Source organism: Calypte anna, chromosome 5A, assembly GCF_003957555.1.
Source record: "Calypte anna isolate BGI_N300 chromosome 5A, bCalAnn1_v1.p, whole genome shotgun sequence".
Classification (NCBI taxonomy): domain Eukaryota; kingdom Metazoa; phylum Chordata; class Aves; order Apodiformes; family Trochilidae; genus Calypte; species Calypte anna.
The window spans coordinates 4,888,506-4,949,453 of NC_044251.1; the positions used below are offsets into that span (position 1 = coordinate 4,888,506).

The 60,948-nt window shown below is 46.7% G+C and overlaps 1 protein-coding gene and 2 long non-coding RNA genes across 3 annotated transcripts; 1 reads left to right on the plus strand and 2 right to left on the minus strand.

Moving 5' to 3' along the window:
* The first annotated feature begins 30,409 nt into the window (after positions 1–30,409).
* On the plus strand, positions 30,410–42,279 carry DLL4 (delta like canonical Notch ligand 4). Its single transcript, XM_030452131.1, has 11 exons — positions 30,410–30,755; positions 30,900–31,163; positions 31,572–31,629; positions 32,400–32,669; positions 33,771–33,831; positions 33,942–34,072; positions 35,437–35,606; positions 36,738–36,957; positions 37,407–38,115; positions 38,837–38,945; positions 40,340–42,279. The coding sequence occupies exons 1-11, from the start codon at positions 30,702–30,704 to the stop codon at positions 40,343–40,345; spliced, it is 2,052 nt and encodes a 683-aa protein (XP_030307991.1). The 5' UTR covers positions 30,410–30,701; the 3' UTR covers positions 40,346–42,279.
* Positions 34,949–36,296, minus strand: LOC115598449. Its single transcript, XR_003987665.1, has 3 exons — positions 36,228–36,296; positions 35,969–36,113; positions 34,949–35,151 (listed from the first exon to the last, which is right to left on the minus strand). It is a non-coding gene; the product is annotated as an uncharacterized LOC115598449 (long non-coding RNA).
* LOC115598448 lies at positions 39,676–60,408 on the minus strand. Its single transcript, XR_003987664.1, has 4 exons — positions 60,341–60,408; positions 46,343–46,398; positions 42,825–42,993; positions 39,676–39,846 (listed from the first exon to the last, which is right to left on the minus strand). It is a non-coding gene; the product is annotated as an uncharacterized LOC115598448 (long non-coding RNA).
* Positions 60,409–60,948: the final 540 nt, after the last annotated feature.

The window sequence follows — 60,948 nt, forward strand, 5'->3', positions numbered from 1 at the left end:
AATCATTAAGGCTGGAAAAGAGCTCTAAGATCATCAGATCTGTCAACCAAACCCCACCATGTCCACTAAACCATGTCCTGAAGTCCACATGGTTTTTGAACACCTCCAGGTATGGTCACTTCTCTGGGAATACTCTTCCAGTGCCTGACAACCCTTTCAATGAAGTTTTCCTAATATCCAGTCTAAACCTCCCCTGGCACATTGAGGCCATTTCTTCTTGTTCTGTGGCTTGTTCATTGGGAGAGGAACCAACACCCACCTCTCTGCAACCTCCTTCCAGGTCAAACAAAAATCAAGTGCCATTCAAGCTACCAGAATCTTCCAATTGCCCCCTCAGAGGAGGCAGCACAGTATCACTGCAAGGTCTAGAAAAAAAATAAATTATTCAGATCCAACCCATTTAACAAGAGTCCCACCACACACACTCTAACTCCAAAGTACAACCCCAACGGGACCTTGGCCCTAAGGAACCTTTTTGACATCTGAGAAGGTATCCCCCTCATCCTCCTTTTCTCCAGGTTAAACGACTCCAGTTTCCTCAGATGCTCCTTATAAGACTTGTCCTCTAGACCTATCACCTGCCTCATTGCTGTTCTCTTGACGTGCTCCAGTACCTCAAAATCCTTGTAGTGAGGGCACAAAACCAAACACAATATTCCAGGTGCAGCCTCACCAGTGCCAAGAACAGGGGGATGATCACTTCCCTGGTCCTGCTGGCCACACTGTTTCTGATACAAGCCAGGATGCTGTTGGACTTCTTGACCACTTGGGCACGTTGCTGCCCATATTCATCTGCCTGTTGATCGGCATCCCCAGGTCTTTTCTTTCCAGCCACTCTGCCCCAAGCCTGTAGCATTGCATGGGGTTGTTATGGCCCAGAACTTAGACTGGTTGATCTTCATATAATGGATCAAAATCCCTCTGCTGAGCCTTCCTACCCTCAGGCATATCAACACCCCTGCCCAATTGGTATGTCTACAAACTTACTGAGTGTGCACTTGATCCCCTCATCCAGATCCTTTATAAGGATATTGAAGAGGACTATCCCAAGCACTGAGCCCTGTGGAACAGCACCCATCACTGGCCACCAGCTGGATTTTACTCCATTTACCACAACTCTTTGGGCCTGGACATCCAGCCAATTTTTTACCCAGCAAAGACTATACCAGTCTGAGCTGTGAGAAGACAGTTTCTCCAAGAGGCTGCTGTAGGAAACTTCACCAAAGGCTTTACTAAAATCTAGGTAGATGACATCCACAGCCTTTCTCTCATCCACTTAGCAGGTCACTTTGTCATAGAAGGAGATCAGGCTCATCAAGCAGGACCTGACTTTCCTGAGCCCATGCTGACTGGGTCTGAATACCTTATTGTCCCACATGTGCTGTGTGATGGCATTCCAAATGATCTGCTCCATGATATTCCCTGGCATCAACATGCCAACATTAATAGAGGGCAAGTCATCCTGCCTAATGCACTGGCCTGGTTGATTCCAACTGCACTGCTTCATGGAGCAATCCCATCTGTTGTATATGGAGAGTTATCACCTTAAGGCAGACAAGAAAGCTAAAAGAATGGACATATGAGTGAAGCCCAGGTACCAAAAATGGTGAAAAGTTATCAGATCATCTTGTCCTTCCCACACACTTAGTCAATACAGGATTGTTCCCTGCCAGACTCCTGAACAATGCCACTTAACCTAGATGCAATCATGCTGCAGGAACTGCCAAACACAATGCAATGAAGACCAGAGAATGAGCTCATATGAGTTAATCCAATTCCTGCAATAAAACAATCCAGGGCTCTGCTCTCCATCCTGCAACCTTCTCCTGAGCCAACCCTTCTGTACCTATGTGCTAATACTCAAAAAGTTGGGGTTTCTGGTGGGCTGCTGAAATACCCTGGAGCTGGGAAAAGGCATTACAACAATATCCACAAATGTTTGTTCTAGTGATATAACTTGTTTTGTTTAGGTGGAATCCAGAAACCCTGTTATTCACAGGCATTTGGGGAGCAGAGCTTTATTTCCAAGAATGCTCAAGGAAAGGAAATCCATTGTGTAGGTCAACATGAATAGACCCTTGCATGTGCAGTTTGTATGGGGAGCATCCAGGTGGCTAGAGAGAAAATAGCTTCTGATCAAATAAAGTGCTGCATTACAAAGCACCACCAATGATTCCCAAGCAGCAAGAAGGCATCTCCATCTGTGAGGTTTACATCACTCAAATGGAAGTCTGGAACAATGCTGCCTGGCACACATACTGCAGGAACTACCAGCCACAATGCCACAAGCACTCTCCATGGCCCACAGAACCCCCCCATCAACCAGTGTTCACATCCCCTATTTGCAAAACATGACAAGAGCAACAAGAGCACACTCAGAGAGTGAAAAAGAGCATCTCAAATATTCCTTGGACTGGTATCTTGCAGTGCCTTATAAATAACAGACCTTAAAACAAAGGGTTAAAACGCCATTGTAAAGTCCAACAAAAGACTTTCCTGGAAATGGCTCTGGTACCATCTCCTCCTCCTTCTTAAAATCATGGAGCTGATAAAAAGCAGAAAGGTTTTCATCACTATTCTGCATGCATAATTATGTTTAATTTGAAGAGTGTCTATACACACACACACACAGAGCTTGTTCATTTATGTGATTGATGCCCACAAACACAATTTCCCAGCCCGAGTTTGGGCAGCAAGTACAAAAATGCATTTTGATAATTTTGATAGTGAAATGCAAGAGCATGCAACAAAAATACATCCACCAAGTGCAACAAATTGTAAACAGGAGCATAAGTAAAATAAACAAATGCATGTCATTTCATCTGGGTCACAAGTTGACTCAACATGACATTTCCTTTTGTACTAAAGAACACTGGAGAAAAGAGAGTCTATTTATACATACTGGCATGTATTTGGGTAAGTTTTTTTCCTAGCTCTCTTGGTTATTTTTTCTGTTAGCTGCTCTAAGACTTTAGAGGCTTTTCTCCCTTTCAAGGCCAAGATTTTCTTTCTACTTGATCTCACAGGATCATAAGTCAGAGCCCTGCATCTCTGAAATCACCATTGCTGTACAGCTGTGATCAATGACATCAGACATGTAATTTTGCCACAAAACCAAAGAGGGGACTAGGCTGGAAACAGTAGCTCAAGAGTTCAATCCTACCAGCTTTTTAAAAGCATCTGAGACAACCTCCATGTTTGCTTTCTCCTCCTGAATGATGCTTTGCAGCTGTGTCTCTTCCAGCATAGAGGCAGCCAAGCATCCCTTGGGAGCCCATTTGCACTCTTGCTCTTGAAGAGCTAAAGTGGGAACACGTGCCCTGTGTCTCCAGACACACACACACACACACACATATGGCTCTGGAAAGCCCTGTGGGTGGTTTTCATGGAAGAGAAAATTCTGGCAAAAGCTTCTCTTGCTCTGCCTGCCTCATACCGAGTGAGCACAGAGCTGATCAGGTGTCCCTTGTTCTCTATGAGCAGGTCACAATGCTGTGGTTGGGACTGGATGCACCAGAGATTGCTCTGCTGGAGGCAACCTACACCAAAGAAGAAGGGGAGCAGGGATAGATGTCCACCTTCTTCTGCAGGTTACCATCAGGAAAAAGCACCATGTAAAATAAGTAAGAACCACAGCATGGTAAAGGGAGGAGAAGAGATTGACCTGCTCATCCAGCAAGCCAGCTGAACATACCTCCTGGCTGCAAAGTTGGTGTTTTGTGCACCAAGTCAGGCTTGAAGTTTTACAGCATCCTACACATGGCCATTCATTTCCCACAAGCAGCAGAATATGGCAAACACAAACAGCATGTTAAATCCTACTGAGAAAGCTAAGCCTTGCAACCTTCTGCAGCCCTTTGGGAAGGTGGCAATAAAAAGCCAGCACTGTGGAATATCAGAGATCTCTGGATATAGGGAGCTAGAGGAATCAAGAACCTGACTTTTATTTTAAGAAGTAGAGGGGATAACACTGTCCAAGGCAAGCAGCTCTCTGGAGCTTCCTGTCCACAAAGAGTGATGCTGTGGTCCTAAGTAAATGAGGTTATAGTCATCAACAGCTCATCAGCCCTGTGAGAAGAGCAACTGTAATCACCTTCACTTAACAAACCAGGGACCTGAGGCAGATCAAGTGCAATTACAGCAGTGCTGGGAGTAGCACAGCAAATCTGTGCTCCAGAGGTCCAGGGTTTGCACTAGGCTGGGCCAACAACATGGTCCATCAGCCTTTGGGCAAAGTCATCCTTCTGAGTCACCCAGCTACAGTCACATAGCATAGGAAGAGCTGGGAGCAGGACGTACACTTCAAAGCCCTTGTCTGGGCATTACCAGCTCAGCTCTCATCCACACAACTCCTTGCATCACCCCACTTCTTCCTCTTGTGCCCCTGGCAAGGGGCTCCTGGGGCTCACTGCTCACTGCTGCCGTGAGGTTGGCAGGAAAGGCTGACCTAATCCTGCACCAAGCAGGCCCTCAGACCTATTGTCTTGAAACCAGGGTAATGATGGATGCCTAGGATGTTTCATCATTTCCCAGCACTGTTACAAGGCCCACATTTAAACCTCATCAAAAACTTGTTGGTTTCCTTTCTGATTTTTATGTGCCTGAAATGCTGGTCATACTCCCCCCCAAACTTTGCTCTCCTGTTATTAAACAAGTGGTCTGTTTTTTGGAGAATGAGTAGTACTGTAGAACATACGGGTTACCTTGTGTTAGTATTGAGGCTCCAGTTAGGTGGTTGCTGCTCAGGATGTCTCCTTTGCATTCTCTCCATCCTCTCTGCCCAGGCTCCTTTGCTTCCTTCTCAGCTTTTTCCCACACTTGCCACAGGGTCAAACAAATGAAAGGCTGAATGAGTCAGCAGCAGAAAACAAGGCAATGAGCTCCTGAATGCATTTGACAGAAAGGTTAAGACAAAAAGGTTCAGAGGCTGAGAGGTTAAGAGGAGGAGAGCCCGAGGCTGACCTTAAATAGAGCCCCTGGGCATGGAGAATCCCCAGGTGAGGATGATCAGGATCACCATAGATGATTTGGTGCCCTTGGGGTTTGGTGTGGTTCACCAGCTGGATTCACCTGGGGACAGGAGCAGGGCAAGCACATGTTGGCACAGACAGGCAGGCATGGTGTGATTTTGACATTTGCCCCTCTTTAGTTCTCATAATCCCTTGTTTAATATCCTCTGCAGTTGTACAGACCTTAATACCCTGGGTTTTCAGTCTTGACCAGGACTTTTCCAACACTGTTGCACTAAGAAGTCATAAAAAGAGTAATAGCCACACCACTATCTTTTAGAAAAGAGTTTGTGCACAACAACTTGCGTGTTTTGATGGCTAACATAATAATATGGCAATTCCAGCCCTCCTTTGGGTCTGGTCCAGCTGTTTGTCCAAGAGGTCTCTAGGTGCAGCTGTTCTCACCACCAGCCCCAGATCCTTTTAGTTACTGCTGAAACTGTGCCACAATCCTACTTACACTTTTTGGTTTTCTCCACTGAAAGCACCTGCTTCAGATGCATGGCTGGTTTTGTTATTAAATAGTCAGGAAAGGCAAGGGCTGAACTCTGCTTTCAGGCATTTCACAGGGTGAGGAAAGCTCTCATATTGGTAGCCCCTCTCTTCCAAGTCCTGCAAAAAAATTCAGCTCTGTCTGCTCCCCACATTTGCCTTCTCTACCTACAGGACACTTGAAATAATGTGCATTAACTTGCCTCAGAAAATGCTTAGAGAAATGCAGATCACTGCAGCTCTGAGTACAATGTAAATATCTATAGGAGCTTTGGAAAACAACACGGATAAGCCAGAGGGGGAGAGAATGCCTGCCTCTCCAGGGAATGAGGTGAAAAAATGAAGATGAGAAAACAAATGAGGTTTTCTCATCTTCTTTGTGCTTCTGATCTTTAGTGTGAGTTCTTACCCAGACAGATTGCTAAAAGCACGTGAAGAAATTTAAAAACTGTGACTCCGGCTGGGAAGAGCAGCAGTGCCATGGGGGGAAGAATAATACTGTTCTTGAGCTGGAAATAACCCACATGCATACGATCCTAATGCCATTGTCAGCATGCTGGAGCAGCAGGGCCTCCCCTTGGAGCAGAAGGAAGCGAGGCAGCCGGAGGAGGCAGCGCGCTGGGGTCAGGCGGCACGTGCAGGACTCAAACGTCGGAGCTCCCAGAGCCAAGAAAAATATCTTGGCTGCCCTTCCTCTGTGCCTTCGGTGGGCAGGACGGCCCTGGTGGTTTCCTCAGGACCGGTGGGTAAGCAGATAAACAGGGATTTGTGTTGTGCTTGGAGCCAGCTGCCTGCCCACCTACACCAGCTCTTTGCCCGGCAGCGGCCATCGCTCTTGGCGCTGGCACCTTGGCTTACCCAGAGCCAGCAGAGCCCTGTGAAGGGTTTGGTCTGAGCCCTCAGACTTTGTGTCCAGCCTGGTTGTGGCCCCAGAGGCTGGCAGGGTCATGGTTGGAAGTGACATTTCCTTGGAGCTCCCTTATCACCAGCTCAGCAGTGGTGTACAGCATATCTTCTAGGGCTGATACCCAGAATATACAATTTTCCCTTTCCCCTTCATATTTTTGGCCTTTATCCTTCAAACCCCAGCAGCTTGATTTCCACTTGCCTTGCTCACATTCATACAGGTGCAAAACAGATCCCCAACCTGAAGATGAGTGTTGCTGCCTTTGCAGAGGACTGAATGCCAACATCATCTGCAAAGGAGAAAGGGACAAGGTACCTGGGGTCCTCAGGTAGCAAAAATTATTCTGGTCAGCTGTATCTATGCTGCCCTTTTGCAGGCCTGTACCTCACTTGCAGAGCCCATTTCTTCCTTACTCCTTGAGGCCACTCAAACAATCATCCTAATATCAGGGCTGGATGGACCTACCTTCTTAAAGCTAATTGCAACCTGTTTAAAATAAACAAATCACTTCAAAACCACCAAGTAAACTCAGCCCTTCTCACAAATGTTGACAAGCAGACATCAATGTGCTGGGAAAAAAAAAAACTCTGTCCCGTGCCACGGTTTCACAAAAGCATGAGAAAACACTTGCAGCCTTTTCTTAGATAAGAAGCCACAAACAAATCAGGAACAACAAGCAAAAACTCAATTCAAGGTTTACTCCAGGATGGACATCTTGCTACGATAAATTAAGGTGTTTTTCATTATTAAAAATAAACAAAGCAATGAAAGTGAACCATGTCACCATTCATATGCTTAAAAAACATCTTTAATCTGCTTGGGAAAATCTTTTTTTCCCCCTAACAGGAAAAAATATTAGTTGTCCAGATAACAAGCAAAACAAAATCAACTAAAGGGCATCAAGGGACTTCCTGAAATTGAAAAAACAATGTTTTGTGTAACAAGTTTAAAAAAAAAAAAAAACAAAACAAAACATACGCAGCAAGCAGAATGATTCCTCCAGCTTCTTCAGGTCGCCAGTGATTTCAGGAACATGAGGAAGAGCTACACAAGCAATCAAATGTTTTATTTAACCTTGCAGCATTTTACAGCTGTCCCAAGCCTCTTCCCTTCCCCCCCCCCCCCCCATTCCCCACCCCCCGGAAACCATTTATCTTCCTAGTGCCTTATTTTTAACAGCTCAGCTCAGTCCCATAGGTACATGTGAAAAATAATGAAAGAACCTAATCTGGCAGCTTTGGGGTTCCCAGGACTGAAATAGCAAGCTTGATGCAAGTCAGGATTCAGGTTGGTTTGCAGCAGCACCTCCTCATTTTTGTAAAAGGGAGAGATGAAGGAGGGAGAGCTGCAGTGATGGGCAGCCCAGCAGCTCTTCCACCCTTCAACCTGGAGATGCAGCCCATGCTGGGCCATGCTGGTGACAGGGAGGTTGAGGGACCCCATTCATCCATCCTGCAGTATATCAGCCCCTGGAGCTGTGCAGGGAAGTTTGTCTGCCCAAACTGTGCCTGGATCCCAGCCAGGGCTAGGAAACTTTCATTCTCATGAGTTCACAAATTCCACCTAGATGTGCCTGATTAAAACAATACTGGAGATGCCGTGGCATTCCCCCCGTGTCCCTCTCTCAGCCACCACACTGTGAAACCACAGGAAATCATTAGTTGTGCCTGCTAAGAACTTCTGGATCCCAACAAATTATTCATATTTGATGTATTCAAAGCTTTTTTTTTTTTTTTTGGTTGTTGTTTAAAGTTATTTATGGTTTCCACAGGTTCATTTGTGATGCTGATTTATATAGTTTTTAATGTCTGGCCATGTAGATTAAACGTAGTAATGTAGGGTTCAAGACTCCAGTTTTAAGTAAGGTGCTTTGTTGCCATCAGGCAATTAAGTCATAAAATTATGTTTGCTTCCTAGAAAATCCACAGAGAAGTGGGTCCAGCCCTAACAGATTTATGGACCAGTTTTGAATATGTTTCCCAAGATGCTGGAAGGCACTTTCTGTGAATATTTATTGCAGAAGTCAGTCCACTGAATGTTTTACAAAGAGCAATCCCTAGACAGGTTTAGTTCTAGCCAAAGAAAGCTGATTTGGAAATGTCAGCAAAAATTCATGGACTATTTGCCCAGCTCAAGTACTTCTAGTAAATGTCAACAGATCCAGCAAGAGGGTTCCACTTGCTGGTAAGGAAAACTCCAGCCTTGCAGCAAATGCTGGTATCACATTGGGAAAGAAATTTAAGCCTGCTGACTGAAGGCAAGACCCTGAAGTGGGTGATGGGAGAGAAAAGAACAGTCAACATCACACCCACATTTGCTGGGGCCATTCCACCCAGGGAAGGTTGGCAATCTGTGGTGCTTCCAGCAGATTTGATCTTCCTTGTCAGCACAAACTCTTTTTTTGTTTGGCTGGGTGGCTCCTGGCAGCCTTCAGAGCAGCCACCAATCACCAGGGGAAAGGGACACATTTCCTATCCAGGCACACAGCTCATGGCTGTCTGGGAAGGTTCCTAATGCTCACCTGCACCCTTTGGCAAGCTGACATTCACACACTTTCCTCCTTCACCAGACACAGGACTTGCCCTTGTTCCACCAACATACATCACATCAGTCTGATGGCCAGGAGCAAGAAAATTTAATGGATAAAAAGCAATATTTGGCACCTCTGTGCTGCATCCAGTGCCAGTGCTGCTCTGCAGAGACCTCCGTGCATGCAAACCAGAGGATTTGTCCCTACCACCCTCAACAAGAAAAAAAGTCTTCAGGACAGAAAAGCAGCTCAGAGTTTCATTTCAGAAGCTGCCTAGCACAGAGCTCCCTCCTGAGGCAGGGCATGAGGAGTTCTGGGATGGCTACCAGGAATTCCCTCCTTACCTGCTGAGACTCAGCCATGCTCAAAGAAGTTGTGGCTGCCCCCTCCCTGGAAGTGTTCAAGGCCAGGCTGGATGGGCCTTGGAGCAACCTGGTCCAGTGGAAGATGTCCCTGCCCATACAGGAGATCTGGAAAAAAAAGATATTTAGAGTCCCTACCAGCCCAAACCATTCTGTGATTCTCTGATTTCTACATCCCCTCCAAGCTGCCAAAAGCCTTTGCCTGAAGGAATAAATGATTTCAGGAGCCATGATAATTAACAATTGGTCTGATTTCTGTTTTTATTTGATGGCTTTTGTAGCCCTGTGACACATCCCCTGCCTTTAGGCACCACTCCTGTAGCACAGAGCTGCCTTGGGTAGGGCACGGTCATTTTCACATCATCCCTGTGGGGCATGGGCTGGTGGCTGCTGACTGAACAGCCAGTGGATGCCTCTCTCTTTTGTCCACCTGAGTTTTCCTACAGGATAAGAACCATGCCAGGGGCCACAAACCTCCAAACCAGCCGCAGTCCCTCCCACAGTGCCCGTGGCTCTTCCCTGGCTCAGCTTGGACACAGGAAGGATAATTTTTAATCTGCCTGACACCCTGTTTACACCAGGGAGCCTGCTTTGATTGCAGCTGGCTTTTTGCTTATCCCTGCCAGCCCTGCCCTCAGCAGCACCTCACCCCTTTGGGGCAGACACCGTGGAGAAGCTTTGCCCTCTCCTCCCTGGCCACAGCCTCCTGTGAGAGAGACCAACACAGGCTCTGGGCAGCAAGGAGGGTAAAATCACCCAGCTCTGATGCTTCTGTTCTCCCAACATTCCCAGCTGAGGGTTTCATCCTGCAGAGTCACCAGGCCCATCTTGAGCTGAAGTGCACTCACTCAGCTGCACCATATCCTGACAGGATGTCAGCAGTAAACAGTAGGTAAATACTCATGCTTCATCACTGCTTGGTATTTGTTGTTTTTAGAGACCTGGACTAAAATTCCCACTGAAAAAAAAAAAAAAAAAAAAAAAAAGTGTGTACAACAAAAGTAGCTTCTATTTTCTCCCTATGGGAGAGTCATGCAAAGAAAAAGCCATTTCCTTCATCGTTCTCCCTCCACCCCCCAAAAAAAAAATTTTATAATTTTTGTGGCTTTTTTTACATCTTTTGGATCCACCTACTTAATACTTGGTGAAAGATTTGATGTATTTACAGATTTATTTTACAAAGAACAACTGTAACTCATGGGCAGAGCAGACACCCAGACCCAGTGTGACCACTGCTCACACAACTCAGATTAAGTTTTGGCAAGAAATCATGGGTAGCATTTAAAAGTGAGCAAAAAAGCTTTTCTGGGAAAAAACACCTTCCCACAAGACTGAAGGAGTAAGGAGGTACAGCAGGCAAACTCTTACTCCAGCATGATTAAAGCATAAACAGATATTTGCTGGAAATCACTGGCAGCATTTGCTCACCAAAGGTTATTGTTAGAAAATGTAATTGATATTAATATCCAGGGTTGTCTCATCTGATTGTATCAGCAAAATATGGTATTGCTGGGTAATTACTTTTAACATGATTTTCATGGGAGAGCAGTCGATGCTGGAGAACAGAGTTGCAGCAAAATACTGTCTAATTATGAATTAAACTCCAGGCTGAGGCAAACTAGCAACCTTTGTATTGAGTTTGAGCAAGCAGCACTTTCCCATTAAACTTCAGATGATTTCATAATAATTTCTCCATGAAAGTAGCACTTTTCTGAAAAAATAACGTTGTTAGCCTGCAGAACATTGAAATGATACAATAGCTGCCTGCTTGGAGCTCACTCGCCACCTGCTTTTCCTTGTTTTGTTTTCTAGCCCCTAATTACTGAGCAGAGTCAATTCCTAATGAGGCAGTTTGATTTCCTGTTTTTCATACTTCTTGAGCCACTTAAAGAGCCCGTCCGACATAAAAGGCACCCTTTTCTAAACAGATTTTAAATTAATTATAATAACCTTGGTGGTAGTGGTTGTTGTTTTTGCTCTGTGTGTGTGAACATGTGTGTGTGTGCTCATCTGAGTTTTCCATGGCTGCGTTTCTCATTTAATGTTTCCACACCAAGCAACACTTTTTTTTTTCCCCCCTGTTTCCCTTCCCCCCCCCCAACAATGCAAACTGGAAATTCTTGTCCAGGAAATTGTAGCCACAGAAACACTGTGTCTGGGGCTGAGGAGGAAAAGGTGGTGATGTCATGAATAACTGGGCTGTGAGAAAAGATGGAGCATGAATAAGGAGGGAAACATTCTGACGTCTGTCTTGAAAGCTGGAAGATAAACACTTGTTGTGAATGGTACATGCTGGCTTCCAAAAGGGCTGGTAGGAAGAAGAACAGGATTAAATGACCACTCAGAAATATATGAATGATGCTAATGAGGTCTCTCAGCCCCACCAAACACATGAAATGCCTCTCAGTTCATGTCTCAGCGCTTCCCCTGGGGCTGTTGGTGGTACTGGAGAGCTGCTGCTGTTCCTAGGATTTATGGAGATCTTGGTCCTCCTTCTGCCTCTGCTCCTTCCTCACTGTCCCTGCCTGCTCCCTGGGACCCTATGGCACCCTGTGGCACTGTGGGGTGCTGCTGGAGGATGGGGCTCACAGGCAGCAAGTAGGAGGTGGCCATGAGCTCCAGCCTTGCCTGAGAGGTACCACTGGACACACAACTCGACTCTGGCTGACCACTGGGATCTTCCAGCTCTTCTTGGTGCAAGGATGGTAGGAAACACTGCCAGGCAGAGGCTTCTGGCACAGCAACAGCCCTGCCTTCATCCACCCTCGTTTCTTCAGCATCCCAACCCAACATGGTGGCATTTGCTGAGGCCACTCACAGAAGGCATCTAAAAATTTTGCTAGGGTGACACCTGCTCCCTCATCACCTTGCTCCTCCTTTCTGCTGGCCCATAGCTTTCTCAGGGAAATTCACCCTGGGAATAAAGGTGGCGAAGAGCCCTCTGCCTTGCTTTGGTAACACACAGCAGATGCTGCAGCACTGAGAAGGTGGACGATGGTGCCTGCAGATTTGCAGAACAGCAATTCAGAGGGCATCCATCCATTCATCCAGACCAGGACTGTCACACTGGGACACTCAACAAGCACACAGGAGAAAGGTTTCAGAAGGTTTGAAAGAGAAAGCAATGGGCTTGCATCAGTCAGCCCCTGGACTTACAACATTCACAAGCACTGGGGTTTCGTTGTGGAAACAGCACGTGAAGCTCATTGAAAAAAAAAAATGCAAACTGCTACTAGAAACATAGAGAAAATCAATCTATGCTATAGCTCTAAAAATTGAAGTGTGCCTCGGCTGGGGAGGGCTGCATTCCAACCCCACCCAAATCATAAAGCTGAGAAAACTTCAATGGGCTCTAGCTTCTGGATTATTATTATTATTATGACAGGGTTTTCCTCTCAGGATTCAGACTCTCTCTAAATGGTGGGAAAAAGGGTTTTATACAACCTCCAGTCTCCACATGACAAAGTGACTGGCTATTCCTACAATCATCTGAACAGAATAGACGGAATAAGCTATTGTCTGTGCTCAGAAGTCAGGGACTGCACTGGCACTTGATTGGTCCAGGATGTAGAGGAACAAAAAGGTCATTGAATAAAAGAAGAACAATACTTTTCATGAAACAAATGAGCTTTTGCTAATTTATAACATGTTTGGTTTGGGTATCATATACATCAAAATGATGTAATTAGTAAATGTCATTTTCTGTAGAGAGAGAGCTCAGCAAACCCTTAATGATGGGAATTTCCTGCCCCCACGCTGGAGGCTCTGGACTACCAGGGCATCATAAAGATGCTGTATTTCACTAATAATTAGAATGGGCATGAAGTGGGACCTAGGTGTGTGACAGGAGAAAAAGGAAAAAGTTCCCCTACTGCAGACGTTAGTTGCACTGAGGGATTAATGAGAAAAATACAATGGGCTGAAGGCTGATTAAGAACTGCCTTGAACATTCCACACCCAGAGCTGGAAACCTGGAATCTGAACTGGTCCTACCTCCAAATATCAACATTGCTCAGACTCATCACCTCTTGGCTCTGGCTGCTCTGGTGATGATCTTGAATGAGCACAATCATAAGTTCAGGTCCCAAAGCACTTCGGAAGGATGTACAGACTGGGTCAGAAGGTTTGCAGTTTGTGCATCCTTCCTCTTCCCACCTCAACTTTGGAAGATTTGAAGATATTGCTGTCCTGCAGGTACAATCAAAGGCATGCTCACACTTCTCAGGTTACAGTTTGAAGTCCTGAGGGAATAATTGGTGTCATGATGGTCTTTCACTCATAAGGATGTACTGGAGACCTTGTACAGGAGACATTTCTCAAGCAGTCATTCCACATTGCATAGGGTTCCCAATATTAACAAAGCCAGACCTGCCACCAGTCACGAAGGATGTACAAAGATAGAGAACTTTCTAATTAAGGAAAACAATAAGTATGTTGCCTTTTCCTTGCACATTAGACTTGAAACTCACCTGAGAGTAGACTTGTCCAAGCCCACCAAAAAGAGCAGCTGGCTGTGGTGGCTGAAGTGGAAAGGTCTTAAACCTCCTCTTCAGATATGCATCTGCCCTCTCTAAATGGGCACATCAGCTACATCTGGGAGACACCTGAATAACCTCCTCACATCTCCTCATCCAGGTCCTGAAGCCAGTCCTGGGCTGAATGTCATTACACTGATAGAAAAAAAGAAAAAAAATAGTTTCTGCTTGCACTATTGATGATATATATAATATTGATGATCCACTGAATTGTTTTCATTCCATAAAATGTTGACCCTTTCCCTCCAGAAGTTTTGCCTTGGGTTTTGGACCCAAAATGATGATCCTCAGGGTGCCTCTTGTGGTGTGCTCCCCAGGTTCATCTGCTCCCAAAGCAATGGGGCAGGGCACTGAACCAGGTTGCCACAGAGAGTATCTTCCTCATGTGAAAAACCAAACGGGCAGGTTTAGGAACACAAATCTCCTCTGGCAATGGCCACAGCACTCTCTGATCTACTCAATAAATTTGTTGTATTAGTTGATGTTTCCTACTTCACAGAAATTACTCAGGCACATGCAAAACTACCAGGATTTGGAAGAACTTCCTTGATCGTTTGTACTAAAACTTGGCAAATTAAATGTATATGGGAACTAAACTGAAGGACCAAAGGGCCAGCAAACACCCATCGCAGAGCCTCTTCTGCCAGTAATGGGCATGTTTGAGCTGAAAAAATATAACTGGTAGGGATTTTCACCTCTTCATTAGCAAAGGAAGGACACCTCTAAATGTGACATTCTTCTCCCCAGGAAATACCCTTACATTCTCTGCTAACTCAGAAAGGAAAACACTCGACTGAAAATAATTTACTTCACACCAGCTTCTTTCCTTTACTCTAATTTGCTTTTTAAAAAAATTCCTTCTGCTGCCAATTTTTCAACCTTTTATGAAGATTAACCCAGCAATTCCCACATTTGTGAGCAGCTCCAACGGAAATCTGCTAAATGATTAATCTTGAGTCAACAAAATCATATTCTGATGGGCTCCAGCTGAGCCAGCAGCTTCTATGTGACTGTGAAAAGTGTGAATTTTCTCCTTGGAGGGAGAGCTAAAAGCAAAGCAATGTCAGTGTAACCCTGTTTGAATAGCTCATCTGCCCCAAAATCACCATTATGGCCTGGGCTGATGGGTGCATCAGGCAATGGCACTCAACATTTTTGGCTGGAGAAAATATATTTGTTCCCAGAGGCTGGAGAAACCATCACACTGTGGCTTTTCTCTGGCCATAGGACCAGGTTACAGGACACACGTGCAATTCTGCTTGTGTACTGGCCTATATCCCTAGATTGTTTTCAGGAGAGAACTCCAGGTTAATACTCTTGCTCTCAGGTGAAGCAGGGAAGTCCAAGATACCAAGCAGCCCTGAAGCAGGGCAGGATGGCTGCTGCAGAGGGTAGGGAGCATTGAGATGCTGTCTTGAGTTAGTGCAGGGGTGTTTTGGAAGCAGGGGGAGCCACAGGAATGTCTCCTGTGAGAAGCTGCTGGAAGCTCCCCTGCATCCAATCCCTGCCCCAACACTGCCCAAGGATCTGGGAAGCTGGGTGTGCCCCTGACAGGAACATGTTCAAGAAAGGGAAAATGAAACTGCAAAAATATAAGAAAAGGACCCACAGAGTAGGGTGGAGGATGAAGTGAGAGAGAAAAGCCAGAGAAAAGTCACCAAGGTCAGTGAAGAAGGAGGGAGAAAGGTGCCCGAGCAGAGGTTACCCCCCAGCCCGTGGTAAGATGGCGGCTGTACCCCTGTAGCCATGGAGGAGAGCGGTGGAGCAGTCCCTGAAGGAGCACAGTGGGGTAAATGTGGATTTGTAGCCCCTGAAGAGTCACAGACGGGCAGATGTGGAGCTGCAGCCTGTGCAGGATGGCAGAGAGGGGCAGATGTGGAGCTGCAGCCATGGAGGAGCCCGTGGCAGGGGAGGTGACTGTTCCCGCAGCAGCCGTGACTCTGTGGGCAGCCCGGGCTGCAGCAGTTCCTGAGGGACTGCACCCCATGGGAGGGACTCATGTCCCAGGGGCTCCTGAAGGACTCTGTCCCCTCAGAGGGACCCCGCGTTGGAGCAGGGAAGAATGTGAGGAGGAAAAGAGGCAGAAAAAGCATGTGGGAAACTGACCCTGAACCCCCCCCCATGTGCCCTGAGGGAAGGCAGCAGTGAAGCGACCAGGGACAGGGAGAGGGGAGGCCGGGGGGAGGAAAGGTATTAAAATCTGGCTGTGTTTTCTCTTTCCTCTTTTTAGATTAAATTAGTTTTTTTTTTTTCCTTCCCAAGTTAACCTGTCTGCTTTTTGCCTCCCTGTCCTTGTCTGGATTAACAAACCTTTAGAAGGATTTTCTCCTCCCTGTCACACAGTGGGGGTGAGCAAGCAGAGGGGTTGGTACCAGCTGGGTCTAAACCATAACAGATGCCCACCTGGCTCCTGCAGCCCTCCCACAGAGAGTCACAAGGGTCAGAACCCCAGCCAAACAAGGCACCTACTTCAGTTCTGTCCTGCCTGCTGGCAGCTCTCTTAATCATAAAAGGACCAAGGATGCACCTCTTCCTGTGCAGCCAGGCAAATACCAGCATCCACACACCAGGACAGCAGCCAGAGGTGACTCACAGCCAACCCACCTTTTATCTGCAAACTTCTTCTTTAGAATAAACTGAAAGCCAACTTTCAGTTCCTCTAAGTCATGCTCAGGTTTAACTCTGCCTTGGGCTCCCCAGATAAGAATGCGTGTGTAATCTCAAGGTGATATTAAAACAGCTACAGAGAGCTGATGACACAAACATTATTCAGAGAAATCAGGTTACAGAGCTGAAGTGACAGGATTTATAGGTAGGGAATGAAACAGAGCTTCCTGTAAAGGTAAATAGCCTATGACTGCATGTGGGTGTAGAGGTGTGTGGGTGGTAATGCACCAAAGACAAAGGGTTGCTCTTTATTTCAGTGGTTTCCTGTATTTTTAATGTCTGGATAGAGAGAAGTAATATAAAAGATAATATAGGTAATTAAAAGATATAATTTCAGTTAAACATTAATTTACTGTCTACTTAGAAAATCATAAAATCATTGAATGGTTCAAGTTCAATGGAAGGGACCTTAAAAATTATCCATTTACAACCCCCCTGCACAGGCAGGGCCACCTTCCACTATATCAGAGCCCCATCCATACTGGCTCTGAATGCTTCCAGGGAAGTGATTCTCCCCCTCTACTCTGCTCTCATGAGATCCCACCTGGAGTACTGCATCCAGTTCTGGAGCCCCTGTTACAGGAGGGACATGGACATGCTGGAGTGTGTCCAGAGAAGGGCCATGAGGATGATCAGAGGGCTGGAGCACCTCTCCTATGGAGACAGACAGAGAGCTGGGGTTATTCAGTCTGGACAGGAGTAGGGTCCAAGGAGACAACAATAAGTAGCCTAAAAGTTTCTGAAGGGGACCTACAAGAAAGTTGGTCGGGAACTTTTTAGGATGCCAGGTACTGTTAGGACTAGAGGGAATAGATTCAAACCAGAGGAGGGGAGATTTAGATTGGAAGTTAGGAAGAAGTTCTTCACTGTGAGGGTGGTGAGACACTGGCACAGGTTGCCCAGAGAGGTGGTGGAAGCCCCATCCATCCCTGGAAGGTTTTAAGGCCAGGCTGGACAGGCCAGGCTGAGCAACCTCATCTGGTGGGAGGTGTCCATGCCCATGGCAGGGGGATTGGAACTACCTGATCTTAAAGGTCCCTTCCAAAGGTTCCCTGAAAATTTGATAATTCTATGATTCTATATCATAGGTCTGTGTTCTAAAGCAGGCCCCCTAGGCACCTCTTTAGACCCAGTTCCCCACCCTCTGTCCCACATCCTTCTCTGCATTGTACAAAGAAGATACCTCCATACCTTTACCTGCATCTTTTTTCAGCTTTCCTTCATTCTTTATGCTGAGAACTTCACAGCCAATGTCACCTTACCTATTGAGTGCTTATTCTCACCTTAAACAGCCAGCAAACCCCAAAACCTCTGACCTCAGCTGCAAACTACAAGTAAAACTGTACCAGTAACAAGATTTTCTCCTGTCACACAGATTGTCTCTCCTAGCTCACCGTTCTTATCCTGCTGTTATGCTGGCTAACAACTGAGCTCAGCTCAAATGCCATATTTTCCATCATGAGGAACATCTGCATCTAGGTTTAGGAAGAGCTTCTTGGCAGGGCTGCCTTGCCTCAGGTGAGCATAGTGATGCCACTTTTGTTAAGAGCCTCAGGAGAACCCTAGGAGCACATTAGCAGGTGGACAAGTTTTCTGCCTTTAACCATATCCCTGCTGTTTGCAGGATGAAGAGATACTTTGAAACAGATCCATCACAGAGGATACACTGGGGGGAATGAGGATCCTGTGCCACCCACCATAAGTGTACCAGTGAGCTGAGTCCACCAAGGAAGAAGGGCAGGCAGAAGGGAACAAGCATAATTGACACGAAGAGTCATACCTCTGGCAGACTTTTATCTCCAGCATCTTCTGTCATTGCTCCATGGCCAGAGGTCCACTGGTGGTATGCACTGTTGGAGAGCTAATGTAGTGGAAGCTGTCCCTGGTGTTTTTTCTGCCCTCAATATGAGAAAAAATTAGATATCATGGTGGTTAAAATTCAAGGAAGCAGGACAGTCTACTGTCCCCTTCCATCTCCTGCTACCTTGTCTGGCAGGAGCAGGAAAGGGAAATGATCAGGAAAGAGGCTCAGAAAGGCCTTGCCAAAAATGTCAAATAAAAAAGCTACATTTAGGAACACCTTCAAGCTGGACTTAGTCCTTCCAAAGGAATGATCCCTGTTTTCATAATTTTTAAGAGTTAGTAAAAATTAATCAGCTGTGAATTGTTTCTAAAACGAGATGAGCAGCAGCACTTGTCCACAGGGGTCTGCAGCAAGCCTGAAATGAAACACAAGATGAAAATGTGGCCAAAACTTTTAAAAAGGAAAACAAGCAGGCACCAAAATAAGCAGCTGTACTGTTGCGGGAAGAGCCTCTCTTGCTCCTGAGGTTCAACAAGCTGCTGGCCTCTTCCTTGCCTCACACCAGAGTGAGCTCTAGCTCTGGGGGTGTGTGTCCCACCTTTACTGGCCTCCTGGTCTTGCTCATGCCCAATAGGAGGCCTGTCCTAACCAGGCACAGGTGGACTCACACCCACTCATTGGCAACTCGAGGCACCTGGTTTATCTTGTTTCTCTACATTTCCCCCTTTTTTTTTTTTTCTTAAAGCTTTCCTGGTTTGCCCTAGCTTACAGGATTTTTACACACACACGTTTTTACAACACTGATTACAGGATTTTGACACATTTTTACACATACAGCTTACAGGATTTAACCCTAGCTTTGACTGACACACACTTATAGCTTACGGGATTTAACCCTAGCTTCTCACACTGCTGCAGCCTAGGCAAACCGTTCAATGTCAGCCCAGGTACTTTTCACAAAGTCTCTGCCTTTCCGACTTGAGTAGTTCTTCTCCCTCCTGTATCTGCTCTTCTCTTGGCTTCCCTCTGCTCAGGGGTTTCCAAAGAGCTTGCTGGTTCCTCATGGGTTTCTGGTTCCTCATGGGATTATGGGGTTTAACCCTTCCTCATGGGATTCCATACCATGGGATTCCATCCTCCTGGCTTCCCTCTGCTCAGGGGTTTCCAAAGAGAGAATCCTTATCTTGGCTTCCCTCTGCTCAGGGGTTTCCAATCCAAAGAGCTTGCTGGTCATACCTTTCAGGGAGAGTGTTAGCCCAGGCACTTTTTCAAATCAGGGAGAATGTCCCTGTTGCCAGCTCCTCACACTGCTGCTTCTTTAGACGTCTGTATGATGCCTGCATTCTCCACCAAATGTTGTGGGAAGAGCCTCTCTTGCCCCTGAGGTTCAACAAGCTGCTGACCTCTTCCTTACCTCACACCAGAGCAAGCTCTAGCTCTGGGGGTGTGTGTCCCACCTTTATTGGCCCCCTGGTCTTGCTCATGCCCAATAGGAGGCCTGTCCTAATCAGGCACAGGTGGACTCACACCCACTCATTGGCAACTCGAGGCACCTGGTTTATCTTGTTTCTCTACACTGTACAATATATTGCATTAAGTGTCGTCACTGGACAATTGCTCATAAGCAGAATACATGAGATAAAGTTTTCCAGTATGTGAGATAAAGCACCCCAGTTTGGTGACTTTCTCCAAAGACCTGAGCTGCTGCTGCTGTGTTTCAAGACTGAAGGACAAACCCTTTGCTAGATCCTAGATAATAAACACACTGGACATCTAAATTGTTAGATGTCTTGGCATTTGACCAGCACAATGTCCATGTAAAAACGTATGCCAGTAAATCTGCCTTCTGCTTTTAAGCTGATTAATTAAAGGTTAACTATGAGATCCCCTAATGAATTAATAAAACCCAGACATATTTTAAAAGCTATTGGTTCATAGCAATGTCTGTTTTGGAGCATTCTGAATGCATAAACAATAAGATGGGAGTGCTTTGTAACCTACAAAGAGTTCATTAGTTGTAGTGTATGGCATTTGAAACATTCCTTTGCTGCAACACTCCAGATTTTATTAGAAATGGGACTAAAGCAGAATTTTGCACTAGACTCTCTTTCCCCTGAAGCTGAAAGGGTGCTCAAAATCCACTCTCCACCGGATAGCCTGATTTTGCCAATTACTCCATTCAGCATCATGATTGTGGTACAGATCCCTGGCTTAATCCAAATATCCTGTCTTGCACTCTTTCTGGATTACAGCAATGCCTTTTATTCAGGAGTCCTGCTGTGGTATAAGGAAGATTTTAATGGAAAGTGTTCCAAATTGCAAGCAATCTATGAGGCTGTATTTCTTTATACCTTGCTGTTAGTTCTGCACATTTAATCATAAGGATTGTACTCTTGGGACATCCCCAGTCGTCTTCTCAGCAGGACATCCCAAGCACTGATGCTCAGTGGAACTACACTTTTCTCCCAGCTCTGCCACATAGCAAACCACATCAACCCTGCTCTATTCGGGCTCCAAGGAAGGAATTAATCTCACCTCACTTTAGCTGTCTAAAAACTAGGGATCTGACCTCCTCATGCATGTTCCTTTGGAACAATGGAGAAGAGTTTCTGGCTGTGATGGTGCATCCTGTCTTGTGCAGAATCTCCCCCCAGGATGAACAATATCATCCCATCTCTCAGTCTTGACACAAGCAGAAATGCAGATAGATAACATAGCCTATGACATGTCTAAAATAAGGTGAGAAAAATCCCACCCTAAGCTCTGAGAAGAAGGATATTCCACCTTGGGTTTGTGCGTGTATGTATAGGAAGAACCAGACAGAATGGGCTTGTGCTTCACCCCAGGCTTTTTTGAACAAATTAGTGTATTAGCCTTACCCAACTGTTTAATCCCTCTGTTATGACAGTGGCCTATTCTGTGGGAAGGGATGGATGCTGCTGGCTGCCCTCCTGCAGGTGATCCAGCCACTTGGGGAGACCAGTGGCAGCTCCTCTGCCAGAGGGCTCCAAGTAACAGAAGACTTCTTGATCCCTCCCTGCTGGCTAAGGGTGGCAGCACAGCACTATGGAAGAGCTTTAAAGAGCCTTCTGGGGAGAGCCCACAGTCGCACATCTCAAGAGGTTCCTTTTGTAGGCTGCAAAAGAGCACTTCCATACCTGTCTCCATCCTGTCTGGGCAATATATATATATAATTTTTTTGCATTGTTTAACAGATGAAGCATTTACTGCTCATCCTTTGGGGCTCACTATGTGGCTGAGTACCAGCTTTCTTAAGCCTATTAAATTACCTTGACAAAACTTTTGATTTATAGATGACATTTGGGAACCAAGGAGAGCATAGCTCTTACCAGCCAACTAGATCTGCTGTCACATAGGACTGACAAGATACTCATGCTGATGGGTCAACAGACAGACAGATTCATTAATTTTCTTCTCCCTTGTCCCATTATCTCAGCCCCAGTGCCATCAGCAGCCACTGGAGTGAATGTTCATTTCTATTCCATTGTCATACTAACTACTGCTCTAGTTTAAGTATTCTTTTGAACCCCAAGAACAATGTGCACAAGGCACAAATCCATCCCTCTCCTCCATGGCTAAGTAGGGCCATTAGACAGGAGAAACAATAGAAGCACAGCGGGTGCTCTGTGTTTGCTCCCTGCATGGCCTCACACAAAGACAAAAAGCAAGGAGGGTTGGATGGGCCAGGGATGGGTATTGGATACCCTGATGTACTAATTTTCCCATCATCCCCCAGATCACAAAGGAAAAGAGGTTTTCCATGGGCCTGAAGAGGCTACATTAGTCACTGGGCACAGGACCACATTGTCTGGTTTGTTTTGTTTCACTGAACAATATGTCACATATTTACTTTCCTCTTGGAGGCTGATGCTAGCATAAAATCTTCACCACGTTATGTCAAAATGTCAGCATGCCACATCACCACGTCTCCACATGAGGCTGCCTCATGGGCCCCACTAGGATTTTTGCATCCAATCGTTTCCCATAAGCAATGTTTTCAGGATGTGAGACCTTCTTAAAATAGGACAAACCCAGAAATCCTGGAGCCGGTGGCAGCTCTTGCTCATGTCTCTGTCTTGAGTGACTCCATCTGGACATGTAGGATTGCTTTTGATGGGCTGTGGAAGCAGCTGCTCCTGGTTAAAATATTTTTTTACTAGAAATAAACATAAATGCTATGGATAAAAAGTCAGGATGGTCTTTCTCTCTTCAGTCATTAGCAAGTTTTACCTCTGGTGCAGGGATTTTAAAATGGATTTCCCTTCTTAAGTGGCCAGATATATTTTAAAAACTTTTAACAAACTTTTACCAGCATGCAGCTCTGAGATGTTACAACTGACTTGCTGCAAGTTATCCTAATGCACAAGCAGGTGCAGCTCCACTGAAACCCACAGACCATCTCCTGCCAGCGTTGGCCTCCACATCTCCAGAATTCAATCTTAAACATTCAACACCCAAGGCCAGACTACCAGGAGAGTGAGGAGAAGAGCTCAGTGCAGCCACCATGACTGATGACAACACACCCTCTGCTCCAGAGAAGGTAGATGCCACCCCCTGGGGTGACAGCCTGTCACTGACTGTCACTGGTTGCAGGGTTGGATGCCCTGCACCTTCTGCCACACCAGAAATGCTTCTCAGTGCCCCCCTCATCTCTCCTCCCTGCCCTGCCCCTGAGCAGTGACTGTGACAAGGCCATACCTGTCTGACTCCAAGGTTTTCTTCGCCAGCTCTCACATGCCATAGGTCTGAGGCTTCTTCTTCCTCCTGTCTGAAGTGGGTGCCATGGTGCTGAGCCCCCACCAAATATCCCCTGGGCTGTCTATGGGGGACAGAGAGGAGAGAAGGGTCTGGTCACACAGGCAGCCCATGGATCCATGTCACTCCCTGGGGAAGGGTTAAAACTGCCTTTTACTGTTTTTCCGACAGATCTTTTTACTCAGTGCTATATAATACAGCCCTAAACATATTCTAAGTAGCCAAGGGCTGCCCAGCCATCTGTTTGAAGACACAGACCTTCTGAGGCAGGAGTTCCCAAAGCCTGGCCCGTGGGACATTTACTATGGAGTCTACAAAGGGAATTTTTCCCTTTAACTCAAGCCAGCCTGCACTTGTTTTGTTCTGCTGCTTCAGGCCACCCACCCCATCCGTGAACACTGATTCTTACATTATTTTTATATGAGAAAAAACATGGGAACCTCTGGTCCGAGTGAGACATCTTCATCCTCCATCTCCCCTCTGTCAGTTTCATCTACGGTTCTGAGGTTCAAAAACAGATTTTAAAAAATGGTCATTCCCCTGGGTACCTACTCTCAGTTCCAGTCATTGTTTCCACGGGTGCTTTTTGTGAGAAATACCAGTTTTAATCAGGTAAAAGTGCCAAATGACTGCATGACTTTCTTGCTGGATTTCAGAGGAACTTAGGTGTATGTGCACTTGAGTATCCATGGCCTGCTCTGAATTAATTAAGAAAGAAACAGACCCACAAAAGAGAAATATGTACATATATATTACTATTGTTTGTATTGTTTAATTTGATGTATTTGTACAGATTTAAACAAATAAGGTGCCTTTCAAAGGCAACTTTCAGAGGCTGAAGGCATTTCTAGCACAATAAATTATACATCAAACACAGTAAACAAAATCACACTGCTACAAAAATCAGATCCACCAGAGGAACTCAGCCAGCCCAGCTCTGCTCCCTTCCCATGAAGAAATTGCTCCATAACTTCTCTATGCTGTATTGCTCACTCCACTTTCTCTTATCTCCAGCTATGCTCATTTCCCTCCCCAGGAACCCCTAGCACACCTTCTAGAGAGCTCCACCTTTCTCTCTCAGCCCATCTAGACAGAACATGTTGTGGGTTAGCCAGAGGGAAACCCCAGCTTTTCCTCTGCCTGGGGCAGAACAGCACCTGGTCCAGCACCCATCTCCCCTTCGTCTTGCTGCCAGGGACCACAGAACTGCTGCAGCTCAGAGAAAGGGGGTGCTCAGCCCCACTGCTCAGCAAGGGGCTCCTCAGGGAGGACTAAGCCCCCACCCCAAGTAAGTAGGAGGATGGGGCCCCTCATAATACAAAGTCCCCCCCATAAGGGAGGTCCAAGGCAGCCTTGCCCCATGTCATAGGGCAATGCTCCAAGTGGGTGGCAGAGCATGTTTCTTAAGGTAAATTCCCTTAAAAGGCAAATTCTTTTAAGAGCAAATTCCCTTAAAACCTACAAAGTATCAGTTGGAGAGCAAAAGGGAAACAAAAATGTCAGAAGCTGCCCTGATGCTTCTGACCTGCAGGAATCCCAGTGCCGCATGTACACAGCAGGGTGTGGGGCAGCTGGGATGTCACTCCCCAGGCTTCACTGTGAGGACAACGTAAAAAAAAAATAAAATTAAAAATTAAACAAAACAAACAAACAAAAACATCAGAACCCACATTTTAACATCGTCTTTACTTTTCAGTTCTGCTCCATGCCCTGGCAGAGAGTTTCTGCCGAGGCAAAGCCCCAGGTTGGGCAGCTGTGCCGGTGGGGAGCTGGGCTGGGGTAGAGGTTTGGAGCTGCTGTGGCATCTGGCACGAAAAAATGTCCCGGGAAGCTGTTACATTAAATGGCCAAATCGATTTATTGAATGGCAGGTGTTAGCTACAAACAGATGGAGAACATAAAGCCATAAGCAGGCATTTGTATGGAAAAGAAGCCATCGATTTGTAGCGAGAGACTCAAAAGTGATCGTTACAGCCTTTAACAGAAGTGTTCTTATTTTTTATGGGCTGAGAGAGGAGCGACAAAAGGGCAAAGAAGCGCCGGGGTGCGCAGCCCGCGGAGCGGGAGAGCCGCCGCCTCCGGCCTCAGCCCGGCCCGTGGCACCGGTGCTGCCGGTGATGGAGGCAACACTAGCGGTGCCGGTATCGGTGTCGGTACCGGTGTCGGTGCCGCCCCAGTTGTCACGCGTCGTGGGCGGCTCGTGGCAGCGCCCCCGCGGCAGATGAGCCACGCGCCGGGCTCATTTCAATGAGAATGGGCAGGCTGGAGGAGCCATGTGGCAGCAACAGTTTGCAAATCCCCCCTCCTTCTGTGCAAATCGGGAAACATTTCCAAACATTTGTACCCCAAATCGACCACATTAACACCCCTCGGAGCTGCGCTCCCTGGAGAAATGCTCCGCGCTATGGACATTTAAGCAGAAACAAAACAAGCAAGGGGGATTTTTTTTCTTTTTTCTCTCTCTCTCTTTTTTTTTTTTTTTCTTGGCAGCTCTCGGTGTGTGTCAGCTCCTGATCGATGCGCAACTTTCTAGTTAAGGGGTTTAAAAGCAACCGGGGAATTCGGTTCACCAAGTGAGGTTGCGCTGGCGAGAACTGAGTGAATGGGTGAGTCTCTAATCAAAGGCTCAAAAAGGCGAGCAGCGGAGTTAGCCCCAAAACGCCGAGCCAGAAAGCAGAAACACTACCCAGAAAGGTGCGCAAGGTGCATAATAAAATACCCCACTTGTGCGGATGCCCGGATGCGCTACTGACCTACAAAATCCTTACAACTTCCATCAAGCTTGGAGCAGCCGCTTTGCCAGGGGGTACCTTGGTCCCTTCGGCCCACGGCCCCGGGAGGAAAGGCTTCGGGCGCTGCGGGGCATGGAGGTGCTGTGGTATGGGGCAGGGTTGGGAGCTCTGTCACAAGGTTAGGGGAAAGGGAAAGGCTCGGGACGCCGCCAGAGAAGCTTGGACCTGTGGCTTCATAGAATCATAGAATCGGATGGGTTGGAAGTGACCTCAGAGATCATCAAGTCCAACATTTGATCCACTCCCACTGCAGTTCCCAGCCCATGGCACTGAGTGCCACATCCAGTCTCTTTTGAAATATCTCCAGACACGGAGAATCCACTACTTCCCTGGGCAGCCCATTCCAATGCCTGATCACCCTCTCCAGAAAGAAATTCTTTCTAATATCCAACCTAAACCTCCCCTGGCACAACTTGAGACCCTGCCCTCTTGTCTTGCTGAGAGTTGCCTGGGAAAAGAGCCCAACCCCCCCCTGGCTCCAACCTCCTTTCAGGGAGTTGTAGAGAGTGATGAGGTCTCCCCTGAGCCGCCTTTTCTCCAGGCTGAACACCCCCAGCTCCCTCAGCCTCACCTCACAGGACTGGTGCTGGAGTCCCTTCACTAGCCTGCCTTAGGGGGACAGCCTGGGACACCTCGGGACCCCGACCTTGAGGGACCGGGGAGGCAGGGGCAGCATCCACCTCGGGCAGCATCCACCCCGTGTGGCACCAAGGCGTGGCCGGGGCCTGCCCCTGTCGCAGGTACAGGCGCTTTGTATCTGCAGGACCCTGCCAACAGAAGCCACGGAGAAAGCCCCCGGTGCCGACCACCAGGCACAGACTCACCCGAGACGGAGTTTCCCCCGTGGGCCTTACGGGGGCGGGGCGAGGCAAGTTAAGAAAGACGAATTATCAGACACGGAGAGGAGAAGGGATGAGGCAGTAAGCGCGATTATGGTGTTTCTGGCTCCCCCCTCTCGTTCCCTCCCTGGGGTCTGCAGCCAGGTAGCATCAGGACACGTGTGGCTGGAAGAAACTGGGCATATCTCGGGAGAGGGGGACGAGGACGACGCTGGAAGCGTTCTCACCTGGCAAGACGAGGGCAGCCTGGCACGGGGGCTCGGAAGGAGGAAAGGCTTGGGCAGGCTGTAACTTTCACCCGCCCGGAATTAATTAACGTTGTCTCGTTAGCGAGATGCGTTAGGTCTGGCCACGCGTGTGCTGAGCCGGGCCATCCTGAAGATAAACCCGCAGGAAATGGGGCGGCGAAAAAGGGAGAGAAAAAGCCTTGACCTCGAGTAAGGGGCTAGAGAGGTGGGGAACACTGTGGAAAGGAGGGGGAGGCGATGATCACCAGTCACGGCCGCCTCTCGAAATGAGCCAAAGGGAGACTTTCCAAAGTGACACAGTACAACGCATTGGGCACACGAAAGAGTCCGAAGAAGCTGGGCTTTTAATCTGCTCTCGAACGACCTTCAGGCTCATCTGTTTGATACCATTAATGCAACTTTTTTTTTTTTTTTTTTTTTTTTTTTTTTTTTTCGGTATCTCCGTGTGCGTGTGTGTCAACATGCAGCAGGTGGTTAATATTCCCCGGTTATTATTTTATTATGGACTCTTTTTATAGCTGCAACCACAATAATGCCGTGGAGTTTCGAGGAGGAGGAGGACTTTATGTCTGTTTTGCATCACTCACTAGTGCTTCTGAAAATATTTGGATTTGGGGGGACACACGTGGGTGCTGGAGCGACCTCTGCTCTGCCGGGAACGAGCAAAACTAGGCGCTAAGTTTTACTCGAAAAATATCGGCCACCCAAGGGCGGCCAAGCGCTCAGGGGAGTACCTGGGGGGCTTGCACCCCTCTTCCCAGGTTTTGAGGAAGGCGGATGTGGGAGAGCTACCCCAGCGGCCAAGGCGCAGGGCGCCAGGATGGCAGGGAGGTTTGGCGGAACTGTGAAAAGCAGAGATCAGCTTGTCTTGCTTTAACCTACATTAGCTCCGGGTCCATATGGTAGATGCTGCCTGTGGATCCTCCGCACCAACGCAAGGCCCTATTCTTGCACGCCGCCCTGCTTGTGCCAGATGGTGCCTGGACCAAGTGGCCATGCGTGGGGTGGCTCTGGTTAGCCTAATAAACGTCCAATACAAGTCAAAAATCAAAACACACACATACTAACATCTGCTAGAGCCTGCAGTACCCAGCTAGCCTTTCAATACTGAATTAAAGAGCCCCACAGCCCTTCTGTTCCCCTAGGTTAGACACTCATTACCATTTATCAAGCACTGATGTTATCTGGCCTCTCATTTTATTTAGTACCGAAGCTATTAGCATCAGATTTGATTTTGGCAGTTGACGCTGCTGCTGGTAAAGCCGGGATCTGGCCGGGCGGACCGCTGCAAAATTCCGAGTTCATCAGCGGTGACACATTCCTCTTTCCCACTTGTTTACGAGGCCGAGACAAAAGAGCTCCTCGTCTGTGCCTCTGCCTTGCGGTTTGTCTCTAACACGGACACTGCTCCTTTCCGTGCCCGCCGAGGCCACGCACAATCACGCACTCCCCAGGCGACAGCCGAGCCACACTGGACGGGGACAAGCCAAGTGCTCCCGGCCCCGATGGCAGCCCCCCGACATTGCCAGCTCCCGTCCCCCCCCCCCCGGCTCCAGCTTTCCTCGGAACAGCGGGGACCAGGGGAAGTTTTAATCCACTTTGGCGGCGACCCCGATTCCTCGCCTGGCTCCCCCTCCCCAAACCCGCCCACCCGCACTAGTGCCGGTATAATGGCACCGATGAAGGCGGCAGCCTGTGGCGGCCGTGTCTGTGTTTTTTTTTTTCCCAGCAGAAAGCTCTGCTATTTCTCCACCGAAGCCCGGCCCCCCCGGTGCCACCACCAGCTCTTGGCCGCACATGTGCCCGAACAGCATCCCTCGCCAAAGTTGGGATCTAGGAAAAGCGGAGGCTTTGTTGGAAATGAACGAGGAAGCGGGACGGCCGGGGAAGTTTAGCCGGGTTGCGCCCTCCCCATGCTGCCTCGCCTCCAAACAAGGAAGATCCCGGACTTTCTTTTTTTATTGCCCTCCAAAAAGAGCCTGGACCGGGGAACGAATGTTCCTTTTGGGAGACCACAGAGGCTCAAGGGGAACTTGCAGCGCTGCGCCTCGGTGCTGCTCCGCAGGTGATCCACGCCGTAAAGGTCCGCAGCCCTGCGAGCCGGGCGCTGGCATAAAGGTGGCAAGACCTCATTATCATACAGCTGAGGGTTTATCTCTCCCTTCCCCCCCTCCGGCCTCCCATCCATTTAACAAGCTGAAATAAAAAGCCACATGAAAGGCCTTCTCTGTGCTTGGCTTTAATGAGGGACACGCGACCCAACAATAAGCGCAGGCTGCAATCAGGCCAAGGGCTTTACTGGCACACGCCAGACCGCAGCCCGGCTGCAGCCCGGCACCGGCCATGCCAAGCAGCTTGACACGACCCGAGGCCTTCCGCGTCCCCCGCTCCCATCTCGGTCGCCTGCAAGTGCCCGAGTCTCCCCCTTGCCCGTGTTATTGGGGGCCCGGGGCAGCAACAGTAAAGCCAGGCTCCGTCCCCGCCGCTACCCAGCCTCTGCCACCTGCCTTCAGCGCTCCTTTGCCACCCATTTGGGAAAGGCGACAGAGCGGCTGCAGATTCCCACCGTGCCCGTCTCCCTGACACCACCCGCCTCGTTTGCCCCCTTCCTTGGGCAAGTTTCGGCGCTTCGCCGTTAGCCGGGGTCAGGAATAAATAAGGCCGGAGGGGGCGGGCCCGCTGCACGGGTACCCCCGCAGCCAGCTGTGCACCCCGGAGGCGGCGGCGGGGCCGTCCCGGGTTCCCGCCTGTCGGGCAAACACCGTTTTACTTTTACTTTCCACCTGGGGGACCAGCCCTCGCCAGGGGGGGTGAGGAAGGCTGGGCCGGGACAAGTCCTGCGGTCGAGGTTGTCCCGTCCTGCCACCCCGGGGCCAGGGAGGTCGAGTGAACGGGACACACGTAGCGATCGGGGGGTAAAGAATCAAGCAAACAAACTAACTAACTAACTAACTAGCTGACGGGCGAACTGACTAAATGACTAAAGAGCGTGTTTTTTAAACATTTCATCTCCTATTGTTCGGCCGCTCTGGAAAGCTGCTCTGTGGAGAGGCGACTGATCTTCGAGGGAACTGTCCCAGTGCGAGCGCCGTAAATATCTCAACAGATGCTTGGCTTGCTCGTAATCAGCTCGGCACCGCGGCGGGCAGCGCGGCAGCGGCGGCGGCAGCAGCAGCAGGGTATTAATTCTGGATACGAGGGCTCTCCGCAACATTTGGTTCTCTCTCTTTTTTTTTTTTTTTTTTTTTTTTTTTTTTTTTTTTTTTTTTTTCCAGAAAGGAAAGATGGAAAAGGGGAGGGATCGGCCGTGAGTCTGACTGACAGTTTACATAATGAGCTTGTGAGGATGCGAGGGAACTATATAAACAGCTCGAAGGGAAGCAAGTTTTCCATTTACTGAGCGCTGTTAGCACCGGCTAAAGGAGGAGCGGTTCCACACTAAGCACTCCCCTCCGCGTCTCTCACCAACCCACCCGGCTTTGGAGTTTATAAAGGCGACGACAGCGACCAGAGGTCCTGGCTGCAGGATTAATTCCCAGAAGGGGACGGATCGACACCTGGATTTTACCTTCCGATTTCTGCTGGTGCTCGGGGGATATTTAGAAGAGCGGGTTGCTCCAGGAGAATCGCCGTGTCGCCTCTCTTTTCTCCCTCGACTGAGAAGCACTTGCTTGGACCATTTGAGGAATACAAGAGGAAAACTAAACCCACTAAGAACTGGAAGCTTGAATAACACAAGGATGACAGCCTTGCGCATCTTTGGCTTGACGTTTCTGTTAATGATTTTGCAGCAGGTAATCGCACATCGGAAAAAAAAAAAAAAAAAAAAAAAAAAAAGAGGGTTCGCGAAATGTAAAGTGGGTGATGGAAGCAAGTTTGCATGGCAAAGCCGGGGTAAGGTCTGATTTGGCTATTTTGTGTGTCTCCCCTTTGTGCAGAGGGTATCCGGCTCTGGCGTCTTCCAGCTGGAGCTACACGAATTCGTGAATAGCCACGGGTTTCTGGCCAGCGGGAAGCCCTGCTCCCCCCATTGCAGGACCTTCTTTCGCGTTTGTTTGAAGCATTTTCAGGCAGTGGTCTCTCCGGGATCCTGCACTTTCGGCAGCATCATCACCCCGGTTCTGGGAATAAACTCCTTCAGCATCAAGGATACAGAGAGATTTGACAGCCTCATTAAGTTGCCCTTTAACTTCACGTGGCCGGTGAGATTCCACTTTAGACCCGATGGCGATGGTGGGGCAGGAGGGCGGCAAGGGCAGGCTGATCGCAGAGCGCTGTTAATCTGTCATGTAAACAAATTACTTTCGCCTTTGTACTTATTTCCAGAACTTCCTTTAAAGGAAAGAACAAAACAAAACAAAACAAGCAAACAAAAAAACAAAAGAGAGATGAGAAAGCGCATCCAACCCAGAAGCACTTGGGATAATAAAATGTTATTAAGAGAAATGAAAGCAAGGAGCAGAGCGGGGGGGGGGGAGGGTGTTTGCTGTGTACCAGCGGCATGCAGGAAGGAGAGAGGGTAGCGAGCCGCGGGCAGGGCCGGTGCGGGGCAAGGGGTCTCCGGGTTTCTGGGGGTGAGGTGGGGCTGACGCTGTTTCTCCCATCCGCAGGGCACCTTCTCCCTGATCATCCAGGCCTGGCATGCGCCCGCCAACTACCTGCCCGAAGGTGACTACGGCCGCGCGCGCCGGCAGGGGACACCCGCGAGGCGGCAGCGCCCCTACGGTCCCCCCCCCCACATCCTCATCCTCATCCCCGTACCCCCCCCCCCCCCTCTCCTTCATCCCCATCCCGAAGAGGTTTAGCCCGCCCCCCCCTTCTCTTTCCTCTCCCCCCCCGGCTCAGCTGTTTATACGGTAACTTCAGGGCCGGCTTTATCCCAGCATCAGGAGCCGGTCCCCAACGATATCCATCAGGGGCCGCTTTGATTCTGCCCCGGCCTAATCTCCCAACACAATTGCGTTTCCTCCGGGTTATTTTTGGCGTGGGAAAGCGAGGAGGGCTGCGGTGAGAAAGCCGGGAGGCTGCCAGCGAGCCCCGGTCGCCTTTTCCTGTATTTTACACCTTGCTCGAATTCCGCCCTTTGGAAAGGAATAATGGCTTTGGGATGTTTTTCTGAGCGGAAAGGAAAAGGATATTTCACGGCAGCCCTCGCTTTTAAAGGCCCCTCCACTGAGCCCCCCTTGGCCAGGGTTGATGCTACGCCCCCTTGCACACCCCCCCCCCCGGCCACCTTCGCATGCAGCCCATGCCCTTACATACATACATAGATATACATACTTATATATGTGCACACACATATGTGTATGCACATGTGCGAGCAGGGGGGCACCGCTCCGCTCGGAGGTGGGGTGGGTGGGTGTGGGGTGGTGGTTTTGGCGACGGGGACTTGGCGAGCCGTGTCCGCCGGTGGCTGACACGGAGCTGCTGTCCCGCAGTCTCCCGGCCGCCCTCGGAGGAGTGGCTCATCAGCCAAGTGTCGATCCAGAGGCCGCTGTCGGTGGGCGAGGGGTGGTCGCAGGACGTGCAGAGCAGCCAGCAGACCCAGCTGCGTTACTCCTACCGCGTGGTCTGCAGCGAGAACTACTACGGCGAGAGCTGCTCCCGCCTCTGCAAGCGACGCGACGACCGCTTCGGACACTACGTCTGCGAGGCCGACGGCAGCCTGGCCTGCCTGCCCGGTTGGACCGGCGAGTACTGCACCGAGCGTAAGTGCCCGAGGGTGGGCGGCAGCGGCGGAGGTTTGGGGGTGAAGGGAAGGGGGGATCGATGGAACGGCGGTCGTCCCTCCAGCCCTCGTGCGGTTCTCCTCTCTTCCCCGGGGCCTTCACGGGCTTTGGGTGGGTGTAGCTCCCGGAGGCCTCAGAGCCCTTAAGGGACACCAGTCGCTTGGGCCACCCGGTCCGCACCGACGGGATGCTAGCGCGGGGAGGGGGCTGCCGCCTCAGGAGCGTCGGACCCCGCGGTATCAGGGAGGCTCCTTGACGAAAGGACCCGGGACTCGAAAGTGTGTCCCCATGTCCAGTTCCGCCCGCTGGCCTGACCCTGGCTGTAGCAGTTTTTCCAGCCAGTCCTTAAAACACGGTGGCTTCAACAAGGCTTTGGGGTTTCAAAGCATCGTGCGGGGTGAGACGCCCATGTTTTCATGCCGACCTTCCCACTCCCTGCCTGGAGAGAGAAATCAAGCCCCATGCCGAGGACTTTGCCCTCTTTGACTGCAACTATCGGTGCTGTGCTTCCCCTCTGCGAGCATTAGTGGCAAAGAAAGAGCAGAGAATGATCTTGACTGATATCCCTGTATGGGCAGTATCTATTCCAAGTTACAAGTGCTAGCAGCTTGCCCACACTAATGCTTCCACCCTTCCTGCTGCCAGAGATGAGGCAGGTGTTATGTTGTAGTAGTGGGAATCTTTAGTTTGGGCTTCGGGTCCTGGTTTTTTTTGTTGGCTTTTTTTTTTTTTTCCAGTCTTTCATTCCCACAAGCCTCGTCTGCTCACTCCTTCTCTAGCCAGAGTTGTAATAGTTCATGTTTGTTGCATAAACAGAAAAATTGAAGGACAGCTTGTCAAATGCTCTCCTTGTTCACTTCCTCCTGCTCCAGAACTCCCTGTACTGAGAATTTTTAAGACAAAGCTTTGGAAGTACAAAATTGGTTTTCAAAGTTGATAGGGGTTTTTTTTGTTGTGTTTTGTTTGTTTGGGGTTTTTTTTGTTTGGGGTTTTAAGCTTCCATTTTCCCTTTTAAAAGCTATTCTGTACTGCCATGTGTATTTACCTAAACACTCCTTCTTTTTTATGTTGCCTTTACAGCCATCTGTCTGTCTGGATGCACTGAACAGAATGGATACTGCAACAAGCCCGGGGAGTGCATGTGAGTAGATGGCAATAGCAGTGGGAACTTCAATGTGAAAATGTCACCTTGTAATAGAAACTGAAACAATTTTACATGTCACTGATGTTTCAATTTGACTTTTCTTGTAGCTGCCGTCCGGGCTGGCAGGGCCGCTACTGTGATGAATGCATTCCCCACATAGGCTGCCGCCACGGGACCTGTAAAACACAGTGGCAGTGCATATGTGATGAAGGATGGGGTGGCCTCTTCTGTGATCAAGGTTAGTTCTGAAGTTGGTGTTTGCAGCTCTAGATTGGGTATTCCTCAGTACTGGACTAAGGAATCTGATACATTGGATCTTGCATTCAATTTCCCCAATGTACATGTTCCTATTAGTTTTGTACCATGGCCATCTTACTTATCAGTGTTTGTAGTGATTATGGGTGAAAACAAGTAAGCCTTTTGGGAACCTGCAGTTTTTCTCCCCCCTCAAAAAATCCCCAATCAGCTGGATAAGCGTTGGACAGGCAAGTTTTCTGCATGCTCAAGCTAAGTTTAACTTATTCCTTGTACAACTGTAACAGTTTATTACACAGTTTCCATTAGCAGTAAACACCATAATTTGGGCCTTCCTTATTTTGCATACAAGGAAGTTAACTCATGTGATAAGTCTCGAGCATGAGAGAAAAATCATGTAAGCAAGAATGAAAAGCACAGGTCCCATTTTAAGGTACACCAGACCACTTCCACCTATTCAACCCACTGAATCACTGAACCGTAGCCAGCTGAGCAGTCATGTCCTCAAGGCCATGTATGCACTGCTGGCACTGAGATTATTAAGTGCTCACAGCAAGCTACGTGTTTCCAAGACAGTTACAGGATTAAGACAGAGGAGTCTGAATAGAGCAGGAAAAGTTGCAGATTTTTTTCTGCTTGTAGTTATCTATTAACCAGTTGTATTCAAATTACCCTATGGTATTTGTTGAGCTAATAAAGATTTTCTACTTACGTCCTATGAACTTACATGCTTAACCTTTGTCTCAAATTTAAAGGAAAAAAAAAAGGGCTGTGAGGCTTGGTGGACAATTTAGACAGTTTAAACTACTAACATTTACAACAAGAGTACAGTAAATAATCAATAAAATACTTCTATTTGTTTAAATCACCAAGCCAGACATCTTTATTTCATCCCTCCCTCCCCCAGAACATGCCTCAGAGTACCTTTTGAAGATGGGTCTCACTGTGGCACATTGTGCACAAAGTGTCTCTAGAGCTGTAGCATGCTTGTCAGAGAACATATGCTCATGAAGGATGTTTTCCAACTTGGTATCTAAGTCCCATTGCAGCTAAGGGGTTCACCTACGGAAAAAAAGGGAAAGGATATCAAAACATTGAGAAAATTGAAATTTTGCTGTTTTTCTCGAAATTTAGAGTTTGTGCAATACGGTGATGGATGCAGAGAAATATCTAAAATCAAAGATAATCTGAAACATCTGATTATTACTGAAAACAACCTGGATAGTCACCCACAGTAGCGATAGCAGTGATAATGCTCTGTTAACAATTCTTTTTTATTGGGAGAAGCATTTTGTTTGGAGGTCTTTTCCCAGCTGCCATTTTCTTTAACTCCTGGTCTCTTTGCAGATCTGAACTACTGCACTCACCACAGACCTTGCAAAAATGGAGCAACTTGCATGAACACTGGGCAGGGCAGCTATACGTGTTCATGCAAACCCGGCTTCACCGGCGTGGACTGCGAGCACGAGATCAGCGAGTGTGACAGCAATCCCTGTAGGAATGGTGGCAGTTGCACGGTGAGGGCCTTTTGAATGTGAAGTCTTTGTGTGAAGCAAGCCCCGGGATACCTTTTCGGGATATGGTTCTGTAACAGCATAATGGGAATTTGATAGCACGCGGGTTCATTACTGAGGCTCGCAACTATCGTACTGAACCCTTCCCAAGAGGTGTCAGGGGAGGAAGTCTGTTACAGGAGGAGATGTATCATCTAGATTAGAACTGGTCAACTGATCCTTAGGTTTCTGTGGCAGTCATTATGAGAGGAGAGCAAGATCCAAGGTAGGTGAGGGAGCAGATCTGTAAAAAATAAGCTTCTCAAACCAAGGTTCATACAGAAACGTGCTAAGGCTGTGTTTTAATAACAAATAAAAGAAAATACCTGCTTTCTGTTACGGGCATGACATTAGTCAGACAATGTGAGGGCAATCAGCTGAGACTCATTCTGTGAAACAGGGTCCTGAATTCTTAGTTTACTGCAGTCTAGTGTTTCAGTCTTTTCAGCCCCAGTCAATGATTGATTATGCCTGTTGATAAAGAGATAGATTATAGATATCAAATGTAAGCTGATGCATGTTTAGATTAAAGCTATTGGCACAAGACCCTAGCTCCCTTCTCCCAGGGCCTTGGACATACAGTACCTGGAAAGAAGAAACAGGTTTTTTGTGATCGAAGTGGTGGGACTTATCCATGGTGAAGCAACATAAGCCCATTTAAAGAAAAAAAGGGCCAAGGATAAATGGTTTGATCATAGCTGTGCAGGTTAATACAAGAGGTCTCTTCCAACCCAGAGGATTCTATGATTCTATGGCATTCTGCTCTGGAAAGACTTAAGGGATCCCTTTATACAGTAGTGGTGTTAGTAGTGTTTTTGCCTAGTTGCCTGTAGGCTCCCTACAACTGCATCTCCTGTGCTTGTGTAGCTGCATGGTTACCACCACACTCCAAGTATGGCTGATTCACAGCTCTATCCCTCACAGTCCAGCCTGCAGTCAGATATTTTACACCCCAAATGCTGCTTATACTACATCAGAGCATAGGTGAGAAGGGACAGAACCAGCACTCGCTGCTGACCAGAAAGAAGCATGCAAGCAGCTGTCATTTGGTGGCATCAAAGTGACATCAAAGTGGCATAATGTTTTGTTTTGCAGGATATGGAGAATGGTTACCACTGCCTCTGCCCCCCTGGCTACTATGGCACCCACTGTGAGCACAGTGCTTTGACGTGTGTGGATTCCCCGTGCTTTAATGGTGGCACATGCTTGGAAAAAGAACAAGGGGCCAGCTACACCTGTGTGTGCCCTTTCGGCTTCACGGGGTCAAATTGTGAAAAGAAAGTAGACAGGTGCACAAGCAACCCGTGTGCAAATGGTGAGTCTTTTTTTATCAAAAAATCTCGTGTCTCTGACTCATTTGTGCTTTTCAGTGCGGAAGTGATAGAAATCCAATCTGACCTCTAATCTTCCTCTGATACATTAGTCCCTCTCCCCCAGCTCTGTTCCATATCTACCCTAATTTTGGTCTTCTGCTGGGGGAGGAGGCTCTCACTGGCATTTGCCATGCAGCAAAACAACGCACAAAGTTCATTGTGTGATGGGGAAGGTGGCAGAATTAAGTAAATCCAATTATTACACATTTAGAAGGGGGATAATTTTAAGGAAATGTGATACAATTAGCTGAGCTAGAAGGAACTCCTAGATGAGCAGTTGTTCTGGAAAATTACCTCCCTCTTCTTGAGATAGTATAAAAAAGTAGGGGAGAGGTTTAGGTGAAGTGCATGGCAGACTAATTCTTTTTATTATTGTTTTTTTCTCCCTCAGATGGTAATTGCTTTTACCTTGGTCAGATTCGTGTATGTCGTTGTCGGCCTGGTTTCTCTGGTCAAAAATGTGAGATAAACATCAATGATTGTGCCAGAAACCCATGTTCCAACGGAGGGACTTGTCACGACCTGATCAACGATTACACCTGCACGTGCTTGCCAGGCTACAGTGGCAGGAACTGTGACATCAAAACCAGGGATGAATGTGCTTCTGGGCCCTGTGAGAATGGAGGCACGTGCTACAGTGGACTTTATAGTGCCAACTTTGTCTGTTACTGTCCCTCTGGCTTCATGGGCAACCGCTGTGAACTGCCAGTTTATTCAGTGCCCGTCACACTTCCTCCTAAACCAGTCCCCTGGATTGCTATATCCATGGGGGTGGGTCTGGTGGCTTTGCTCATCCTGTTCTGCATGATAGCAATGGTCATCAGGCAGATGAGGATGCACCCAGAGCAGGACTTGGAGACAATGAACAACCTGTCTGACTTCCAGAAGGACAATCTCATTCCAGCTTCCCAGCTGAAAAACACCAATAAAAATAAAGACCTCGAAGTAGACTGTGGGCTGGAGAAATCAAACTACAAACCCAAGAATCATAAACTGGACTACAATCTGGTAAAAGACCTGACAAGTAGAGGGACCCAGGAAGATAAATATTACAAAAGTGAAAAATGTTTAGGAGAAAAGTCTCCCCTTCGGCTACACAGGTGAGAAGGCAGTTTTCCTTCTTAGTCTTTCTACAGGCTTCTCATCTTCATACCAGTCTAGAAGGAGATGAGAAAATATGTGGAAAAAAAACATCTGAAGGACATACTTAAAACAAACCAGGGCAAATCCAGGAGTCTTGATACCTGGAGCACGTGTGTAGCAGCCAAGCACTATCTTTAGTTAAATTGCATGTGCAGAGTGCTGCTTAGTGTGGTACTGTGAAGGGGAACAGAAGTGGATAGGTTCCTCATAAGCTGGGAGTAAAACATTTCTTCATTAATAGATTTTTGTATTGTGATTACAAGTATGTACTTCACCGACTAAGAAGGCAAAATGATCTGTTCACTGAAAATAATGATAGAGTAAAAATAACTACTCTTTTCTTAAAGAAAAGAGGGCAGGTGTTCACTGGCTCATCAGTCTTCTGATATGTGGAATGAAAGGCTTACCTGGGACCCACTTTTTGATTGTTTCACTGAACTATTTCATGAGCATGCTGTTGGACACAGCAGAAGCATAGGAAGACAGCAGCTATTTCTTACTTCCACTTTTCCAGTATAATGTCCTGCCATTGTATAGAACATGTGAAACTTCATCTTCTGCACTTCCCTCCCACACCTTCACGGTTATCTTGTTCCACCCCTCCATATTCATGGTTGATTTTGAGAGTCAGGCTCATTAGCAGTCAACTAATGTTCTTTTCTCTCTGCCCTGCCTTAGTGAAAAGCCAGAATGTAGAATATCAGCAATATGCTCTCCAAGAGATTCAATGTACCAGTCTGTCTTCGTGATAACAGAAGAAAGGAATGAGTGCATCATAGCCACAGAGGTAAGTGTCCATGCAGGTGGACAGCCATGAATTCATAAAATAAAGGGGTAAATTATCCTTAAGAATTGCAGAGTAACCTTCTCAGGTTACTCCGTTTCCAGGGATGCTGGATGCTTCTCAGCATTCACTTCTCCTCTTTTGTGGCCCACACAGAACACGAAGTGGGCAAACTAAAGGAATCAGGAGCAATTTTTTTTTTCAACCAGAAATGTTGAGTTTAGATAAGTTAGCAGGAGATGAAAACATAGAGCATCATCCCATAAAAAGTCTGTACATTGTAGGTTTATTTCCTCTTATATAGGTAGTCAGCAAAAATAGAAACTATAATCATTCCTAGGCCCACAGATGCACAGCCATACATTTTCCTCTTACTACAATGGATAATCTGTGTTCTGGGGTAACAGGCAAAACTTCTGCAGTTTTCCAGCAGAAGATAGAAGATAGCTGAATATATTAGTGGATAGGCTTAACAACCATTTAGGAAATCAGTAATAAGACTAATAATTTTAACCTCTTGGCATTTAAGCTCCAGCAATGTATTCTCTAATAAGAGTTAGCACTGTTACTGAGAAACATGTCTACATTTTGATATTATTTTGAAAAAGAGGATAAGATACAGGAAAAAGGAACAGCCCAGCATTGAACTTTTAAGACTTTAAAAAGCAGCTATTGAGGAGCCAATCAGTTCTGGAAAATTACTGACCTTTGGAAAAAGGCTTAGTGGAAAGTATAGACATTAATCAATACCTGCCTTCTTCCAGCATAGCCATCTTTACAACCAGGTTTCAGACACCAGGAAAGAGAAGCTTGCTGTGCCATAATAGCAGTGAGCTGTGAAGCCAGATCTGCAGGATTCTGTCTCCTTTGCCAGGGTAGATATCAGGTTTCCTCTTGAAGGCAACTGGAACAGAAGTCAACCACCAATATTAGAAGTTTAAGACTAAGTGAAAGGATTTCTAAAGATGGCAAGATGCTTCATTCCAATTAACTGACCTAAATACCATATCTTCTTTTGAAGAACTTGCTCACCAAACCTAGACTCCCAGGTTTACATCAGACATCTGGAGAAGTGTTTTTACTTTCAGAATGACAGTAAATCCCCATCATTCTCTCTCCACATCATTCTTTGCCTCAGTCCAGGCAGAGAGACTGCTCATCATACAGACAAGTTGATGATTCCATTCCAAGTCTGTATGATTCCATCATACAGACAAGCTGGTGATTCCTTGTCTCTGGACCCAGCAAAAACCATTGAACACTGATATTAGGCTGCAATAATTTTTACCTTAAATTGCTTCAGTTTGGCATACCTGAATAATGGGTTTTTTTATTTCTGCAGTACTCAGTGTGCTGTCCTTCCTTCTCATCCCTGGTATTATTTTGTATCCTGACAGGTATAAGACTGAAGATCAGCCCATTTGCACCTCAGATTTGGTAATGCCAGTAGATGGACGTTCCTGCTGCATTGTTTACAATTCAGAACTGGATTGGACTGTTTTTAATTACATGCAACTTGCTGCTCTCAGGCGGAGGATGGAACTGGGTGAACTGGACAGACTGTGAATTTACTGAAAGATGCAATACACCTTTGTGTTCTTATTGCCCTTATTTCAAGTTTGACACCAGAAATCTCACTTGCTATAGAAGAGGGGAGGCAGAGGGAAGAGAGAGGGGTTAAAAATACTGTTTTAATATGTTTTTAAAAGATACTGAGGCCAGTTCCTCACGGACAGACCCCTGGCTTTCCAGAACTCTTATTTATGGGAGGTGCCAGTAGATGAGGAGGCACTTCAGTATCACAGATGTTGCCATGGAAAGTGTGAAGAAAGACACATTGCTATGCAGATGATGGATACAGTATAAACGAGGTCTCTTTTTTTTGTTTTTTTTGTTTTTTGTTTTTTTTTTGTTCTGAGTTTAAAAGTGCCTAAAATGTGTCAAGTGAATCTAACAAGCCCAAACAGAGACTTGACTGCTCTTTTTGCAGTTACCTGAACAGAATTGGGCAGGCACGGTTGATACTTCCCCATTATTCATCTGTTTGCATCTCCTCTCTCCTGCTGCATGTACTGGAGACAGTGTAAGGAGTGAGAGGAGGAATTCACATAATCTCATTTGGTGATGCTTATGAGATCTGACTGACTCAAGCCACAATATGGGACAGGATTTTTGTGGATTTAAACATTCAAGAAGGAAAAGTTGTGATAAGGAATGTGTACTGCCTCTTGCCCACTGACAAGGAGGAGGCATGATCCCAGCTCTATTTAAAGCCTTACAAATGCGTTTAAAATCAATCAGCTCCTAAAACCTTTATGTGCTGAGCTGCCTAAGCTGTTTTCATGCCCTTTGCACTACCAGTGATTGTGAATAGACATTGCTTTTTATTTCTCCTTCCTCATTCTCTCCTCCCCACTCACCTTCCCCCTGCCCTGCCTCTCCCCCCTCCCTGCCCCCCACCTCCCCCCCGGCCTTATTTTAACACAAATTTGGGGGGTTATGTCGTGTTTCTGAATTAGGTGCCACCTTCTACTGCAAATAGTCTAAATATTTCAGATGCTACTTTCTGAAGGAGAAGTGTGGCCCTCCCACTTCTCCATCAGGTTGCAAAACTCCAACTCCTGCCCTCCATCCCGGTTCCAAATGCCCAGCAACAAAGCACCCACTGAGATGCCCTCTGCCAAGACAGGTAGAGATTAGTCAGAAGGTTCTAGGCTTGTCCTGTTTCTTTCAAACCCATCCACAGCTACACGGAAAAAAGGGGAGACATACCCCTGGAAACCAGAGGAATGAAGGAGCTCTTTTCTTATATATATGTATTTACAGCAATAATATTTGAGACCTCAGTGAGAAGTGTTGTGACACTAAGGAGATGAGACCATGAGGTGGGGCAGACTGACGAGGGAAGAAACAAGATCTCTTGGAAGAAACCTGGACCATGTTATCTGTCAGACAGCAATATTCCTGCCCTTGTAAATCCTGTTGTTGGACTAGCCCATCTACTGCCTTGAACTGTGCAGACAAGACCCCTTTATAATGTCCACTACTGACCTTCTGCTCTGACCACATAGGACCATTTTGAAGATGACCTTCAGAAATCAATAATATGGGTTTTAGTTTGTCTGTTTGTAGTTTATTTTGAAGACTAGTATTTCAGTAATTTAAAAAAAAATCAGAAGCACTGAACTTTCTACGTTTTATAACATTATTTTGTATATAATGTATATTTATAATCAAAACAGAAGTGTAAATATGTTTATTACTTCTCATGTAATGTTTTTAATGTGATGACAAAGTCTGAATTTTATTTTTTTTTCAAGCAATGAAAATACTTTCCTGCTACTATGAAGTTTACTGTGGTTTGTCCTTTTACACTTCTCTGTGACAGGCAAGGTTACCTGAAGCTTCAGAAGTAAATCTGTCTGCTTGCTTCCTGCAGTCAACCCTACATTTACATTTTGCACTCAACTGCATTTGACTGATTTTATAGTGGGTAACTGATGTCAACAGAGCTGTTCAGCTGAGTGGCATTCATCCTACAGGAAATTTATATATATTTATATTGTGGCATTATATAATATTTAAATTATATAGACATATTCTGGCTATAGAGTGATATATATATATATTCTAGCCATAGAGTGGGACTGAGCTGTCAGGAAAGTTATTTTTATTAACACTTCAATCTCCCTCTTCTATGACAACTTTTGGCAAAGATACAGATTTAATAGCATTTTGAAGGGGCTTAATAAATATACTGGCTTGGGATTCACTTACGGAACAAGATATGATTTTTTTTAAATCCCATTTCTTTAAATGCTTTCAGTAAGACCCAAATCTTTCCCGACTCACATTTTTCTTGCACAGCATCCACATCTGTACCTGTAAGACTGTATCCTTGTTTGTTGGTTGGAAGATTTGTCTTTCACTCTTGGGGTCAGGGGGCATTTCAGGCTTTCTCCTCCAGAGCTCTCTGTGCTACAGCAACCACCGTGTCCTGCCAGGGCATCACAAAGCCAGGAGCCTCCACAGCCCTTCTGGAGGAAGTTTACTGAAAAAAAAAAAAAAAAAAAAAAAAAAAAAGTGTAAAAAGCAGACTTGCATAAAACACTCCCAGTGGGTTCAGTAGCACAAACATTTATAATGAAATCTCTCCCTGGATCAGCTAGGTGCAACACAGCCAGCACGTGAGTGCACAGAAGCAGAAACTGTAAGAACAGGAAACCACTGCTGCTCTCTTTTAAAATGAGACTTTTTTATTGTTGACAAAGTGCCAAGAAAAGCATCTTAGGGTTGGTTGGTTCTTTCTTTCTCCAAAAATAAAATCTCATCAAAATTTGCTGGCTTTATTTTAAATACAAAACAAAAACCTCACTGGTGTTAAAAAAAATAAATTGTCATTAAAATACAGCAAATAGTGTTTTATAAGTATCCCTCTAGTGTTTTATAAGTATCCCTCTGATGATTAAGGTTACACAAATACTATTTACTTTGGCTGGTTTTGTTTCATCCTCTTCAGTTCTTAGCAAAATTAACTTTCACATCCCAGCCAATTTCCCTGGCTACCATTAAAATAAATTTAAGATGAAACTAAGAAATAAAAAAAAACAACCCACCTCCCCCTCCCCAAACATTCACCCTGAAGAGCAAATTATGAAAAACAAGCCATTGACAAAAAGCTGAGCAGATGCTCCCTGCTTGCAGTCCTTCCTCGGCAATGTGAAATAAACCCAACAGATGCCTCTCTTAATTGAGCACATGGATTACATACACACATGCACTCTGTCCTGCTTAAAACAAAACACACACAAAAATCCAGCAAGAAGAGAGCCAGAGAACTCTTCCCAAAGCTTAGGCAAGCAGGGAACACTAAGACCAAAAAAGACTCAGCTCTTCCTGCTCAAAACAAGACAGGAAACAGCATCCGTGGACAGAAGGGAGTCAAAATCCATTAAAACCTGATTAGACCTGTGGATCCCACAGGGGAAAGCAGGTACAACACATGCCTTTGTGTATTCACACAGGAGAGAGGAAAGAAAAAAAAGCATCAGCTTAGAAGGAAATCTGTGAAGATTTGCTGGAGGCAGAACTGCACTCTGCAGCTACCAGAATAGATCACAGATCCTACACAGGAAAAACAGGAGTGGTGCCTGCTTCCACACAGGAGGTGATGGAAAACATATGTGAATCTGTGCACGTGTGCACATCCCCAGGTCTTGGCCAAAACAACTGCAAGCAAATTAGCTGAATACATAATATGATGTGGATTTAACCCACATCTTTGCTTCAATATCTCCTTACTGAGGCTGCTGTAGCCTATCCCCCCCTCCAGATGCATCTGGGAGCCACAGTGTATAAACTCACTAGGAGGAGCTCTGAGATCCTTCTGGGCTGTAAAGGCTCAACCTGAATTTCAAAGATTCCTCTTGAGGATCACAGATGGTGCCAGGGCCATAAATATACTGATAAATAATGCCTTTTCTCTTAATAAGCTTATAGTGTTCTCAGACCCAACTGTACAAATAACTTATCTCAGCACAATTCGAAGCACCTATGGCAAGACTGTGGATTTGGCTTGAGGACCACGGGTAAACTTGTCTTTCAGTTCTAAAAGACTGCACAAATTCACTTAAAAGCCATGTGATAAAACCACAGTGTTAAGAATGGGGCTCCTTACTGAGAAACTCTTTGGTCTTTCCTTATATCAGCACCTGATAGAAACTATTTCCCAGCCAACCCAGAGCCCTTCATTCTAAACAGCTTCAGAGCTGTGAGAGGGGGTGCCTCTCAGTGCTCCACTTGAGTTCTTCCATGTTCAGCTCCAGTGATTCATCATTTGCCTCTTTAAGCAGCCCAACAATTAGGGGAAACAGATGCCTGGATATGCCTGTAACTATAGCACCCACTGGTGCTGAGAGAACATGCAGCAGGTCTGTGCTGATGCCACAGAGCTCCATCAGGATAGTGCAGGTGAGGGATGCTTATAGAAATTAGGCTTGATATGAGATGTGCCTAAGATGGGATAAAGTGCATAATGCATTTTATTACATACAATATTTGCCCAGCAGACCTGCTAAGGAAGCCTAAATTAGTTATTGTGTAATTGCAAACACCCAATCTAGCAGACAAAACCAATTCTGTAAAAATACATTTCAAGTATTTTCAGTGCTCTACAGCCTTTTTTCATTAGTTCACACAAAAATGAGGAAGGCACAGTGGGTGACTAACAAGCCCATAGTGTAGTGGGTTTAAGCAACAGTTATGTAGCTGTGTTTGCCTGCCATTCCCTTATCTCACATGCCTGATCCATAAATACATATTGATTTTATGCAGTAGATACAACACTCCCAGCACATCTTGCTCACAGCCCAGTAATTGAGAGCTAACATAATTCAGTGGGCATGTGCCATATTTCACTGTTTTCATAACTTCAATTTTACAGCCTGCCTGGAGAGTCAACATCAAGATTCCTCCCCCCCACTCCACACACTCTCTAAGTTTTGCCAGCTCAGCTCCCAGAGCTTGCAGGTAGTGACCCTGCTGGCCACAGACACCCAATCACTCTTTGTGCCTACTCTAATGCTGCATACTCTGCTCTCAAACCTCATATGGGCAACACCATGGCTCAGCACTATAAAACAACCTTTCTTCTTTCTTCTCCCTCTGCTGATCTTACCAGCTTGGTCTTTCTTTTTCCCCATGCAACTCTGGGGCATAATTCTGCAGCACAGTGGTCTGTTATGCAGCAGGGATAGGATGGGACTCTGCCTCACCAGATAAAACATTGTGTACAGAGCAATAATTTCAGATGCTAGAGCAATTGTTCCATGCACAGCATTTGATTCTGGGGACCAGCATGCAGGCACCTTGTTCCTTTCCCTTGTAAACCTTAATACCAGACTACCACTTCCCAAGGGGCTTCTTTCTCCACAGCCATCCTCTCCTTTTCAGCCCTTGGGAGATGCAAGGGGTAACAGACACAGCATTGATTTGTTTATAAGGTTTATCCAGCAGTCTCTACCAGAGGTTTTCACTTCCATATACCTCCCTGTGGGACCCAGTGGTGACAGGCTCTGTGCAGCTCTCCATGGGGCAGGAGTAGACAGACACCTGGGTGGGAAGAAGAGCAGCTGAAGTTTAAAAGTGCATAAAGTGGGCTGGAAAATAACTCTTGCTCCTCAAGTCTCCACCTCATTGTAATTCCCTCTGACTGTGTCACTCAGGGCTTCTTACTGGTATGGCATGTCAGAACCATCAGCTAAGGCACGTAGACCTGTCCACACCTGGAGGTAACAGAACCCTGGATGTTATGTGACCTGCATAACACAGCACTTCTCCATACACTGCAAACCAGCAATGGACTTGTCTCATGCAGAGGTAGCAACTGGTGTAGTACTTACCAACCATAAAAGGGCCCAATGCTTCTTCTCTTCCTCTGTGACTATTATGTTTTTTCCTGCAAGACAAGATGAGGACAGTGTTCAGGCTCCATCTGTCCCTGCAGCCAATCTGCCCTGCAGGCTGCTCTTCATGAGGACCAGAACATTCCCAGAAAGAATCCCCAGCTGCAAAACAGCACCTTGTTCACCATCATGTTTTGCAAATACACAGACAAATGAGGAAAACATGCAGTTTGAGGAGAGGCTGTTTGTTGATGACATTTTTTATCTGGGCTTTATGACTTATTTGTTGAGCTATTGCTGGCTTCGTGGTGGTTTGGTTGATTACATTTGTCACTAACTGCCTGGAAGGTCACAGAGGCACCATGTTTGTTTTTATATATTAAATTAAACCAACCGGTATTTAACATCCAAACAGATCTGCTGAGAGTTAGGTTTATGGGTGGAGAGGCCATCACCAGACAGAACAGGATTCAACTATTCTGCCAATGTGCAGAAGCTCTGACAATCCCTGTGCTTGGGTACACAGCTCCCACAGTGGTTTGTGAGCATGGCAAAAGTTTCTTGTGCAAATATGGATCATGGTACATTTGAAATTCCTTTTCTATTGACACTATTTAATATTTGCCTTATATTTTCTGCAAAATTTTCTGCCAAAGCATTGCCAAGGCACTTTTTTATCTGCCCATACACTCATTTGTTCTCTGGAAGTTCTTCAGCGAAGAAACACAAGACAAGACAACCTGAACAAAATATATGCAGGTGGAACCCACACAGGATACAAGTATAACAATAACAAAAGAAATGGCTCTGCTCTAGTCCTCTCTTTCAATTCAGCCCTACTAACTTCTTCATCAATAGCTTGTCCTCCTCTCACATCTCCTTATAGCACAGAGGCTCTTTTCTTCCTCCAGACACCCTCCCTCCATGAAGACTGCACTAATTTTCACTCTATTGATGGCTTTTGCATTTGTCATAAGTTGCTTAAGAGGAGGTTTTTGAAGTTCTCCAAAACTCTAGGTACAATTCACACTGCACAGCCAAGTTTCTGGAGACAGAGTTCACTTACATCCTAGGATCATGAAAAAATGCCCACTTGCTTATAATTATAAAATCTCCTTTCTTCATGGAGACAGCAAGGTTACAAAGCCCAGGTATCAGATACACATTTTTCATAGATGGGGAGGAATAATTTCCTCACTGTTCTGGCTGCTGCTCCACAATCTCCTCTCAGACCCCTTCAGAAGACACAGCTTCATCTCACCTCACTGCAGCCACCCAGGCGTGAAGCGTCTTGTGCAAGCCAACCCTGCAGTTTGTCTCAGGTTCATGAAGAAAAGTTGACCCTTCCAGCATTCCCCCCCTGGAGAGGCACCTGAAATAACTGCAAGCCAAGGGTGACTCTTGGGGGTTTCATTAGCTGAAACCTGACAGCTACCTTTAAGATGGGCTGGCTGTGGAAGAGACATGAATTTGAGCAGCAGGCAATGCTTCTGATGCTTAACCCCTCTGTGTCCTCGGAAGGCCTCCCTTTTGATGGCTGCCTCTTCCTGACACACGAGATGGAGTTGTTCATGCTAATGAGACTCAGAAGGATGTTGTGAGGACTCATTCATATCCTCCAGAATGCCTGCAGCTGAGGAAGTGCCAAGAGGCCTTTACCAGTCCCCTCTCATTGTTTAAATAGCCTCCCAGTGTAAACAGCAGCTGGACAAACCAGGGAGCCATGCGCAGGCGCGCGGAGGCTGATGCTGCCCCTGCTGCCTCCCCTCGTGGTGGAAGAACTTTCCTTGAGTTTGAGCCCAAACCAGCTGCGTTGTGCTGCCATCATCGCTTCCTGTTTGTTACCTCACGACACCTTTTCCGGTTTCCTGCCTGATTACAACCATGCCAACTGTTTTTCCCAAGCCTCAACCAGCTTCCCAGCACCCTCCTTTTCAGCTGACACAGACACCAGCCTGGAGGCAGGGATGCTGCTGGCTTCCTTTCCTTCCAGCCCTTTCCCCTCTGCCTGCCTGCTTGGTTGCCCAACCCCAGGCTAAAGAAGTGTCTTACACATCCCACAAAATGGGAGAGGAAGAAATGAGGTGCTGGTAACTCCCTGGGTTGGACTGCAAGCATGTGCAAGGCTCACCCCAGGCCATCTGGGTCAGTTGGACATAGAAAGTGTGACCTGAAGGACAAGTGGGGCTCATCCCTTTGAGCAACCTGAATGTCACAGGGCTTCTTATTTACTAAGCAACGTAGCAATGAGATGGATAAGCAAATGCTGAGGGAAAGGATGTTGAGGCATCAAAGTACAGGGGATTAATGTGGTCCCCAGTAAGTAGTCTCAGTGGCTCATCATCCCCACTGTAGAAACACTTCTACTTACATAGCTGAATTTACTTTCAGCATCCAGCCACCTCTGATTTCATCTTTCTCCACTCTATTTAGGGCCTTTTAGTGTGTGGTATTTACTCCATGTCCCTGTAATCAACTGATGTCCCCAGTCCTGTTTCAGTACCTGAGGCAGCTGAGACCTTTCAGTCTTTCCCTGAACACCTCTAATGCTGAGATGAGCTCCCTGACTCAATTGGGAAAAAACATCTTTCTCCTACTATTCCCTACACCCTTGTTTAAGTATCCAAGGTCCACACAGACCCTGGAAGGGGTCCCTTTCCCTGGAGGACTGCTGTCTTCTTGCCAATTGCCTGATGGTGTATTCTAAGTCCTAACAGGATTCTGGAGATCTCTCTGAGACAGGAAGCAGCCTACAAAAGGCTGGCAAAAACGAGCACTCTGAAAGTCCTATTTTTAATGGGTGAAAGGCAGGGACACATCAGAGAACAACCTGTGTTTAGCACCAGTTCTCACTAAAGCACAGAGGAGCCTCTTTGAATCTGCCACATAGCTCTGGTCTGTGCCTTTACCTGCTCTCCTGCACTCACAGCCAGATTAAGAGAATCCTCTTTAATGTCCAGTACCCAGTTCAGGGCCCAACCCAGCTAATAATAGTTACTATAACCACCACCTTTCAAATATGAAGAAAAATAACCTTTGCAGACATGCACCAGAGGCGTGTGCCCATTTAAGCTTAGCAGAATGCCAATAAAACTGTGAGCTGGCACCTTATTTCCTCACATCTTACAAACAGGAGGCAATAAAAAAATGCACCCCAGCTTTCCTGACATTCAGGTGTTTCTGAGATGCAGCACAGGAAATACCCTGGACATCCTGAAGACCTCAAAAGGGCAACAACTGATCTAAAAAAGAAAAAAAAAAAAAAAAAGCAAAAGCAAGCTGATTCCCCCAGTTGATCCTAAAAGAACCTGTCATATTCGTGCTTTTGACAAGCTGTTTTCTTACTAGAACACACGAAAGGAAGATTGTACCACTATGGATGGTCCATTTACAGTACAATACTCTATTTGAACACTGCTGTCAGAAATCTGAGCAGGCAACAGTAGGAGACATTTTCTGTGCATGAATTTCATTACAGACTATCCCACCACCTTGGGGGTCACATCACTGGTAAGAGACTGAGGAGGAAAAGCTCAAATCCAAACTGGCAACATGTGGGAGAGAGGGAGAGCTCTGGTGTTGAAGGAGCTCTTCACTGTGCACCAGCTACTGAACTCACATTTCATCTTTAGAAAGTCCTTTCACCTGTACCAGAGCAAGAAGAGCAGCAAAAAAGGGGGAATAAGTATTTGCACCAGTTCCATAAGCCTCACAGGTGCATGTGCACTGATCCTCTTATCCCAGAGTCCCTCAGGAGCCAGAGCTTAGCATCTCTGACCAACACTGCTCAGGCAGTAAAGGTCTGTGGAGTAGTCACAGCCTGAGATTGCACCTCTTGGACTGTGAGAGCTCAGGGTAGATGGCAGAATATGAGTCACCTTAACTGAGTAGAGCTGTAGGGTCTCCTATAGCTGAAAACATAGCAGTGCTCTGTTCCTGTGCTCTCTGGTGAATGGGAAATAGGGCAGTGGGGCCAACACAGAGTAACAGCTCCTGTGCTGCACCCACTGGTACTGTGAGCAAGGTCTGCAGGGATGGCTCACTAACATCAGGGCTGCAGGTAAATCATTGCGTGGTCACGGAATGAATTTCCCAGCCAAATTGTTTTTTTTTAAAGGTACTTAGAAGGTTTTACACAGGTTACAAGCAAACCTGTTAAATAACAAGTCTCTATTGCCATGGGAAGCACACCAAGGCAGTGTAATATGCTATCTGCAAGGACAATTCCCAGGCTGGAGTTATAGGAAGAGTGTGTGCAGCACTGAATTCCCCCACCACAGTACAGACAAGGGATCAGAATAGTCCCCTGCAGCCAACAGGAGGCAACATGGGCATTTTCAATGAGATTAAAAGCTCATGCCCTCTCCCACAGTGGTGAGAGATGGAACAAATCCTGCCCTTTGAGAAATATCCAGGGATCAGGGAATTTACGCTCGGGCCTTCAGCGATTTAGTGCTGCTTGGCACATGATGCAGCTCTCCAGGTACTGCACGTTCATGTGGTGCTGGGAAAAGCATCACCCTGACAGTCACTGCTCATGTTTCAGCTTCAGGCTGCGGCCTCACACAAGGTGCATTACAGCAGAGCAGCAGGCAAGCAAACAGCATCCTTTCCCCTCAGTATCAGATTGCCAGCCCAGGGCCCTCCTCCCAGTGTGCTCACCCAACCATGAGCTGGGTCCCTGGGCTGCATATGTAACACCAGGAGGAATTCAGCAGTGACAACAAACAAGCCAGGAGAGAACGATGTTTGTGTGGGAGATGGCAAGTTGCATCTCTCCCCAGCCAGCTAACACAAAACTGTCTGAAAAAGCTGAACTATAAAACAGCTGCAGAGCAGCCACCCACTTCCAGCCACACTTCCAGTCTGCTTCCTGAGACGACAGAAAGCTTTGTTTTTCTCTGTTGTCCCTTTGCTTTAGGGGATACCTCTACACCTGAAGCAGCAGTAGGGTCCATGGTACTGCTGGGAGCCCTCAGGGAGCCAGGGACCAGCTCCAGCCCCTGCTGCACACAGTACCTGGCTTCTGGTCATCTGAACCAATATTTATTCACTGCCACTATGGTACAAAGGAAGAGAGGCCAGGGAGCACAGGGGCTTCTGAAGGGTTGCAGGAAAGGCAGCACACATGTAGGTGGGACTGCAGGCTCAGCTCCTAAGGCAGCCAAGATCCAGGTGGGAAGAGCAGGCTGTGTGCTTCTCTAGGTTTGACTAAAGATGTCACTCAAGGACCAGCACACTTAGTCACTTCTGCAGCACTGATGTCTTGGTGTATGGCTGGCTGGCTTTTGATTTTCTTTATGAAACTTACACACATTCTGAAAATTATACTAGCAAAGGAGCAGTTAGAGGAGTTTAAGGGCTATTTGCAAGCCTGCAGCAAAGGGCATCATGGCAAGCAGCTGCACTGTGCACACTTAACTCATAAAAGGATTCCTCACTTCCACCAGTGTTTTTCCTTCACTCTAGTTACTATTCCATTTCTCTGGGCTCTGCCACCTCCTTCCTGAGAATAACTGATTGCAGCTCTCCAACCTTCCTGAGTAATTTTCCAGAAAGCCAGTGGCATTCAAGGCACTGCTGTGCAACCCACACAGGATACTACAACAGAAGACCCCACCCCAGATCTGCAGAGATCAGCCGTTCCCCAGAAGAGTGGATGCCATCCTTTATATCTTTCTGACCTAATTGTTCATGCCCATAAACACCACCTTCATTTTAATGCTGTTAGTCCAGCCACCCCACTGTGCAGTTGCTAAATAAAAGGGAACACCTCCTCATGCAGGCCCCAACTACCTTGAGGGTGGTGAATAATCCTGGCTGTAATTTTCTAGGGCTGGATTATTAGGTCCAAGATGCCTCTGCACTCACCTCTGCAGCATTTGATGCACACATCTTATGCTCTCCATTTGTTCTTTGCTTTTCATATATTTAAAAAGTATTGCAGAGGAGTTGCAGTATGCAGTTTCCTATAACCTGGATGGGAGCACATTCTTGAGTGTGAAGAAAACTTGTGCTAATAGTACAAAGAACAACTGGGGAAGAGACATAGACCTCATTTTTTTTTATCAGCCAGCTTTCCTATGAGTGTAATTGCAGTGACTCCAACTTACATGGGTTCTCCATCAGGTGGTGTTATCCACTGCAGGCTACAGCAGGTATTTGTACAGTGCTTTGAGATCCTGTCAGTGGAGGTTTCATTACCATTACAGACAAACTTGTCTCTTAGTTTCACTGCCCCCCTTGCTGTCACTATCACCTTGCAGGTGGTGCCCAAGTGAATTCTACCATTTCCTACCCTGACACAAGCTGCAGGGAACACTGAAGAGCCTCCTTTTGGAGGCTGCAAAACCAGACTGCCAGAGCTGATTACTTGTCCAAAAAGAGCCACTACCACACCATGTCATGGTAGGTCCTGTAGGCAGGTACTGTGGACACTCCACCTCCCTCACTCTGAGCTGAAAAGCATTTATAGTGAGGAGACAGAACAATTAAGAAGGGTTGGTTTTCACCTGGTGCTCCACTGCATTCAGAGGTTTTCAGTGTGGGTTCTTTTTTTTGCCTCCTCCTCCCCCTCAAGAAAAGAGCTCAAGATCCTCACACAGAGAATTCCACGTGTAACACAGACATCTTCACAAAGGAGTTGTGCCACAGACAACAGTTTCAGTGCATAACTCTGTGTGCTTGCCTGGCAGGTGAGACACAGACACTTCCCATGCACAAACTGCTGCCTTTGGAGAACAGTTAAGCTGTGCTTTCACTGACATTTTCCTTTGGGGCAGTGAGGACTTCTCAGGGGATGAGAGAATGTACACCTTAGTGCTGTTAAACAATTACATGAGCCTTTTGAAGAAGCCTGTAAGGAATTCACTGTTCACTCATAATTAAGTGTATTATATCTTCATTACCAGTGTACCGTTGGGCTTTCAACAGGCCAATGTCACTGCCACAGGACTCACTCTCCAAATCATTATGAATGCCATACAGAGACACCAGGGTCTTCTTGCACAGCTCCTACTGGGATTCTCCAAGCACAAGTCTCTGCTTGGCACATTATCAGCTCTCAGAATATTTCAAAGGTTCACTTAAAAAAAATCATCTGCCATAGATGATGCTCTCAAAATAAAGGGAGACACCATCTTTCCCAGCTGTCATTTACTAGAGATGCAGTGTAATAAATAGATAATTCTTGGACTGCACTCCAAGACCAGAGCAAGAAAAGATGTGCATCAGAGGGGGTGCTTTTGTTTGGTTGGTTAGGTTTTTTTGGGTTGGGTTTCTTGTTTTTTTTTTTTCATTTTAATGAATACCTCATTACTTCTATGCTTCCTCGTCACATTCAAGGCTGGTACTGAAGTTTAAGAATGACCATGAAGGATGAATCTTTATGCTCTTTGGACCACAGAGGAGCTCACTATTGATCTCTTTAAACCCACCCACTCACACTTCCTTTCAGAGAAATTCCTGCTAGCTCAGGATGACATTCCTGCCAGACTCTGAATGTCATCATATGGAGATCTGCTCCCACACAGAAGGGTGAAGAAAAGATGATGTGCTAATGAGCTACCTTCTTATCCCTGCTGTCAGTTTAGTGACTTTCCCTCCTCCTCTTCTCTTCCCCTGAACTGCAAATGTAATTGCTTTCCAGCAGCACTGCAAAGAGCCCAGTCCATCTGCAACCCTGGAATCCCTCCAGAGGGCAGAGCCTTGGCTTTGTGCTTCAAATTATCTTGTCTTTTCTCTAGAGAAGAGGGAAGGAAACACCAACCAGGACACTGATGCAGCCAGACTGCATCCCTTTTGCCACTGGACTACCCAGGCTCCTGCCAGCACTCAGCAGGCCAGTGCAGACCTGTTGCCACCATGTCACCAGTGCTATTATTCTGCTTCTGGACCTGCTCTCCTCCTGCCTTTCTCAACACTACCTAGCACCCAGCAAGCACTACAATAGCTAAGAGAATAGCCCAACACTTATCCCCCATGTTCCATGAGGAACTTTACAATTTCTGCATGCACAGGGCATGGGCAAACAAAGTACTCCAGTACTGCTAATCCTGGTTGCCACTTAACCTTTGTGGCAAGCCACTTTCCCCTCCCACTCATCCTAGGTGTAAAGTGGGCCTAATACTTACTCATCTGCCTCTGAGAGGGATAGTTACACTCAATTAGCCAGTGTAAGAGGAGTTCTGCACGTTACTAGAGAACTCTGATGCAATATCTCAGCCTGCTCAGGCAGGAAGCATGCAGTGGTGAGAGGCAATTGATACACCAAGGTCAATGCTATGGTTCCGTGGCACTTGTGGTGTACTGGAGCCATAAACTCATTTCAGGTGTCATGGTTATCAGCATCTGCTTCCAACGTCATCTTTCCCCACACAGAGCTTACTGAGAGGCAAATGGTTCTGCTTAGAAGCCTCAGAAATGAATGAGGAGAGTAAGAGATCAGCAGAGGGTCAAGTGGTAAAGTGAGAACCCTGTATGGGAAGAAGAGCAATTTGCCTGCTTAGTTTTCTTAGAGTATCCATAAGTACAGCATTTAAAAAAATAACAGTATCTAAGTAGTTGCTTTAATTTCTCTCATACAGAGGGTACACACCAGGAAAAAGCTTTGTCAATAAAATACGGAAAAAAAAAATAGTTTTCAAACTGTGTTGTTTTCCACCTCCCATGTTTACAAATTCTATGCTTGTGTTTTTTAGCTCTTTCAATGCAAAGGGTCATATTGAGAGCTCAATGCTTTTTTCTGTCCTGCCATTGTTTCTCAGTTCTCCATCTATACCTGCTTTTTGATTAGCCTGTTCAGAGTGTGAAATTATTTGTGCATTAGATTCTCAGCAAACAGCACAAAAAACTGGGGGATTCAGCCTGTAGATATTTTCATGGAACCATGGAATCTGCTGAGTTGGAAGGGACCCATCAGGATCATCAAGTCCAACTCCTGTCCCTGTGTAGGGGCATCCCAAGAACCACACCATGTACCTGAGAGTGTTATCCAAATGCTTCTTCACCTCAGGCAGGCTTGGTGCCATAACTGCTCCCTGGGGAGCCTTTTCCACTGCACAATCACCCTCTGGGTGAAAAACATTTCCCTTACACCTAACCCTAGCTTCTCCCAGCACATCTTCCTACCATTCCATCAGGTCCTTTCATTGGTCACCACAGAGAAGAGGTCGGTGCCTGCTCCTCCTCCTTCCCTAGCAAGAAAAGAGTGATCTGTGATGAGGTCTCCTCTCTGTCTTCTCCTCTCCAGGCTGAACACACCAAGTGCCTTTAGCTGCTCCTCATACAGCTTTTCCCCTAAACCCTTCACCAACCTCGTAGCCCTCCTATGGACACTCTCCAGTAGCTCCATGTCCTTTTTTCACTGGTGCCCAGAACTGCACACAGTACTCAAGATGGGGCCTCATCAGTGCAGAGTAAAGTAGGACAATCACCATATTTTGATTTGCTGTCTTCTGGGCAAAGGCATCCATAGGCACCAGCTAGCTTTCCCACATGGATTTCTCCCACTTTAGGGCTCTTTAGATATCAGCCATCTCAAAGCAGCCTTTGCTACATGTATCACCAATACTGTGACGTGCCAAAATGAGCCTTCCACTTAGATACTGAGCCCTCTCATCTCAGGATGCATTCCAGCATGAGCAATATTAAAACCATGAAGCTATTTCACAATACCATGACACCTTTTTCCCATCACCTCCAGCACAGCACCTCGTAATTCCCTTTTAATAGCTCTCATAATCTTCCTCTATCACACATATATCTAAAGAAAAGCCAAAAATAGCTCAAAGAAAATAGGCAAATTCTGTAGAAGGAAAGTGGCTAAAGGTGGACAGAGGGGTTACTGCTTAGGCTGAAGGTATCACAGAGGATGTTGTGGGGTCTAGTTCTGACTATTCTTTGGTTCAGAGCTCATTATTGTGACAGAACTAGAAGACCACACACCTGATGATGTTTGGAAGAAGACACGTGGCAGAACTCTATTTGTGTTCCACAGATACCAAATCTTGGCTTAAAGGGAGGAAGAGACTCAGTTCTTGACTTCAGTTTGCTCTCTCATATTTGTACTGCTTGATTGCAAGAAGTTCAGCACATAGACTTTGCATTAGACAAATGGAGCCCTACATCCATCATCACATTCCACCACTCCCATCACCTTGCAGAAAAATCTAAATTCTTGCTGCTGTTGCACCCAGCCTACCCATACACCCACCCAAAATTACTCATTCAGAGCCAGGATCATAGAATCATAGAATTGGCTGGGTTGGAAGGGACCTCAGAGATCATCAAGTCCAACCCTTGATCCACTCCCACTGAGGTTCCCAGCCCATGGCACTGAGTGCCACATCCAGTCTCTTTTGAAATATCTCCAGGGACAGAGAATCCACTACTTCCCTGGGCAGCCCATTCCAGTGTCTCATCACCCTCTCTGGAAAGAATTTCTTCCTAATCTCCAACCTAAACCTCCCCTGGCACAACTTGAGACCATGCCCTCTTGTCTTGCTGAGAGTTGTCTGGGAAAAGAGCCCAACCCCCCCTGGCTCCAACCTCCTTTCAGGGAGTTGTAGAGAGTGATGAGGTCTCCCCTGCACCTCCTCTTCTTCAGGCTGAACACACCCAGCTCCCTCAGCCCTTCCTCACAGGACTTGTGCTGGATCCCTTCACAGCCTCCTTGCTCTCCTCTGGACCTGCTCCAACACCTCAATCTCCTTCCTGAACTGAGGGGCCCAGAACTGGCACAGTCATGCAACAGCTGATTGCTCCCCTCTGTCTGCTCCCACATGGAAATCCAAGGGCAAAGAAATCACAGGGCTCTCCTCTGCTGCTTTGCACTACCTGGGGGTGCAAATTTGGAAAGCCAGCTTATAAGGCAGCTAAGGGGAAAGAGGAATGCTTGAAGGTGCCATTAGATGCTAGTTTAACCTGTTGAATAACTTATCTAAGCTAAAATATAAACACACAACCCTGCAAGCAGGTATGGAAAGGCATTGAGAAAAAGCTGGGACAGAGCAAGTGCAGTGACGTTTCTCACCAGCTGCATCTAGAGAAGAGCCATCCACAGCCTTTGATCAAGGAAATTTCATAATATAGCCTCCATTTCAGCACAGAAGGTAATGAAGTGCAAGACAGGAGAGGAATAATAATCCAACTGGAGATGTAGCATTAAACATTCCCTGGACAAGAGTTTGATCACCTCATCCATCTCCAGGACTGGAGAGAAAAGGCACTGACAGATCTCAAGGGATTCTTCATACTTCTGACTCTGAAGGCATCTGTTAATCTTAATCATATGATTAAATTCAGCATCAAGTGATTTAAACACATTCTTGAGTCTTCACCCAAGAACCTCTGATAATTTTGATTGAATCTTGCCTCGATAAAGATCCTTTCTTTTTTCTAGTGTAAGCTATAAAACATAACAGCTTCTGATCATAACATTATGCATGCAGAGGGTCAGCCCATGAGCAGGTAGCACTGTGACTATTCCGTAGAATATGGAATAAAGCTAAAAATGTTGGCATCAACCTGCAGTGATGGACTTGAGGAATAAGCATCTGCCAATTAAAATCCTAGAGAGCAGAACACGAGTGCCCTCCCATCCTGCATCTCCCACCACACTAAGCCTCTCTCCCTAGACAGTGCCCTGGCACTCCAGCTGGCATTGTGAGCTACAGGCTGCTAGAGGTTGAAGTCTTGGCAAGTTGTAGCCAAGCACTATGGGACTGGAGGTTGTGAGATTAGGAGGTGATTAAAAAAAAATAAATTATTATCCTAAAGAATCATTAGCCTCTTAAAGAGCTTTAAGTCAACAGACTTCCTATCTGGGCTCAGATTTCCTAAAATGGGACTTGTACCAGGGAAGAGTGAACAATTTTGGAAAGCAGTCACTGTGCTGTGACACGACCTGTATGTGTACCCCACAAAATCAAGGATGGGCTGTGCATGTCCCAGCACTGCATAAAGAAATTTCATATTCACTGGAAGCTGGAATGCAAGCAGCTGTACAACCACTTTGTTATAGTTATCTGGGGGCTCTGGGGTAAGAGTTTATTTATTTGCTTACAAGATGGACTCAAGGAACTGGCTTCTATCCAACACACACAGGTAACAGAACAGAGCACCTTTCCTCAATAGTGCACTCTGTACCAAAGTGGGGTTCAAACATCTTTGAGGGTTTGAAATACAAGTGTTAGCTGAGTGCCGTGAAATCCTATACCAAGTATACTATCAAGGGAACATTTAAAGGCTTTTCCTTGAAATGGGAGGGGGAAAATACCTATGAAAAAAAGCTGACATTGGACATTGTCAGCTGTTGTCCTGGCACCAGTCTAGTGTTCCCACCTCACAAAAATCTGGCTGTGCTCCCCTTAGTCTGCTGTAACCTCAGGCTATATGTAACACCAGAGTTAAGTAAACAGGTGATGATGATGCCTCTGCTTGTGTACAGAATTCCAGTCCAATCATTACATCACACAGCAACCACTCAGGTTATGACTTGGATATTCCACTGACACACCAGTCATCAGTTTGCAGTGGCCATACCAGCAGAGTGCCTGCAGTGTTACCCTGTCTCAAGAGAAGATTCCCTGTAGTCAGCATTGTACAGCTTACTGCCAGATCTCACCCTGGCCATGAAGCAGGAAGGGTGTCCTGGTAAATAAAATGAGGACCCAGATTCATCCAAATTACATCACACTTCATTCTGCATTGTTATGGTTGGCTGAGTGAGTGGCTCTGGGGAAAGAGTGCTGCAAATGATGTACAGGGAATTCAGGAGGTGGGATTCAGGTTGGAGTAATTTAAGAAGAATCCTCAGTTTAGGAAGGATATCAAGGTCTTGGAGCAGGTCCAAAGGAGGGCAACTGGGCTGGTGAAGGGACTCGAGCACAGACCATATGAGGAGAGGCTGAGGGAGCTGGGGGTGTTCAGTCTGGAGAAGAGGAGGCTCAGGGGAGACCTCATCGCTGTCTACAACTCCCTGAAAGGAGGTTGGAGCCCGGGGGAGGTTGGGCTCTTTTCCCAGACAACTCTCAGCAAGACAAGAGGGCACGGTCTCAAGTTGTGCCAGGGGAGGTTTAGGTTGGATATTAGAATTTCTTTACAGAGAGGGTGATCAGACATTGGAACGGGCTGCCCAGGGAAGTAGTGGATTCTCCGTGTCTGGAGATATTTAAGAAGAGCCTGGATGTGGCACTCAGTGCCATGGGCTGGGAACTGGAGTGGGAGTGGATCAAGGGTTGGACTTGATGATCTCTGAGGTCCCTTCCAACCCAGCCAGTTCTATGATTCTATGATTCTATGAAGATTACTTGTAAAAAAGCATGTAAGCCACGTTAACCTCACTTCTCCCTCTTCTCCACCTCTCTTCAAGAAATTCCCATTGTTTTTCAAAATCCCATCATGCTGTATCCCTACACTCACACTACCCTCTACTCCAGCCAAAGCAGATAAAATGCACTTACTTTCTGATATAGTGACATTGTTGCTGTCACCATGCATGGACAAATATATCTAAGCAGGGTATTTGAAACTGGGAAGATAGCACAGCACCTCAGACTACCAAAGAGCTACCGAGAGCTGACAATAGATGGGGAAGAGTGACAAGGAAATTTCTGGTCTTGGTATAAATAGATGAAGCTAATTAGTTCAGCATGATTAAGTTTATCTTTTGATCTTGGTTCAGTTTCAAAAATCTCAGCATGCAGCAGTCTGAGACAAGAAAAGGTTAGGAGCATGAGAAGAATTAAAACCTGCAATGAAGAAGTGCCATGGCAGAGCTGGAAGAGTTTAGTGCCGGGTCAAGATAAACAGCAGAATCAGCAAATGGAGAAAAAAAAATGTCATGGAAATACAGAGAGGTCAAAGTCAGCCAAGTGAAGAGCAACATCAGCACAGGGTCAGTGACTGCAGGAAAAAAGTTCAGACCATGCCACTGCAGCTACACACACAGAGGAGTTACCCAAGCAGACATGAGAACAGACTCACAGTGAATACCTTGTTCTGCCACCCGGGATGCTGTTCTGGGCCATAGGAACCAAAACACTGGCAGAGTATGACAGCTCGATGGAGTAGAACTCCATTTGCTAATGGCACTGATAGGTGAGGAACTCCTACACAGAGCTCAAATGCACTGTGAGCTTACCAAGCAGCCAAGAGCTTGGTCACTGCCAGCCTATGTAATTTTGCTGTCAATCTCACTGCTACTGCGTGGCCCAGAGCCTGTCCCTCAAGTCACCCTGTTCCCTGGTGCCACGGTTTAACACTGGCCCAGAAATTAAACCAAATGACAGATGCTTCCTTTTAATCCCCCTCCCTGATAAAGAAAGGAGAGAGAATAAGGGAGAGAGACTTATGGGTTGGAAACTAAACTACACAGCTTTAAATAAACAGTAATGATAAATAGGAAAAATTACTAAATATATGCAAATATACAGGAAAATTGATCCCATGTTCCTTCCCCCCTCCCCCCAATAACTCTCACGTCACCACCGAGGCTGCAGGGCAGCCCTGAGAAAGTCCAGGCTGGAATCCTGGAGTCAGCGGCAGTTGGGAGCTGGAGGCAGGAACACACAGATATGGGCTGGGATGGATCAGGAGCACAG

Excerpts from the sequence above, each read along its gene's own strand:
- DLL4 (XM_030452131.1), top strand. The coding sequence starts at position 30,702 with ATGACAGCCTTGCGCATCTTTGGCTTGACGTTTCTGTTAATGATTTTG. Across the intron at positions 31,164-31,571 it reads CCTTTAACTTCACGTGGCCG|GGCACCTTCTCCCTGATCAT; the intron begins GTGAGATTCCAC and ends TCCCATCCGCAG. Across the intron at positions 34,073-35,436 it reads TGGCCTCTTCTGTGATCAAG|ATCTGAACTACTGCACTCAC; the intron begins GTTAGTTCTGAA and ends GTCTCTTTGCAG.